At 42.7% G+C, this 72,089-nt stretch overlaps 1 protein-coding gene across 1 annotated transcript; it reads left to right on the top strand.

Moving 5' to 3' along the window:
- Positions 1–9,812: 9,812 nt before the first annotated feature.
- Positions 9,813–37,505, top strand: LOC126336254 (farnesol dehydrogenase-like). The gene is made up of 6 exons (XM_049999749.1): positions 9,813–9,974; positions 23,545–23,707; positions 30,286–30,415; positions 36,320–36,449; positions 37,007–37,153; positions 37,360–37,505. Exons 1-6 carry the CDS (start codon positions 9,843–9,845, stop codon positions 37,399–37,401), a joined length of 744 nt encoding a protein of 247 aa, XP_049855706.1. The 5' UTR covers positions 9,813–9,842; the 3' UTR covers positions 37,402–37,505.
- Positions 37,506–72,089: the final 34,584 nt, after the last annotated feature.

Below are 72,089 nucleotides of genomic sequence, written 5' to 3' on the forward strand. Positions count from 1 at the left end.
ACTTGAAATTAAAACATTCTGAAAAATGGAGGAATTTCTGAGACCGATATCTTCCAGATATCAGTATCGATAATAGGGAAAATGGATTAACTGTCAATATACATTATTAAGTCGTACGGTACGCTCAGAACGCGAGTCCTAATCGCATATAGTTAATTGTTTTTTCTATATTTCTACCCAACTCCCAACGGCAATTTGCAATGTGCAATGTGGAATGTTTTTTTCTTGTAATGAGGTTGAAAGACGTTACTTCCACAGGAAAGGAAAGAAAGGAAAACAGTGCACTACCACAATATAGTAGGTACTATTATTGTCTGGTAAATTTTATCTCTCCGATCGGTACCTAATGTGTATTATTATCCATTTTTTAAAACAGTTTGTGTTAGGAACCATAGCTTGTTAGCTCAATGAAAATAATATAAAATAAATAAACAGATAAATGTGAGCAAACTACAATGGCCGCTCACAAAACTTCGTGTTTGTTGTTTGACAGTTGATACGTAAAAGAAAACGCTTTCTTTTCTTTTTTTAGTGGTTATTAATATTAATATAGTGGTGCACGCAACCTACCGATAACGTCATCCAACTACGTCCGCGTTACGAGTTACCAAATATCAGAAAGTGGTTCCTGTCAATTAATAACTACTGTTTAAATAACCAGCCAGCACATCTTTACGCTGCTTCATTACGAAATTGCAGTAACAGCTCATTCTCCACGGTGTTTCTTTCCATAGAGCTCACTGTCTGGTCTTTATGAGCATGGTAGATAATTTCGCCGGCAAGTATCTGCTACAGCTCATTAACCTGTCACTGAAAAAACGATGTATTTTTTTTTCAGACTGCTCATGGTCGTTACAAGTTTAGTAGATAATTTCGTCGGCCAGTTTTGCCTGGCAAGCATCTCATTATCAAGAGGTGGGAAGCAAGTGATTATCAAACTGTAGGAGTACGGGATGTCTCCCTTAAGAGCCCCCAGGCACATTTTCCCTGGTGTTTCGCAGATATTTGCAATCTCATCTTCGTAACGTGCAGCTGAAAGCGCAAACAAATCATGTTCGTCGCATGTTTCATACAGCGTCGATGGAAAGCGCCAGTTTGCTTCCCGTTGCAAATGAAATACTTTTCTAAGTGGAATTTTACGAATCCATTCGACAATGGATGTCAACAGGGCGTCCCCAAACACTTCTTCGGCCTGAAATCTTATTAACTGGAGTCGAATTGTCTCCAGTGTTGAGTTCCGCTTCGAACTGAGCTCCGCTGAATACGTGTTTTGTGTTGACCCCACAGTTGTGGAATACCAACGATACTGTTGCCCGCCATACGGCCCGACAACCACGAGTGATGCCCATGGAGTGGCAATTGGTTTTGTAGTATGATCCCTTTGGTTATCATGTGCTGCTCCCTTAACGGCACGTCGACGATTTTCTACGGCGCGTTTTGTTACCCTTCACGGCAGGTCATCCTGGGCTTACATTTCAGCAAGATAATACCTGCCCTCACACGCCAAGAACTTCTGCTGCTTGTCTTCGTGCCAGCCAAACGCTACCTTGGCCAGCAAGGTCGCCGGATTTCTCCTCTATTAAGAACGTTGGAAGCGTGATGGGCTGGGCCCTAAACTAGCTCGGGATTCTGACGCTCTGACGCGTCAGTTCTACAGAATGTGGCACAGTATCGGACAGAGGGACATTCAACAACTCTATCAATCAATGTCAAGCGGAGTAATTGCTTGCATAACGCCCAGAGACAGACGAACCTATTAATGACTTGCTCAATTTGTGGAAGTCTCTCTCCGGAGTAAATCATAAAATTCTCCTGAAATTATGATCATGTCTATACATGTACATCACGTCTACCGGTACCGTCACATTCTGGTAGTTCCTTCCTGGTGCTTCGTTATCTTTTTGTCTGTATACTCAAAGCCGATAGACGACTAACTTCAAAGACGAATTTCGTAGCAGCAAAACCTGAAATAGTTTCAGAGCGCATTAATAAAAGAAAACAAGAGAAACTTTATCTGGTCGATTGCCAATATCTCCAGAAAGTTTCAAAACGATAAGAAATGGACACTATTTCACTATTCTTTGGCAGACAATACACCGCTTCACACCAGACAGTGGAGTTAACTCAATGTCAGTTCGCATGCGACAGCAGGTGCTACCACTGTGTTCCAAAACGCCGCGCATAAAAACAGGATATTTCCGCGGCTCATCTTTGGGTTCTACTGCTGATGGAATGGTTGGGTCAAGGATACAGGGTAGTACTTTGGCTAGGGACCACTTGTAAAACAACAGAAGGAGCGCCTTAGAGTAACTATCCTATAGTGCAGGGTCAAATTCTGAATATTACACACTTCCTCTAGCTTAGGCAAATGGAGTAAATCACGCGCCCTGTTTACACGTGAGGTTGCCAGTTGCCTCATTCTGCCTTCCTCGGCACATTTAAAAACTACCCTAAAATTTTTGCATGCGATCATTTTCCCGTTTTTTATGCTGACATAGAACGAAACAGTGGCAGTGGGAAAGAAACGGGAAAAAATACTGGAAGACAGTAGACCATGGTTATGGTGTAGAAAGAGGGAACGAAACAATGGCAACGCGAGGGAAAGAGAGCGTCACAGGGGCAACGAAACATAGTTGACGGTGACAGATCAGTGATACGGAAAGAGTGAAGGAGACAGTGCAAGTGGGAGAGGAATAAAGAGAAGGAGACAATGGAAGGGGGTGATAACTAGCGATAACGCGAAAGAAAGAGATAGTGTGCGGAGAGACAGTATCAGTGGAAAGGGATGATCCAGATAGTAGCAAGGGGAAGACAGTGACAATGAGAGAAGATAGTAGTAGTAGGACAGGACGAAGGTGACAGGGGCTGTGAGACACTAGACAGCGATAGTTGGGCAGACACACGGAGATAGGAACAATGACATGGGCTGAGTGAGTAAGTGAGAAAAGGAAATTGGGAGTGGATTCGTTCGGGCGACTTACAGCAGTGGACAGTGGGTGTAGGCGAGTTACAGATAGTGAAGCCTTTGGGAGTGAGGGATTATTTTCACGTAAAGAAGACGGTGAATATGTTCACATACCATAATATTGGGAAAATTTTTAAAGATGCTGTGGAGGGTAGAATGAGCAGCTTGTTCCCAGCTTTTCAGTCTGAGTCTTTTAAATTGGAGCGTATTCGCCTTTTTTGTGCTTCGATAGCAGCATCTTTCCGCTGGTTAAATGTATAGTCACATGGAAATGGGAGTCGCTATAGCCAGGTACGAAATAGACAGCTAGAAGTGCTGTTTCGGTGTCATTTGTCACATCGGTGTCTTGCTACAAGCAATAGGCGTCTGCGTTTCACGTTACGTCTCTGTCTGTACACCCCGCGCGCACTCTGGCGAAAACTTGGCGGTCTGTGGATTAACGTAGGCTCTCTAGGTGCGCGTCTTAAGAGATAAGAATGGACCGAGACGGTAAGCAGATGACTATACAAAAAAAAAAAGAATAGGATCTACTTGGATATGTGTAGCTGAGGGCTGAAAATCAGGGAAAAGTTTAGATGTTAAGTACCTGATGACGATTACGTCACAAATATTTAGGAACAGGAGAAAATGTCTTCCGAAATGTCTTCCGGAACAAGAGGGTAACAGATGAAAATAATGCTGAAATTCAGGATTTTTTTCTCCGTACTGGAATGCATTGGACACATGGGATTTGCTGCAATGAATAAATCATACTATGAAGTTTTTATTGATATTTTTTCATTGAAAAATATTAGCATCTTCACTGTGTTACTGGGATTTTTCCGAGGCAACTCTGAAAGTGATGAACGAAAATCTAAATTACAAGATTGGTCTTTGCGGTAGTCGAAGACATGTGGAGGAAAATGCTGACGTAATCGGCGCTCGGAGCCACCAACAGACTGCAGCGTTCAGCTTCACCACTCAATTTTGACACAAATGCTAGGTCGCTGGCACTAGCAGAAATGAAAAAACAAGGAAGTCGACAGGGAGAGTTACGGACGAATTCGATATGTGACGAAACCCAACGAAGGACCTATCAGTCATCTTTTATTGTGTCAGTTACATGCACTTACACGTTATTAGCAAAGTGTTTATCGCCGAGCGTGAATGTGCTTCGTTTCCCTTCCAGTTCTTTCTGTGACGCGGATAGGGAGGCTGCTAACTTCCTGATGTGCAGCATATCTAACAACAAATCAATAGTTATACAGCTCTAAAACTGGCAGTACATTTACTAGGTACAGCCAGCGTTTTTAAAGGCCGATTCCCAGACAGCGGCTGATAGCGGTACATGAGAGAAACGAGTTTTTCGATTTTCTTTCTGTTAACAATGAAAGCTGATAAAAACTGTAATAGGTAGTGTATGTAAATGAAGCAATCTTATATCATCTCCTGGAGTTAGATTTACGGTGGAGGTTCTCTTTTTCCCTTACAAAATTAAAAACGACTTGTTTTCACTCTTTCGTGTCTTATAGTTTCCTCTCACAGCTTAATCATGGCGCGTCTTTTTTGGATACTGGTCGTAGTTATTGTCATACTTAATTTCCCAGTACTCTGCAGCACAAAATTTGAAGTGCTTGGAGCGCAAAATGTGGTCGCTGGCTACTTTACATTAGGTCTATTTTAGGTGATACGTTGATCAGTACTAAATATAGCTAACCCATCGAAATTGTTTTTGATGTTGGAAGGAAAGCCACATAGTACTACAGAATTGATAAGATAGTTAAATTATTTTATTTGAGCGCTGCCAAGTACAAGTAGCGTGCGACTCTGTCGTGAACAGTTTGTGCCAGTAGACGCAAAATAGTGATGGCGGTTTATTGTTGTACTCACTGCTGAAAGACAGTGATGGAGAGGAGGACATTCCACTCCAACGGTTACATAATGGAAAAACAGAAACACATCTCATATTTAGAACAGAGCTAGACAAAAGTTTCTTTGCGACAGATATCAATCGCCATTTACTAAACGGATATGATTCATATTACATATTTTAGCATGAACTTACAGGTCCAGTTCAAAACATTTCTATAAACTAAATTTTAACGCAGCCGACTACTTTCATTTCAAGCGATACCTATGTTAATCCGAAATAAATTTTCTGACTGCAACTATCGTGGCATCAGCTGTGTTAGATATAGATGTACCATCTATATCTATATATGAATATGCTACCTATATCTACATACACTATCTATATTCTACAGATACATTAGTGAAATATGAAAAGTTGTGCTGGACCAGGACTGGAAGCCGGATTTCCCGCTTATCGCGTGCGGCAGCCTGAACTCTGCCCTTGCTCGTCGACTTATTTTGAATTAACGTCGTGCGGCTGAAAGTTCTCGTCAATGCCTGTTGATCCCGACATACAAGTAAATAATACATACGTGTTACCGCAAGGTTGAGAACAGGAATGAAAATCCCAGTAATCATATAAACAAACACTCTAGCAGAGTTGGAAGAGAATCTGATTTATCAGCTACAAAAGAAAAAAAAAGAAGTAAAATAAATTTCCAGCAAGGAAAACACCGATATTTACTAAATATAGGAGGTTCATTGTCAACCTAAAAGCAGTGCCACTTCAGAGGTTGCACATATGAACAGCAATGCTTTTCAAAGCTTATGTGATAGAACTTATAATTTATCACAACTTGTTCCATTAATGTTTCCTTGCCTACAAGTTTTTATTTAGTCGGTTAGATTACTTCTGTCCGGTAGGATGCACATTTCAAGACATGGTAGTAAGCAGCCATCGTATGGCGTTCATTCGGTTCCAATAAGGCGTCGAGCGCAACGCTTGACTTCCTACAAACTAATCGAGCCGCCCTCTGCTTTGCTTTCTGTGTCGCTATCTCACACGACAACGCAGCATCTCCTTGTCCTTCATACTGATCCCTCAACATCTAACCCTGTTCATGCACTTTACGTATCCTACCAGGCCTGGTACAACACACAACACGAACAGCACTAATGTGCACCAGTGGCCATTCTACCTTTCACAGACATTTGCTACTCTCATCATTTACAAACCCATACATGGTTTCAACGAGTACAAAGTTACACCGACATCCGACCACGTTTTCTGGATGCTTCATCGTTATTGTCAGGCAGTGTACAATAGCTTCGGATACCTGACACTCTTTTCCTTCTGTCACTAAATATTAGGAAACGAGTGTGTAATTACTTCAAATATCTTGTGAATGTTGTTCCTCTTTTCCTTCTGTCACTAAATATTAGGAAACGAGTGTGTAATTACTTCAAATATCTTGTGAATGTTGTTCTGTGGTTCAAATTTGCAGTCGTGCGGTCATCCGGCCGCATCCAGACACTTTGTTCAAGATGTAGGCTATGGTGACACTGTGGGAATAGGAACTGACAAGTACACATACCGAAAATGTATTTATTCTGCCAAATGAGTAAATGAACAAGTGACAAAAATGAAATGAGATCGAAATGTTCATTAACCGGCGATCGCGAAAAACGTGTTTGCATAACAGTTTCCATCGATCCCAGAGGGAGAACACACCTTGGTGACAAGCGCGTCGAGCGATCGCGTGATTGCGGGAGAACAGCCGACGCGTGTCCGTAACGAAACGAACCTTCTCCTCGCGATCGCTTGGCGTCGTGTATTTGGTGGACGCGATGAAGTGAATGCGGAAATGAACCGAGAACTCCAAAGAAGCTTCCGTACGCGCCTGTGGGGATCTCGCGTTAAACTCGACCCACGTGGTCGGCGGACTCAGGCTATAGCTACTCGAAAAACACGTCTTTACTGTAGGGCGGCTCGGTTCGCACTGCCGTTCCTTCTTTTGCTAACCCGCGCTGTGCACGCCACACGTTGCCAGAATTTTACCTATTGGTAGATACGCACGCCGACGGATGTCTGACGCAACTAAGGCTGCGCTCACAGTGGCTCCGACATCGGTGGATTCCGCCGACCACCGACATCAGCCGGACACGGCCGATCTTTTCAAATCAGAACTCCACGACCACACAATAGCCGACCTTAACTCCTGAAAGTATAGACTTCCGACAACAATCGGTGAAAATGAAGTGTATTTGTTTTCTTCGATCAAATCGACCGACGTTCTCGCACACGAAATATGGAGCGTGAGAAACTGATAAGTTTAGTCGAAGAAAGAGTAAGTTTGTAGCATCCTCAGGGTGAAAATATCATAATTGCGATATAGGTCGAAAGCAATGGACGGAAATCGCATGTTTATTCGAAACCTCAAATAGGCAGAATCTTTAGTGGAAATTTTAAGCATAGATTATAACGTCAAAAATTAAATACACTATTGGACATTAAAACTGCTACACCAAGAAGAAATGTAGATGATAAACGGTTATTCATTAGATACATATATTGCAGTAGAACAGACATGTGATTACATTTTCACGCATAAATCCTGATAAATCAGTACCCAGAACAACCACCTCTGGCGTAGTAACGGCATTGATACGCCTGGACATTGAGTGAAACAGAGCTTGGATGGCGTGTACAACTACAGCTGCCCATGTAGCTTCAACACGATACCACAGTTCATCAAGAGTAGTGACTGGTGTATTGCGACGAGCCAGTTGCTCGGCCACCAATGACCAGACGGTTTCAGTTGGTGAGAGATCTGGAGAATGTGCTCGCCATGGCAGTTTCTGTATCCAGAAAGGCCCGTACAGGACCTGCCACATGCGGTCGTGCGTTATCCTGCTGAAATGTAGGGTTTCGCAAGGATCGAATGAGGGGTAGAGCCACGGGTCGTAACAAATCTTCAATGTAACGTCAACTGTTCAAGGTGCCGTCATTACGAACAAGAGGCGACCGAGACGTGTAACCAATGGCACCCCATACCATCACGCCGGGTGATGAGCCAGTATGGCGATGACGAATACACGCTTCCAATGTGCGTTCTCGACGATGTCGGCAAAAACGCATGTGACCATCATGATGCTGTGAACAGAACCTTGATTCATCCGAAAAAATAACGTTTTGTCATTCGTGCACCCAGGTTCGTCGTTGAGTACATCATCGCAAGCGCTTCTGTCTGTGATGCAGCGTCAAGGGTAAAAGCAGCCATAGTCTCCGAGCTGATAGTTCACGTTGCTGCAAACGTCGTCGAACTCTTCGTGCAGATGGTTGTTGTTTTGCAAACGTCCAGATCTGTTGACTCAGGGATCGAGACGTGGCTGCACGATCCATGAGGATGAGGTGCCTGTCATCTCGACTGCTTGTGATACGAGGCTGTTGGGATCCAGCTCGGCGTTCCGTATTACCCTCCTGAACCCACCGACTCCATATTCTGCTAACAGTCATTGGGTGTCGACCAACGCGAGCAGCAAGGTCGCGATACGATAAACCGCAATCGCGATAGGCTACAATCCGACCTTCATCCAAAGTACCTGATGGTACGCATTTGTCCTCCTTACACGAGGCATCACAACAACGTTTCACCAGGCAACGCCGGTCAACTGCTGTTTGAGTATTAGAAATCGGTTGGAAACGTTCCTCATGTCAGCACGTTCTAGGTGTCGGCACCGGCGCAAACCTTGTGTGAATGCTTTGAAAAGCTATTCATTTGCATATCACAGCATCTTCTTCCTGTCGGTTAAATTTCGCGTCTGTAGCACGTCATCTTCGCGGTGTAGCAATTTTAATGTCCAGCAGTGTATGATTAAGTGAGAAGGGTGGTGTATCTTACATAATTATAGCTACTGTACTGGATCATTTTTGTGGTGGGTTGTCATTATTTGTCTACAAATTATTATTACTGCTTACTGGCGTTTTATGCTAGTAGGATAGTGATTCTGTTAACATGAAATGTTTTGCAAATGTGGTGTACGGTATGTATTTCTACTTTTAAGTGCTTTACCTGTGCAGAGTATCTTATGCTACACTTTATGATTGTCTTTCACTCGTGCAGTAAATGACAGTCATTTATGGTTAATTGACGTCTGTCTGCACAACTATAAATAAATATAGCTAAACAGAATGTTCATAACTTGTTTTTCAAGGCCACCACGAGTTATTGTAACAGAAGAGGTTAAAATCTAACCTACTTCACACACAGAATTGTCTAACCTAACCTAGCCTCCTCGACCATGCCAGAAAAGGACGAAGGAGGTCGGACGCACTGAGACCGAGCTATCGGCCGATGTTACCGGGCGACAGTGTCTGATCGCTGGGCCTACCTTGAGCAGCCAAGGTCCGCTGGTCCCTCCGTTCACGCGGTTTTGCGACACGGCTGCCACAAATTTTCTAACTAACCATCTTGAAATAATGTTGTGTATTTATGAAAGGGAGTACGACAGAGGATGAAGGAAACTAAAACTACTTCGAATACGCGTAATCTAGATTTAAAATATTCATGATTTTCCATAAGAAATATTTTCTTCTACGTCATAAAATGCATTCATGGCTTAATATACCTTAAAATACTCGAAAGATATTCTAAAAAACCTAAATACATTTAATTTCAGGTACATTTCACTTTAGTCACAGTTATTCAGTATCGCATTAGTTCTCGAGCGGCCCGTTCCGACATATTTCTACCGGCTCATATGGCGTAATCTGAAAGTATTCTCATACATTATGAGACGATCTTCAGCTGTTCTGTCAACCGAGGTAACATGTCGCTAGTATGTCGCTGATATTGAGTGCTAGGTAGGAAGTAGCTCGATTAGCTGTCGTGGAGAGGGGAAGGGAGGGGAAACAGCAGACTCCGTTGCGAAATGCGCGGATGAGTCAGCAGTAACAGTCACCCAAGGTCAGCAGAGAGCATAGACGTAACAGCACCGGCTGGCTGCGCCATTTAGTAGCCGCCGAACACAGAAGCGAATCGTAGTCATGGAGAGATACGCAGGCCGTGTAGCACTGGTTACTGGCGCCAGTGCCGGAATAGGAGCGGCCATTACACAGGCGTTGCTCAAGAAGGGGCTCACCGTCGTGGGGCTCGCGAGGAGAGTGGACAGAGTTAAGGTGGGCCTAAACTCGCGTTCTTTTAGGCCTGTCTACTGCAATCGCTGTTTCATACGTAATATGTCAGTCATTTTATTTTCTTGCAACTATAATGAAATCTGACTTGGGTCAGGTATGTTCGATTTATTTGAAATATCTTCAGTGGTCACTGTAATAGTTGTGGTTGTCATTACAAATAATGTTAACGAGATCGTATACAGCTGCGATATTGAAATTGTTTTTTTCCTGCCTTGTTTCTGTGGTTCCTTGTATAAACAGTCGTGTGATTTTTTAGCGTACTCTTTTCTTGTTTTTGTACATACTCGTCCACCCCGTGTTCAATGTTTTGATCTCGTGAAATGCCATTATTTGTTTTGGTTTTCTGTGGCCGTGGCAACGTCTGAATTTATTGTGTTTTTAGGTACCTAACTGTCTGTGTGTTCTTACGCGCAGAGATATTTTAGGACACTTGGATGCAATCAAAACACAGTACACGAGGTGAATATGAATCTATAAAAATATGCAAACGCGAAAATACTGTGTGTCAGTGCAGCGTCAAGAAAGTCAAACACTTGTGTGTAGAAGAATGCACCGAAACATTACGCGAGAGATTAGAACTACCGATGTTCTCGTTTCACCGGTTTATACAGCCTCCTTAACCCTAACTTACTAACCCTTCGTAAAATTTAAAGTTGCAGTAATGTATAGAACAGAACATTTTGTACTTAGTATGGTATGTAACATACCATTGTAGATCTAACTCTAATGAACTAAAGCATAACCTTTAAATACAGTATGAGGTCTTTCGAATAAAATGTGGAGTGGTACGTGGTTCAGTAGCAATGTAATCATGTAATCATCCCTCCACCCACCCTCACCCACAATCACCTTTTTACTGTTCTAGTGTTAACACCGAAGCGAACGCAAGTGAATGCGCAAGAATGAACGATAATCCGCCCAGATATAAACGCTATGTGTGCGTGAGCAAACTGCGTTCGGTTGAGTTTTGTTGGCAGTCCCCTGCTTTCGCTCCTGTTTCCCTTATTTCCGTCGTTTAGCGAACCATCAAAGGAAGTTACTGCCCTCTTTGTTTCAGTGCTAGCAGTACAAAAACCTCTTGTGCTATTTTGTCCTTTTTTACGTAAGTTAAAATGAGAGATGGAGTAGCCCAAGAGAATGTAATCGTGCTGCTGGAATGGAAGAGATGCGTATCACAGTTGCGAAAACAAATCTGACTGACAGAAAATAACGAAGGTCCCAATGGGAGATGTGAGAAAGACAATAAATTCAACAGATACTTGCACCAGTCAGACACAGAATGAATAAGCATAACAGTTGTATTTATTTTTATTAAAAAATAAAAACACAGTAAATTTCCTTGAAAGTAAATAAGTGCTAATATGTATCTATTATTCCGATTAAAATTAAAGATACACGAACGACCTAATCATTTTCGTGGCGTACGTTCTTAGTAGCTGTAATAATACGACTGATGTGTCACAGTTACCTTAGAGACTTTTGTTCATAAAAACAGGTGTTTTACCTGGGATCTCACCATCTACCCTATAAGAAAATACGTAGCAGATTTTATAAAGTAGCCTATGTGATAGGTCGTATGTGTATCTCACATTTCATTAATCTCAGTTAATTGATATATTTCTTATAACTATTGAGATGTGAAAGTCACTAACATGTTTCCGATTGCTAATAACCAGAATACAAATACTAAACTTTCTTCCGGTTATGCTGGTCGTCGGTGATCAGTGTTCTAATTTTAAATTTTCTGCTCAGTTGTAATGGGAAGCCAGTGAAAAGCATCAAGTAAGAAGTTTTGAACTAATGCTACCGAAATGTGAAGCTGCGATTCAGTGTTTACTACCTCCACGCATTTCATTTTTAGGTACAAATTCAGTCACCTAAATTTTTCTTTTCGTACTCCATTTTATTTACTCATTTTACTAAGGTTTGAAGCTTCTCTTTCCGTTCTTCCGTGTTTGCGATTTAAAAGCTGGATTGTTTTGGAAATCAGCGTTATGCAAGCACAATTAGTTTATTTTTATATTTACCCAGACATGTTTCGTCACCAATGTGTCATCTTCTGAGGGTCACATTTTTACATCTGTAAAGTACAATGTCACATTTGTAATAACTTAACTGCTGTAGGCCTAAGAAATACAATATTTGCAATATGCTTCGTTTGGTTTAGACACTCGCTTTAAAATTACATCACTAACTATACTGTATTATTATACATAGATTTTAGTGCTCGTTCTCGTCGTTTTTTTGACAGCATGTCATTTGCAAACTAACTGTGAAGAAAATTATTGCGTATTTGTGGAGAGCTGTTTCGGGGGTAGAGGTTATGTACGTTTCTGTACTTACATTTTTCGTCCTCTTTTGAGTCCCTGATTGGTGTCTCAATCAACTACGATTTAGTACATTGTTTTCAATCAGTTTTTTACAGATTTGCGCTCACTACTTCACCTCACATGTACTTACACAAAATGTGGCGAAATGCGATCTGAGCAGACACTTCTGACAACACACTCAGTGAGAGGTGTTACGTTATTGTCATTGCTTAATTGTTCATCGTTGGTCTTGTGTTTGTTATGACACTGATTTCGGAAGTATGTGTGTGAGTGAGTGTGTGTGTGTGTGTGTGAGAGAGAGAGAGAGAGAGAGAGGGAGAGAGAGAGAGAGAGAGAGAGAGAGAGCGAGAGAGAAAGAGAGAGAGATGGAAAGAGGGGGTAGGGAGGTAACCAAGACAACAGAAGTCCTTTTTTTATTGTTATGTTGTTTGTGGGGAGTCACCTTTGTATAGTTCATTGAGTGTTCAAAAACGTGTTTCGTTGTACAGTGTTGCGTTTTCATTAAGGACTCTATTTCCCTGTATTATTGCTTTTTGTATGTGGTAGTTCTCCTCTATTGTGAGTTTGTGATAGAGACTGTTGGCCTAAGTAAACCGACTGGCATTAACTGCACGTTAATTGATATATTACAGCTTTGGAGAATTTGTCTGCAGCGGTGTTCTTAGATCTTAGATTCTTCTGTATTGTGTTATTTGTGTGGAATGGTATCTGTAGCCCTTGTTTGTTCAGTATGTTTCCCACCCTGTGGACGGATTCGTTTCTGTATGTTAGTATGTGCCATGTGGTACTCTTTGTAGGGTGTTCCTGGTATCCTGTGTTTATTTTAAATCGCAAATACGGAGGAACGAAAAGAGGAGCTTCAAACGTTAATAAAATGAGTGTTTCAAAGCCAAGTCAAGCATTCCCCACAAAGCTCTATAACAAATTCAAGAATGCAACAGCACAACTTCATAAAACTATTCTCAATATAAGGTTTAACATAATCTGTCTAAGTAATAACATAACCCATTGTTTTGGGAACGTCAATGTAAATAGCAAGTCACCTGCAGCACAAGTAGCCAACAGAAAAGTAATTGGGTTAGAAGAAGAAATTCATTTCCTATATAAAAAAAAAAAAAAAAAAAATAACAGCAGCTTAATCTTCAGCTAACCAAAACTGAATTAGCAAATCTCTTAGAAACACCAGCCTATTTGAATGACATAACTGTTGTGGCTGGCAGGAGAGACAACCGTATGGTTCAAGGAGGCCGAAATGCACGCGTTTTGGCTCACGCAGGCTGGCGTGAGGTCTGGAACATGACAAGGGAATTAGAATTAAGAAAAACGGACGTAGCTGGTGGAATACTTAACTTTAATCCATTCATGAATAACGTCGCTCTTTATGGTACATGATTCACAATATCAATATTACGAATACTGGCGCCTTGCTAGGTCGTAGCAAATAACGTAGCTGAAGGCTATGCTAACTATCGTCTCGAAAATGAGAGCGTAGAAGTCAGTGAACCATCGCTAACAAAGTCGGCTGTACAACTGGGGCGAGTGCTTGGAAGTCTCTCTACACCTGCCGTGTGGCGGCGCTCGGTCTGCAATCACTGATGGTGGCGACACGCGGGTCCGACGTATACTACCGGACCGCGGCCGATTTAAAGGCTATCACCTAGCAAGTGTGGTGTCTGCTGGTGACACCACAATAAGTCAACATATAAGGTCTTACACAGAAACACTAACGAACAAAAAGAAAGAAACACAAAACAAAAAACTGAATCACCTCATGAGATCTGCCATAACACTAGTTAAAGAAGATACAGTAGGGACCGAACATCAGTTCCATGACAGACTAGTCAATTTAACTGACAGAATTAAGAAAACAAGAAAGAGAATTACCTGAAAAGAGGCCCAAACACAACATAAGCACAAACCGGTCACACAAAATCAAACAAAACCTGATCACAGGAACAGAATACATAATAATGCAAGAAGAAAAGTTGGAGAACCTAATCGTCAGTGCCATCTTAACACAAGAACTTGTAGAAGAAGAGGTAAAACACATAATAAAAGATAATAGAATCCACATCATCTTAAAAACAAAAATGGTTCAAATGGCTCTGAGCACTATGGGACTCAACTGCTGTGGTCATTAGTCCCCTAAAACTAAGAACTACTTAAACCTATCTAACCTAAGGACATCACACACATCCATGCCCGAGGCAGGATTCGAACCTGCGACCGAAGAGGTACGACCAAACTTTCAGGTAACATGACTCACACACAAATAAAGAAACGATGTTATGTGGACATGTGTCCGGAAACGCTTAATTTCCATGTTAGAGCTCATTTTAGTTTCGTCAGTATGTACTGTACTTCCTCGATTCACCGCCAGTTGGCCCAATTGATGGAAGGTACTCCAGTTCCTCTACAGTACTAGCATCAAGCACATGAGTACGTAGCATTAACAGGTTAATGTTCATCACAAACGTGGTTTTGCAGTCAGGGCAATGTTTACAAATGCGGAGTTGGCAGATGCCCATTTGATGTATTGATTAGCACGGGGCAATAGCCGTGGCGCGGTACGTTTGTATCGATACAGATTTCCAGAACGAAGGTGTCCCGACAGGAAGACGTTCGAAGCAATTGATCGGAGTCTTAGGGAGCACGGAACATTCCAGCCTATGACTCGCGACTGGGGATGACCTAGAATGACGAGGACACCTGCAATGGACGAGGTAATTCTTCGTGCAGTTGACGATAACCCTAATGTCAGCGTCAGACAAGTTGCTGCAGTACAAGGTAACATTGACCACGTCACTGTATGGAGAGTGCTACGGGAGAACCAGTTGTTTCCGTACGATGTACAGCGTGTGCCGGCATTATCAGCAGTTGATTGGCCTCAACGGGTACACTTCTGCGAATGGTTCATCCAACACTGTGTCAATCCTCATTTAAGTGCAAGTGTTCTCTTTACGGATGAGGCTTCATTCCAAAGTGATGAAATTGTAAATTTTCACAATCAACATGTGTGGGCTGACGAGAATCCGCACGCAATTGTGCAATCACGTCATCAACACAGATTTTCTGTGAACGTTTGGACAGGCATTGTTAATGATGTCTTGATTGGACCCCATGTTCTTCCACCTACGCTCAATGGAGCACGTTATCATGATTTCATAGGGATACTCTACCTGTGCTGCTAGAAAATGTGCCTTTACAAGTACGACACAACATGTGGTTCATGCACGATGGAGCTCCTGCACATTTCAGTCGAAGTGTTCGCACGCTTCTCAAGAACAGATTGGTTGACCTTTGGATTGGTAGAGGGGGACCTATTCCATGGCCTCCACGCTCTCCTGACCTCAACTCTCTTGAGTTTCATTAATGGGGGCATTTGAAAGCTCTTGTCTACGCAACCCCGTTACCAAATGTAGAGACTCTTCGTGCTCGTATTGTGGACGGCTGTGATACAATACGCCATTCTCCAGGGCTGCATCAGCGCATCAGGGATTCCATGCGACGGAGGGTGGATGCATGTATCCTCGCTAACGGAGGCCATTTTTAACATTTCCTGTAACAAAGTGTTTGAAGTCGTGCTGGTACGTTCTGTTGCCATGTATTTCCATTTCATGATTAATGTGATTTGAAGAGAAGTAATAAAATGAGCTCTAACATGGAAAGTAAGCGTTTCCGGACACTTGTCCACATAACATATTTTCTTTATATATATATTTTGTGGTCTTCAGTCCTGTGACTGGTTTGATGCAGCTCTTAAACAAAAACTCTAAAAACATAATGCAATCATCACCAGAGCAGACAAAGTTAATACAATTGTATTGATGAATGAAGCAGAGTACATAAAGAAAACAGAGGAATTTATAGAAGGAAACAACATCATCAAGTTAATCAATGATCCTACTAGCAGGTGCCAAAGAAACATACAAAAACTCTTAATAACCCTCAGAGTCGCCATCATGGAAACCTGAGCCAAAAACATGACACAAAAGAATCCCAAAGCTCCCAATAGTTTATCAAACATACATAAAAATAACTGTCCAATATGTAATGTAATACATTTCAAAAATATCATCTTGCCACCTAGCCTACATACCACTTACATACAGTACTACAGAAACTATACACTTTCACAAGTAACAGAAACCTAAAAAATACCAGTGAAGTGGTAGAGAAGACAAAATATATAAACATACCATCAATAGCAACACAGGTATCTTTTGACATCACAGCCATGTACACAAATGTGCCAGTAGAAGAAGCAATCAACACTGTAAAAAAAAAAAAAAAAAAAAAAAAAAAAAAAAAAAAAAAAAAAACAGTTGCATTATCAAGGGGACATAATGAGTAACACACATATGAACTAGAAGCCACCCTAAAGATTATGTCAGAAGAGAACTAGTTCATTTTCAAGAATGAGTTCTATTAGCAAGAAGATGGCCTACCAATGGGCTCAGTCTTCAGTGGGCTACTTGCAAACATATTTCTAAACCACATTGAAAACTATACATTCAATGAAATCATACATTCAAAACAGTACAAGATTATATACTGGAACCGATATTTACTTGTAGGTGACATCATTTGCTTGATTGATGAAACAGATACCCAAATAAAACAGTTACAGAGTGACATAAGTACAGTTCACTTAAAAATAAAATTCACCATTGAGACAGAAATGGAAATGAAGCTTAATTTCTTAGACATTACTATACGCAGAATCAAGAACAAACATAATTTTGGAATTTTCAGGAAACCTATACCCGCAAGTACAACCATTCACATCAACTCCACCCACCCCCAAGCACACAAACACTCAGGTTTCAGATAGATGCTGTACAGGCTCAACAGAACTCCACTGGACAAACTCAACTACACAAAGGCACTATATACAATACACCAAACAGCCAGAGAGAATGGGTACAACACGCAAATGATAAACAAACTGAACAACAAAATTAAAAAACACATTAAAAGAGAACAAACCATCAGCAAATCACCAGCCACAACAGTGAACCACGAACACAAGCTCCAGACAACACAGGATACCAGGAACACCCTACAAAGAGTGCCACATGGCACATACTAACATACAGTATCAAAAACGTCAACAGGGTGAGAAACACACTGAAGAAACAAGGGCTACTAATATAATTCCGCACAAATAACATAGCACAGAAGAATCCAAGATCTAAGAACACCTCTGCCGACAAATTCTGCAAAGCTGGAATGTATCAGTTAACCTGCAGTTCATGCCAGTCAGTCTCTTTAAGTCAAACATGCAGAAATTTCCAAATGAAGTACTCCAAACACCTCAGAGCCGTAAGAAGTGATAGTACAAATTCCACATTTGCAGACCATCTAATACAAGAAAACCACAACCCAAAAAACATGGGGACTGGTATTAACATTCTCAGAGAAAGCAACAGTCTCGATCAAAAAATCACAATGGAGGAGAACTACCAGATACAAATAGCAACAATACAGGGAAAGATAGTCCTGAACGAAAATACAACACTGTGGGACAAAACACTGTTTGGAACACTCAATGAAAGGTGACTCCCCCCCCCCCACACAAAAAAACCATACGAATAAAAAAGGACTTCTGTTTTATTGGTTACCTCCCTACCTCTCTTTCCATTTCTCTCTCTCTCACACACACACACCCACACACACCCACACACACACACACACACACACACACACACACACACACACACACACACACACACACACACATTTCCGAAATTAGTGCCATAACAAACACAAAACCAACGATGAGCAAGTGACCAATAACAATAACATAACACCTCTCACTGAGTGTGTTGTCAGAAGTGTGTGCTCAGATCACATTTTGTGAAAGTGCATGTGGGGTGAAGTAGTGAGCGGAAATTTGTGAAAAACTGAGTGAAAACAATTCACTGAATAGCAGTTGATTGAGACAGCAACCAGGGACACGGAACAGGACGAAAAATGTAAGTGCAGAAACGGACATAATCTCAAACCTCGAAACAGCTCTCCACAAATACGCAATAATTTTCTTCATGGCTAATTTGCAGATGACATGCTTTAAAAAAAATCGACGAAGCTGCAAAGTTGGCCGCAGGGCATGGTGAGAATGAGTATGTGAATATGATTTGACTTAGCGACGAAGCTCACTTTCCTTTGGGTAGATTCGTCAATAAGCAAAACCGGCGCATTTGGGGGACTGTGAATCCGCGTTTCACGATAGAGAAGGCTCTTCACCTCAGCAGGTGACTGTGTGGTGTGCTGTGTACAGTCACGGGATAATCGGCGCGATATTCCTTGATGGCGCAGAGATTGCCGAACGCTACATAAAGGTTTTGGTAGATAATTTCATCCCCATTATGCAAAGTGAGCCTTAATTTCACAAGATGTGGTTAATGCAAGACGGAGCTCGTCCCCATTGAAGCGGGAGAGTTTTTGTTGTCCTGGAGGAGTACTGCGGGAACGGATTCTGGCTCTGGTTTGTCCAGGGACCACAGACATGGGCCTCGACGGGCCGCTATATTCTCCAGATCGGAGCACACGCGACTGCTTTCCGTGAGGCTATACTAAAGACAAGGTGTACAGCAATAACCTCAAAACCATTACTGAGCTGAATACAACCATTCAGTAGGTCATCGACAGTATGGATATTCCGACATTTCAGCGGGTCATGAACAATTTCGTTATTCGTGTGCGCCACATTATCGTCAGCGGTGGCACGCATATCGAATATGTCATAACTTAAATCCGAATAAATGTGGTGACGTTCACACGTTGAATAAAGTTTTTGTACGCCGTAGATTGTAACTAAGCTACTTTTTTTATATCGTTCAGTAATTGTCACCATCTATGTGAGTGGCCCAAAGAGATTTTGAGTAATGGAACCAAGTACTTTGTGTTGGACAGCAAGAGTCCGTCGGAGGCAAAGGTATCGTCAGTGGCGCCCCAGGTAACTGTGATAGGACCGCTCATGATCTCTCTTCACATGTCCGATCTGAAGCATAAAATAAACAGCGATCTGTGACTACTGATGACGCTGCAGTGATCGGGAATGTTTCGTAGGTTAGTCTTTGGGTGAGAGTAAATGTGAAAATTATGAGTAACTGCAGCTGAGTTGGTAAAACACGTGTCCAAAAAAAAAAATAATGGTTCAAATTTCTCTGAGCACTGTGGGACTCAACTGCTGACGTCATAAGTCCCCTAGAACTTAGAACTACGTAAATTTAACACATCCATGCCCGAGGCAGGATTCGAACCATGACCGTAGCGACACGTGTTCAAATAAAATATTAGTCGTAAATTTCTTGACACAGTTCCGTGGATTAAATATTCAATCGTAGCGTTGTAAGGCGACATGAGATTGAAAGAAAACGTAAAGTAATATTTAGCAGCGACGAATGGTCTACTTTGATTTGTTTGGAGAACTCTAGGAAACTCAAGCTTACTATAAAAGAGACCGTGTACTGGTAAATGTGCAATCGATCCGTGAGTACTGCTAGTCTTTTGGATTCCCATTGTCGAATTAAAGGAAGGACTTCTTTGGTCTTTACAGTTAGACATATCGACCCGTTCTGACCTCAGTTCCCTCTTTTAACTGGCTGTCCTTTGCCCCTCTTTCTTTTGTGTTTGTATTGTAAGGCAACTTTGGAATCCTTGTCCTTCCATTCGTTCAAAATATTTTTGAGGTTTTGTTTATGTTCTTCTGTTTCGTTATTTACTGAAAAAATGTTAACTTATCATTTAGTGTTTTCATTAGGAGTCCCGTTAAACTTACTGCAGTCTTCGATTGCTCGTAAAAATTTTATTTCAGCCACCTGACACGGCTAGTATATTTTCTCTTCGTAGCCCGGGACTAGCAGCCATACAATAGAACAGGTAGAGCTATCGTCTCGTAGAATTTAGTGTTTATGTCTCTATTTTTCAATGTTCTGCTCAGTTTATGACGCATGCTCTGACAACTCTGTAATTTAACATCTACATTCTTATCTTCGTTAACGGTAATAGAGCAACCCAGGTAACTGAAGTGGTGAACTTGTTCCAAAATTTGATTTTCAGTTACAATTTTGTTTAGTAATGGGTACTCCTATTGAATGTCATTGTCTCAGTTTCATTTACTGCCGTATTAAAATTAAGCTCCTTTGCATTAAGTGTAAAAGATGGATTTATAATTGTAGTTGGTCTTCAGAATTTGCTAGTAGTACAATGTCATCATCATATAATAGTATGTTAATGTTTTTATTCTCGTCCCTATTGATCCTTTCAGGACGCTGTTCCTTTCCATTTTCGGATGAGATTGTCTGTATAAGTATTAAAATAGCAGGCGGTGAAGTATACCATTGTCTCACGTCTTGGTTTATTATTATCTTTTATCCGATGGAATTTGGTCCATCAAGAGTAATTTCATCTATACTCATTCTTGATGCGTTTTATTGAGTGATTTGGGTAGGCATATTTTTGCCATAATTTCCTACAGGGTCTACGTTCACACATTTTTTTTTCATAATTCTTTTCTTTCGCTTTTTATTTGTCACACAATAAATATATAATTTATTACGAAATAATTTTTATTCAGCTGTACTATATATTAGTAATGCATGACTGATTGATCCCGACCGGGACTGGAAGCCGGATTTCTCTCCTATTGCGAGCGGAAACTTTGACCACCTCAGCTGTCAATACATGCTCCCAGCACCAACCGAAACCTTCATATGTAACACTGTGCACATCCCTAATGCTCGCTTCAACAACACTGTTTCTCCCTCTTGCGGCAATCACATAATCTGTAAGCATTTTGGAATATGGGGGGTGTGGCATATGGGGGTTTGGAGCCGTGAGGGAAGCATGCATGGATAGTCTAAGTGGTCAAGGCCACCACTCGCGATAAGCCGAAAATCCGGGTTCGAGTCGGGCACAAATAGTCGTGCATCATGAAGAAAATAGTACAGCTGACGTCAAAATCATTTCGCAGTTTGCGAATCAATTTTGTAATTTTTAATACTAGCTGTGGATCGGCAGCAGAGTCAATTCCATCAGACATGCAACCAGATAAAACACAGACATTGTAATTAAAGTATATTGTCACTGCATGACCTTTCTTTCTCAAGGTGTAACTCTTTATTACACGTATGTGTTTTCTTATTTAATACATCTGAATATATTTTGTAGATACAACTTGACATTTTAATAAGTCTAAAATATGGAGTTTTGTTGCGATCGTCTACTTTAGAGAGTGGCAGTTTTGCTCTAAGCCACTCTTTTTGAATTTTACTTTGTAGCCAACATACATTGATCACATTTAAATTTCTAAGCTTCTAGAATAATCCACTATGCCCAATCAGCTTTTATATTAATCACTCCAGGCTCTTTGCATTTCTTTGGTTTTGCTGTTTTAATTATTGTTCCATTTATTATAAAGTTATTAAATATGTCATAATATGAAATGTATGTTTGTAGTGACTACTTGCGTTCCGATTGTACCACAGCTTCTTCTAATGTTTTGGCCATTGTTCGTGACTTAGTACACTTGTACTTCAGTATCTTAATTTTTGAAAGCCAAGTCTTGTCTGTTATATAGTTTGTAATTGGTAACAAATCTCTACTTCTAACTTATCGGCCGCTCAGGGTAGCCGTGTGGTGTAGGGCGTCTTGCACGGGCCGCACGGCTCTCCCCGTCGGAGTGTGTGTTTTGTCCTTAGGGCAAGTTAGTTGAAGTTAGACTAAGTAGCGCGTAAACCTAAGGACTGATGACCTCGGCAGTTTGGTCACGTAGTCCTTATAACAAATTTCCAGTTTCTAATTCATCTCAGCGAGCCATTTTTCTTAGTGACTTTGTTTATTTGCTCGTCAGTCTGCAGTTTCCTCTTGCTTGGTCATGGAGAGATTGCAGCAAACACTAGTACGCTCTTCGTTCTCCTTTAATTATTTCTTCAATTTCTTCATTCCTTTTTTGCATTGCGGTTTTTATCGCTTTCCTAGTGTTTCACCTGTTGCTTAACTTATACAGTATTTGTTTGCCTTCCTAAATTAATATTGTTTTGTGTAAGTGAATTTGCTAAATAATACAGTCTTTATTGGTAGAGTTCTGAAGGATTATTTAATAATATTACTTTAAAATTGAAAGATTTGACTTTGTCTTAGAGCAATGAGTGCATGAGTCTCTTCCACCTGTTTGCTAGTGGTGTTTTGGTCATAATCAAAACATGGGCGCTAAAAATATCAAACTCTGCGAAAATTTTAGATGTCCTTAACTAAGGAAGCAGACATCTTTTTCACTAAAATGTAATATATAACTGATCTAACTCCTGTGTTAGTCAACGTGCATTTATCAATATCCTCATTCCGGAAGGTTACTTTGAGGTTGTTGTGAGTACAGGAAACTTTATTTTCATTTACAGTATATTCGGAATATCTTCCCACCACATGTTTAATAGGGCTATTAAGTACTGTGACATTTCAGTTTTCACGTATATAAATCATTCTGGAAACATCTCCTAGGCTGTGGCTAAATCATGTCTCCACAATACCCTTTCTTTCTTAGGTTCTGCAAGGTTCGCCGGAGAGCTTCTGTAAAGTTTGGAAGGTAGGAGACGAGGTACTGGCAGATGCAAGGCTGTGAGGACGGGGTGTGAGTCGTGCTTGGATAGCTCAGTTGATAGAGCACTTGCCCACGAAAGGCAAAGGTCCCGAGTTCGAGTCTCGGTCCGGCACACAGTTTTAATCTGCCAGGAAGTTTCAAGTTTGTTTCATTTATTCATGTTACAGAAGCTAGAGCTTTTCGAAATGATCTCCTGAGTTCTGTAATCGTTCTTCAGAAAAGTAAACTTCATGACAGTTAGGTGCCCTCGTTCTAGCAGTCATTAATCTCCTACTGTGAAAGGCGTAAGATGTAATTCTTTTCTTCTGCTTTCAACCTAATGGCTACGCCAGCCTGCTCAGTCGTGCGACCTATCTGCACACTCGAAGTTGATACTTGACTTGTTGGCGGATGGAAGCGATTTCAAAGTGTTTCCCATTTACGCTCGCTTCCATCAGCCACTGCGCTGGGTGTCAGCTTGGACTATGCAAATAGTACGTGCGTATACGTAGTGACTTTTCAGGTACACGAGCCTGAACTCCGTCACTACCAGTGTTATTGCCACAGTTTTCACTTCATAAATCCAAAATGAGTACTTTGTGGCTCGCTCCTCATCACGCAACGCCTGCCTCCACAGGCCCTGGAGCTGAAGGATGCTCCGGGCAAGCTGCACGCCCTGCAGGGCGACGTGGCCGACGAGCAGAGCATCCTGGCAGCCTTCAAGTGGATCAGGGACAACCTCTCAGGCGTCGACGTCCTCATCAACAACGCCGGGATACTCGTAGAAAGCGAGCTGACGTGTAAGTAAAAAGTCTGCCGAATGCAGCCAATTGCTATGCTGCTCTGAGTCTTCAGCTCCTCATTCCACCACCAAGTAATATGAATTCAATAGTATGAAGGCCATTACTGCAACGTCCTTAAAAACATTTTACGGCCTGCGAAGATAGAGAGGACACAGTTTGTTATTCTTGAATGGAGAGGAACTTCACGTGTGGCCCAGGAAATTGTGCTCCTGATGTTACACGTTTGAGTCCTACAAGACAGTATTATTAGCTTCCCCGTGTTTGGAGGGTACCGTGTATTTAATTAATGACAGCTCGCTTCCGCTTATGATATCCGCTCCCTGTAAAATAGTTCACAGTAAGAGTGTGTTCCAAAAAGGTGAGCGTTTTGATGAGCTATCTTTCGGGATCTTTTGATAACAGAGGTACGGGAGTAAAGTGTTGTATATAGCCCTTGGCTTAGCGACTATCTGTATTACCTATCGGAAGAATGGACATACTTTATGTAGTCTACAGTACATGATCAAAATTCAGACATTGCACAATTCTTCTAACCCAGGAAAATTGAGCTAATCGGCTGGTTGATTTTAATTAGAGGTGTCTGTGGTAATCTTTAGGTGGCTAAACACACAATTCGTTGATGGGTGGTTCCTGAGAAAACCCCGGTCAACCCTGATTTTTGGGTACGAGAAGTACCAATTGTGGGAACGGTCATTTCCATAATTCTTGTTCATGGCAAATCTTCGAAATTTTTACCAAAGTTTTTTAAGATGATATTCTCAGGGAATCTGGAAACATTTTTTGATACCTTTATCTGTTACTGCCGCGCGGGGTTAACTGAGCGGTCTAGGGCGCTGCAGTCATGGATTGTGCGGCTAGTCCCGGTGGAGGTTCGAGTCCTCCCTCTGGCATGGGTGTGTTCGTCCTTAGGATAATTTAGGTTAAGTAGTGTGTAAACTTATGGACTGATGACCTTAGCAGTTAAGCCGCATAATATTTCACATGTATACTTCTGATACTGAGATCCAGAACTTCAAAGTTACTGCACATTTGTAATAAAATTAAGATGATATTCTCAGGGAATCTGGAAACATTTTTTGATACCTTTATCTGTTACTGCCGCGCGGGGTTAACTGAGCGGTCTAGGGCGCTGCAGTCATGGATTGTGCGGCTAGTCCCGGTGGAGGTTCGAGTCCTCCCTCTGGCATGGGTGTGTTCGTCCTTAGGATAATTTAGGTTAAGTAGTGTGTAAACTTATGGACTGATGACCTTAGCAGTTAAGCCGCATAATATTTCACATGTATACTTCTGATACTGAGATCCAGAACTTCAAAGTTACTGCACATTTGTAATAAAATTTACACGTAATACCCGGCTTCAGGCGCAGTGTACTTTCAACTGACTTAGTGGACACGTAACAATGGTTCTAGGGTCATCGCAAGGGTTTCTCAGGTCGCCACACTAAGTTCAACGTCAGCTTTTTTCCCAGTAAAATTTGATGACACGCTGTCTCTGCATAATGGACTGTCACACGGACATAGAGGTCCCCACACTTGTACTTCAGTGACAAACAGGGGATAAAAAGGGTATAACATACCAGAAGGAAGGTTAATATGACTGCCAAAAATCCTGTAAAACTGGAAAGATTGCAAATTTGTTAAAATATATCTGATACACTTTTACTTTTTTAAGATGTGAATCGTAAGCCGGGTGTTTTCGATAAATTGCGATCTTTGACCAAAGCATCCAGAACATGTAAAGTAAACTATTTTGTATGACCTTAGATTATTGGTCGTTACTTATTGTTTGTGTGTCAAGTATATAAATACGTCGAGTATAAAATATATATTTTCTAAATTTCAATGTGCTATACAATTCGTTTTCTTATAAGCAGTACACACGCTGAAGCAGGGAAAAGAAAGGAACCAGCGGGAAGATAATCCTTTCGGAGCACAGACAAGGCGAAAGTATTCATCCTTAAGACTCTAATAGAAAATAGGGGAACCAGCTGCCTCACCTCAATCCTCATTCGAACTCACACACCAAAAGTTTTGGTATGCGAACATATACGCTCTCTTTTGTGCTGAAAGAGGGTAGCAGAGAGACAGTGGTGGTGGAAAAGACAGGAGGCAGTACCAGTGCGAAAGAGGGAGAGGAGAGAGTGATGATGGGAGAGAGAAAGTGGCAGTGAATGAGAGAGAGAGAGAGTCATGGATGGAGATAGCAGTGGTGGGAGTAAAGGAGGCAGCAGGCATCGGAAACGAATAATATAAATGAGTGGTAACGATCATCTGCATCCGTATGTGTAGGTAAGGGGCGTGTCCATTTTCGACCGAAATTTTAATGGTTCTTCACTTGTCTGTCATTCTTTTAAGGAGCAATATACTCGCCTTTCTTGTGCTCCGATAGGAAATTTTTTCGGAAGTCCGAGACCACTTTCGGCTTTCACATACAAGCCATTTTCAAGTGGGTCTGAAAATGCCATTCTGTACAAATCTTAATCACGAACGTAACTTCCTCATAATGTGTCACTGCAAAGTAAAAAATCTCGATGAAACTTGCACCATACATAGAAAGAACTGCTACACTACAGTCCAGAAGGTAAATGAATGATAAGCGCAGTGAGACGAGCAGAAAGGCTATCTTGGTTCGAAATGAATCATTACACTGAAGTCTCCGCGATTCATGATGGTCCATATGAAATTACTAATGACAAGGCACGGTTCTTCGTAGGGTGTGTGATAACTGCGGACGGCAATGCATACGGGGCAACTTGCTGCCATCTTGGCCATAAGGTTGGTAAGGATTTCTTGTGGTAGGTTATTCAGTTCGGCCACCAGCGCGGTTGACAAGTGCTTGATGGCCATTGGTGCATATGGACGTACCATAATACGTCTGGCCGACGCATCCCATACGTACGAATGGTAAGTGATTTATTTCACCCACCTGAGGGCATCAGTGAGATGCTGAAAAACCTGAACTGGCTGATTCTTGTAGATAGACGCCAACCATCCCGCGAAAGCCGGCATACAGAATTTATTAAAAAGAATAACTTTTATCGAATGTGGAATCTTTCGTTCCCATAGGGACCGCAGAGATGAGATCAGACTAACTTCAGCGTTCACACATGCATTAAAAATTAATCTCCTGACGCCCTGTATGCGAATGGAGTGGGAAGAAACCCTAATATTTGACACAATGAAAGCAGAATCTGCCATGCATTTCACATTGATTTCCATAGTATATAAGGTCTTACAAACATAACGAGCGAGTAGCGGACAATGAATTAAGGAAAAAGCCTAATAAAGACACACTGTCGGTATGGAAACCAATAGTTGTTCGATATAACGAACGAGTATACACAGCTGTACTCACGTGAATGTTACAACACTGGCAACACTATATATCAATAATGGTACGTCTATTTTGAAACAATGCAACAGACGCGTAAATTGCAGATTCAAAAAATAGCCTCATGTGAATTTATCATTGTGGGTTCTAGGTACTGTGATTGCAGATTCCTAAGTACTAGTAAACAGTGTTTCGTTAACAAGTGTATTGGTCGTGGCTCGACAATACCACCCCCACGTCTCCCAACTGTGTGTGTGTGTGTGTGTGTGTGTGTGTGTGTGTGTGTGTGTGTGTGTGCGTGTATGTAAAAGCGTTTGTGTATTCCAGCCCTGTTGACAGTGTCGGTTAACTCTAGGAACACGTTGTGGATGGTTGTCAGTGCATTTGGAATGTGTACGGGCATCGATGAGGTGAAGTGCTGAGACCTCCCTTCATATCAACGGTGGCCGTGTGAAAAATATCTTGCAATGTGTTTGTCCTTAAGAGCACGTCTGCAGTCAGGATCTTCGGGGATTCTGTTACAAGGTGTTCCTGTATTCTATCTTAATACATAGTATCGGAGAAACGGTTTAAGGAAAATGTTTATTAGGATTATTTGCTTGTTTAATTCTCCTCCATAATAGCAAAAATTCTGAACACCTAGATCGCTCGCCAGTTTTTGGAACCTTTCCTTCGTGAATGGTGAAATCTGCCGATGAACTTTCCACGACACCTGCCGGCCTCAATAAAAGGTTCCTGGACGTTCGATCAGAACGTAATTTTGTTTCATGAACCGATGGTTCTGTAACTTGAATGTTAACGAACTCCTAGTGTGTAAAAGAACATGCTAGAAACGTTTGCTCTCTAATGAAAGTTTGCATTAATAGCTAGGTCGGGAACCCACTTCATTGTCTGTGGTGCCGTCATTCAGGGACCCTATATTGGCCTGTCCAGTATGTCACTCTTGGGACCTGTGAGCTTTTAGACCAACATGATAGTGCTTGATGTGGTCAGTTTCCGCAGCTCGTGGTCTGCTGATCAGCATTACTGCATCTAGATCAGCCGGTCTGGATTTTCTCTGCTTTGGGACAACGTAATGTGTCCTCGTCATAATATAATTCATGTCCAAGTTGCTTACACTATGTACATCATCCATATGCTTAGTACCACCTTGTATGTCCCCATCACATATACATTCTCTGATTCTTCTCTGGTCCTGTGAAATGCAATGTGATTCCATTTATGGCAGTGTTAGATTAAAGTTCGTACTGCTTTTGGTCTGTTCTCTATCCCTCTCTGGGCGTGCGTGTGTGTTTGTGTGAGTTTTCTTTTCGTTAAGTGCCTGATTTCATCATTTAATTCAAGTTGCAGTTGCCGTCTTCTGACGTCACCTATTAGTCCACCGAATACTTCCTTACATGTTAAGCAGTTGTTTTGTGAGATTTATACGGTCTGTTGGTTAGTTATTGCTATCATTATTACTCACGCAATTCATTAGTGGCAGTATTAAAATATAAAATTCGGAGTTTGCAATTGCTTTTAGTGATAGTTATTATATAGTGGTAGTATTAAAATATAAAATTCGGAGTCTGCAATTGCTTTTAGTGACAGTTATTATTTCATGTCGTTTTCACCTTTGTCTTTCGTTCATTTTCTGTTTGTAAGTGAGCATTGTGTTATTAAAGTTCGATTAATGTGTATTTTTATTGTCATATTATGGTAATATTTTAATTTTACATGTAATGTATGCACAAAATACTAGTTGTAGCACAAGTTTTTCACAATTTAAAAAGACCTCATTTTGAGTCTTGGAGGTGAACAAACCATGATTTGCTGGCTACATTCTAAATTGGAGCACTCTTCCGTAGTGCAATATTCGTCTCCTTAGCAGGCCAGGCCACTTCACGGCAGCGAGGCACTGTGTCTCCAGTCTCTATTCGTATTGCAACGAAAATTGTGGTGAGCGTTGATTATAGCTCCAGCATAGTACGATGGACAAGAGTTCGTATTTCAGATTGATGATACGTTTCAATGTCTTATTTTCATCAGTGCATCTTCGGGTCTTTGCGATTACGTCGTTCTTTTTTCAAATACAGTTACTATCGTCGTATAGCCCTTTTACGATATATTTCACAGAGTCAGATACGAGATTATTTAGTAACCATACCCCAGTGAGTAATTCAGCAATAGACAGTCTTACGTTTGCAAATCTCATTGGAAAGTATGTCATTGTAACATTCATGTCTTGATTGGTTTGAACGCTTTGTAGTTACAAATATCTTTCGTAATAAATCGTAGAGCTCTTTTTAAATTAGAGGCTATCATTAGATACATTTAAACATTTCAAATGATAAATATTGAGGGAACTACTCACCTCAAGTTTCACTGATAGTGTCAAAATAATTTATGGCGTTAGTAAATTCATTGTGTACTGCCCTGAGCATCAAGGTTGTTCCTGTTTGATGACTAACTCAGATCCATTTCAATTCGCTGAAAAACATGCAGTTTTGCACAGTGTACTCCTTCATAAAAGAGTGACTCTTATTTAATCCAGTGAGTGTGTATCCACTTTGTTTACAAGTATTCGGTTGTGTATATGGATATTTATGACCAGTTACATGAACCCAAGACAGAGGATTTACGTACGATCTTAAACACGTATGTACCAAAAAAATGATACACCCAAGTACGGTACTCGATATGCGTGAGTTGACTCCATTTGTGACTCAGTGACATTTTGCTGATACGATACTCCTTTTTGTGTTTCGTGAACGGGACAATTTTGAATTTCCCTGGGCCAATTTCAAATCATATCGGGGTCTACCTAAATACTTCTGCAACTTCATTGCAGAAAAGTGCATAAATTCCAAAAAGTCTGCTTTTATTATTATTATTGTTGTTGTTGTTATGTTTGAGGTCATTAGCATAGAACGTGAGCAGTAAGGGTCTCAACATACATACGTGGGACATACCTGCAGTTCCTCCTGAATCTGCTGACGGCTTTAAATCCACGATAGCATGCTGTACCCTCACTACCACAAAAGTCTCAGTCCAATTACAAATTTCTTTTGATATCCTATATGATGCTACTTTCGTTAATAATGGTTGGTTTAGTGCTGAGTCAAATCGCAGGAGGAGCACCTGCAGTTTACTGGCAAGGAAAAGCTTTACCGTTATTTGGGGTGACGTGGCAGTCTCGTTGAATGAGTCGTGTACTTTGTCGTGGTGCCGGCGCCTGCTGACTGATGTACGTGTGTTGTGGACAGCCGCCCCCACGGAGGCCTGGAGGCGGCAGCTGGACGTCAACGTGCTGGGTCTGAGCATCTGCACCAGGGAGGCCGTGCAGGACATGCTGAGGAGGGGCGTCGACGACGGCTTCATCATCCACATCAGCAGGTGGGGTCTCTGACAGCGCGTCGCCACTTTACAGGGACGTAGCGGACTGCACGTACCAATTAACTATTACGTTTTTTTTTAATGGACACTATGTAGCGTACGTATTAAAGTAAGTCTTACTGAGACGTAGCTTCGAAGCAGATAATACATTCCACGCTGCATCCTATTAAGTGTTTGTTTAGGAAGGAAGCATGAACACAGAAACCAGTTTTTACCGGTCACCTCGTTTTAGGAATGCAATGTGAAAACTGTTCATTTTATATGCTGTTAAAGTTCAAGTTATCTTAAAGAAAATTAATATTATTGGTGCGTTGTCAGTGAAATAGGCGTCCGCAAGTGCCATCTCGTGAATAAAATTTACAGGACAGAATTAATAAGAGCGGAGAATTAAGATGATGGTTTTAATGGTTCAGCATTTTCGCTTAGCCTTCCCCCACTTCACTAGAAGGCACAGAACGTTAGTGAAACTGTCAGGAAAGTCCTACGTGTGAATGTTGTTCGATTCCCGCGGTACATCCGCAACTTCTTTGGTCTTTGTGAGCCATGAGAGACCCATTCCACACTCTCGTTTTCCCGTAGCTTCTTGTTGGCAACACCAAGTGAGCTCACCTCTCCTGATTGAACCACACTGCTGTTGCTGCATCACTGCTGCCAACTCCCCACCTCCTGTAGTAATGGTGGGTCCGCCTCTCGTGGCAACTGATGTTCAGTTCCTGACTGCATATGGGTATGCAGATACTTTCGATCAAGTACGGTAGTTTCTGCATTTCCCAGCTTGCTCACCATCTCGAGTGCTCCGTCCTCTCTGACACATACTCGAGCGACCATTTCTGATATGCTATCCACTTGCTGGCTCCTAACCCAGCTATGTGCACAGCCAAATGGCAGCTTACTGACTAGAAGGTTCAGTCCTCCCTGGCAACCTCCCCAGTTATGACGACCAGTTAGAATATTTTATAGACATTATCCTTGCCACTCAAAACGTTCCATTCCCGCGCTTTCTCTTTACCACGCGTATTCCGGTCCCTTGGTGGACTGAGGCGTGATGATACGAAATTCTTGAGCAGAAACGTGCTCTCCGCGTTTTTATCCATCATCCTACGAGAGCAAACAGTATTCGTTAAAAGCAGTTGCATGTCCAGTGTCGTTGCATTCTTTGGGACAACAAATAAGCTAGCTGTATTTCGTTCACTAGTTCTCTTAACAGTTCTACTCTCTCTTCCGTTGTGTGACCCAACCACCAATGCCTCCCTGGAACCAAGATCCATTCCCCGATTCCCAGCCTGACAGAAGCAGCCGATGTCATCATAAAGCTCCAACAACTTCTGCCGCCATTTTGCGGAGATTTCGAACTACTCCTACTGTCACCCAGCCTTCCTCCATCGGGATCGAGTGGAGGCGGCTCGTGCGATATCTTTCCTGTCTCAGACTTGTGGGTGCTACCATGTATCCTTCAGTATGAGGCTGCTAGATCATGCTCACTCTTGATCCAGATCCTCCACCCCATGGCCAGACGATGTTCACATTCAGATGTTGCAGCACCTTCTTCTTGCGGGCAAGCACTTCCAGCTTGATACCACGCCATTTGGGCAGGGGGGCTCGTTTCCAGACGCTGGCGTGAAGGCACTGTCATATCCATACTTAATCCCGGTAAGGACAAATACCTTCTTACTAGCTGCCGCCCCATTTCTGTCACAAGCTATGTTTGCAGTATGATCGAACATCTGATTCATGATTGACTGGTATGGTGGCTCAAGCTTTCCAATTTACTAACCACTGCACAGTGTCAATTTCTTCGTCCACCTACGTCATGAATGGTGGCCGTGTTTTTCGATTTGGAGAAAGTCTACGGCACCTGCTGGAGGACTGGTATCCTCTTTACTCTATACACGTGGGGCTTCTGTGGCCGCCTGCCCCGTTTCCTTCCAGAATATTTAAAAGACCAAGCTTTCAAGGTACGTGTGGGTTCTGACTTGGTGAAGAGCATTATCCAGGAAAAATGTGTCCCTCAGCGTTCCGTCCTAAGCATGGTCCTCTTCGCCATCACAATTAACCCTGTCTCCAGCTGTGAATCTCTGTCTCCCTTTTTTTCGAATGATTTTGGGATCTGTTGCAGTTCTTCACGGACCTGGCTCATTGAGCGGCGTCTTAAGCGATGTCTCGATCGTCTTTACTCATGGATCATCGACACTGGCTTTCGTTTTTCCAGTGACAAAACCGTTTGTATGAGTTAGTGGTGGAGCAATAGGTTTCTTCCACTGTCCTTACATCTTGGGCCCTTTGTTGAACCTACCATATTACTGGGGCTCATGCTCAGCAGGAAACGTTCTTAGTCCTTCCACGTGTCTTACCTGACAGCCCACAGTACGAGGCCCCTCAACGTCCTTCGTGTCCTGAGTGGTACTTCCTGGGGAGCAGATCGAACCACCCTCCTCCATTTGTACCAATCCCTTGTCCGTTCGAAAGTAGACGATGGGTGTTCCGTTTATGCATCTTCACGTGCTTCCTTTTACGTCCTCTGAATACCATACACCACTGTGGCACCTGTTTGGCAACTGGCGCCTTTTACACTAGCGCAGTTGAGGGTCTGCATTCATAATCTGCTGAACTACCGCTGTCCTACTCCAGTGACTTTCTCCTTCAGTAGATATGCATGAAATTCGTCTGTCATGAATGGACTCCATCCTATGCCTTCTTCTTCGATGATTCCTTTGATCGCCAGTATGGGGCACATTTATCTTCCCTGTTGCCTCCTGGGGCTCGCTTTCATCTCTTGCTCCGACAGCTTAACTTCATGCTACCTTTAACTTTCCTAGCGGGTGGAAACCCGTCTCCACTTTGACATCATGCGGTGACCCGTGGTTAATTTGGACTTCATTCGCTTCTTTACGACACTACTCCAGCCACACTGTTTCGTCTTCAGTTTCATGACCTTTGAATGAACTTCATGATAGTTCCTATGTGTACACTGATTGCTCTCGGACTGTTGGTGGTGTTGGGCGTGCCTTCGTCATTGCCACCGATGGTTTCAGCTCCCAGTAAAAAACTCAGTATTTACAGCAGAACTCTTCGACCTGTATCAGGCCACGCAATACATCCAGCGATACAGGCTTTTCAATTGCGTCATCCGCTCCAACTCTCTCAGTGCCCTTCAAAGAGTCTGTGTGCTGTACACCGTGCATACCTTAGTGCAACGGGTCCAGGAATGCTGTCACTTGCTCGCTCTTGTTGGAGCCATTGATTTTTATGTGGCTTCCTAGTCACATAGGTTTGACAGGTAACGAGTACGCTTCTGCCAAGGTTGCACTCCTCGTACCTCAGCCAGCTTGTGTTGCCGTCTGTCAGCAGGTGGTGTCGCCAACTGTCCTCCCTTGATGGGGACAAGTTGTTGGTTGTTAAGCCTCTCCGCCCTCTCTCGCCATGATATCATTTAGATTTTTAGGTTGCTATCGGGTACTGCCTTCCTTGCCATCGCCATTTGGTGCTCCCCCACGACCTTGTACTCACTGTGCTCAACCTTTGAAGGTCCGTCATTTCCTGGTGGAACGACCTTTTTTAACCGCTTTCGTTCTCGTTTGTGTTTGCCACATGAGTTGTCGGCCGTTTTAGCAAAGGACGCGCGGCTGTCGACCTCGTTTTACTTTTTATCCGCGGTAACAGTATGGCGAAGGCCATTTAATTTTTTACTCGTGACCGTTTCTCTATGGAGTATTTTATTGACCTTTCTCGAAGACCCTGTTTTCACACTACTGCTACACCACGAAGATGACGTGCTACAGATGCGAAATTTAACCGAGGGGAAGAAGATGCCGTGATATGCACCTACAACGTGCTGACTTGAGGGAAGTTTCCAACCGATTTCCCATACACAAACAGCAATTGACCGGCGTTGCCTGGTGAAACGTTATTGTGATGCCTTGTGTAAGGAGGAGAAATGCGTACCATCACGTTTCCGACTTTGATAAAGGTCGGATTGTAGCCTATCGTGATTGTGGTTTACCTTATTGCGACATTGCTGCTCGCTTTGGTCGAGATCCAATGACTGTTAGCAGAATATGGAATCGGTGGGTTCAGCAGGGTATACGGAACGCCGTGCTGGATCCCAACGGCCTCGTATCACTAGCAGTCGAGATTACAGGCATCTTATCCGCTATGGCTGTAAGGGATCGTGCAGCCACGACTCGATCCCTGAGTCCACAGAATGGGACGTTTGCAGCAGCATTGACTATCAGCTCGGAGACCATGGCTGCGGTTACCCTTGACGCTGCATCACAGACAGGAGCGCCTGCGATGGTGTATTCAAGGACGAACCTGGGTGCACGAATGGCAAAACGTCATGTTTTCGGATGAATCCAGGTTCTGTTTACAGCATCATGGTGTTTGGGGACATCGCGGTCAATGCACATTGGAAGCGTGTATTCGTCATCGCCGTGCTGGCGTATGACCTGGCGTTATGGTATGGGGTACCATTGGTTACACGTTTCGGTCACCTCTTGTTCGCATTGACGGCACTTTGAACAGTGGACGTTACATTTCAGATGTGTTAGACCCGTGGCTCAACCCTTCATTCGAGCCCTGTGAAACCCTACATTTCAGCAGGATAATGCACGACCGCATGTTGCAGGTCCTGTACGGGCCTTTCATCTGCTGCCCTGGCAAGTACATTCTCCAATTGAAATCGTCTGGTCAATGGTGGCCGAGCAACTGGCTCGTCACAATACGCCAGCCACTACTCTTGATGAACTGTGGTATCGTGTTGAAGCTGAATGGGCAGCTCTACCTGTACACGCCATCGAAGCTCTGTTTGGCTCAATGCCCAGGCGTATCAAGATCGTTATTACGGCCAGAGGTGGTTGTTCTGGGTACTGATTTCTCAGAATTTATGCACCCAAATTGCGTGAAAATGTAATGACATGTCACTTCTAGTATAATAATTTGTCCAATGAATGCACTTTTATCATCGGCTTTTCTTTTTGGCGTAGCAATTTTAATGGCCAGTAATGTAGTCTTCTCTTCTGTCTGGTCTGGAGGTGTGTCCGTCAGAAAAAGGAAATTTGTAAGACAGGATGTCATTAGCTGGTATATATATTATGACTTTGGAACACTATTAAGGTAAATACATTGTTTGTTCTCCATCAAAATCTTTCTTTTGCTAACTATGCCTATCAGTAGTTAGTGCCTCCATTAGTTAGAATCTTTTATTTAGCTGGCAGTATTCGGGCCCGCTGTATTGCAGTAGTTTGAGAAACGAAGATTTTTGTGAGGTAAGTGATTCATGTAAGGTATAGGTTATTGTTAGTCATGGCCATTCTTTTGTAGGGATTATTGAAAGAGAGACTGCGTTGTGCTAAAAAAATATTATGTGTCAGTTTATTGTTGACCAGAATAAGTAAAGAGAGAAATGTCTGAGTACGTTCAGTTTTGCTCAGCTGTTTGAAAATCAAATAACGTAAGAGGTTTACCAGCACATTCATTTTTAATTTTTCTAAGGGGATCCTTCAACACGCTTCTAAGTTATCGCTATGTAATATGAGATTACACTTCCCTAGATATGTTTCATGTCATTTTAATAGAAAAAACACAGTTGAAGACACAGTCGTGAGTTTCTGAGTATTTCTAGCGCATAATGTGTCTAATGTAATGTCGAAAGACGTAAGCATTTTTTTTTTACTTATTATGCTTCTTCATTACCCTACTATGTTCTGTATGCTTTGTACTTAGAATAGATTGCAATATCAGCTTTTATGGAACTTACGTGAGCACGTTATGAAGCTATGTTTTGTACATTCTCTGTTCATTGCTCAGTGAATTAAGCAGGCTTATCGATATATGTCTACATTGCTTTTTGTGCCATGTGAGGTATGTCTTGGACCATAACACTAGGTATTTCTTTTTTCCGTTCAGCATTGGGGGCCACCTTCCGCCGATTGCCAGTGATGGAGCTATGTATAGTGCCAGCAAGCACGCGGTGGGGGTACTCCTTGAAGGACTGAGGAAGGACCTGGTCGCCAGAAAGAGCAAAATTCGCGTCGGGGTGAGTGGAGATGCTTCATAGTAATTGGGATTAAGGATTTCTTGTAAGTCAACCGATTCTTTTGGGCTTTAGTCTTCTTTTTGAAATGTCCATAAATAATTACTGCACCGTTCTGCTACTGACAGATTGAACAGGATACAATCAGTTTTTTCTCTAATTATTTACGTTTTCTGTTAAGTTCCCTGTAATTATATGAATGCTACAATAATGTTATGATGGAGAGCTCATAAAGTTTTGTCTGTTTACCTATCGGGGCAGTTTATTATTCCCGTAGTTTCAATAAAACAGCTTTAGGACTCAGATTGCAAAGGCGGGAGACAGTTTTACTGAAGTGCTGCTATACGCCTTACAAGGCCTTCTACCCGTACTTGTAAATCACGCAATACAAATAGCACCTATCGGTCGAAAAAGAACTGAAATTGGCTGCTGGATGGCGCAATTAAACGTCAGTCACAAAGTTATTTTAATCGAAGTACTTGTTTGTACATTGCTGCACCTTTCCTGATAAGTTGAGGAAACCCACAATGAAATAATTATGAATGCTTCTCTTTCCACAGTCTGTTTCTCCTGGGCTTGTGAGGACTGAAATCCTTGACGGAAAAGAAAAGTGGTCTTCAGAAATATTCGACAAATTTAACTGTCTGGAATCGGAAGACATCGCAGAAGCTGTTGTTTACATGCTGTCACAACATCCGCGTGTGCAGGTAGGCTCTCTGCTGTCTTGTCATTCCTACTGCCTGACCCTCAAAATCTCCTTATCACGTAAATAAAGCTAATACTTAACTGGAAAAATTTGCGAGTTAGGTAGAGGAGTGATTGTTGAGAAAGTCACTAAAAACAGTTAGAAAGAAAAAGATGTTATGCGCCTGCAATTTACTAGTCGCTCATCAGATAAAATCTTATGTTTCAGGTGCACGACATCATTATTCGTCCCACTTGCGACGCCTTCTGAACAATAAATTACCATGAACAATTGTATTATCATTTCATGAACTACAAACGGTACCAACCTGTTTGTATTTTGTAAAACTTGTGTAATACAGATGTTACTAAGAATCCTGCCATTCAAACTGTTTTATCCAGACATTACTTATTTCCCATCCTGACGCATTCACACTAGGAACTCCTTACCTCCGACTTCAAGGATTCTCCTTATACACAAAACTGTATAGTGAAAGATTCGTACTGTAAAGATTGCTCAGTCTATGGATAAATAATGTTTTACAATATCGTTTATTCCAAAATTATATTACTGAAAGCTACTGTGTAGTTCGAAAAGGAGGAGAGATCTTGGCTGAAGTAAATAGTGAAGGTGATCGTTAGTCATGCCAGTAGCTCACTCGGTAAGAAGGTGCCTGCATAATCCAAAGCTCCGTGTTCGACTCCTGCTATGGCCCACAATTTTAACTCACATTGAATTTTGAAAATTACACATCATCGATATTTTATTGCATACGGACAAAGAGGAACAGGAGAACAAAGAAGGAGACTGGTTGCAGTAAGTTGTGGAAGAAGCAATGTCTCATTCACGTAAGAGAGTCTAAATTAGAATAAAATTGGACTATTTAATTGCAAACTTAGCCACCAAAGCAAAATATAATACAATAAAATACAATAACAACGCTAAAAGGTACTCCAAGACACAACAAACTGTTGTTCCCACGAATAGTTTCAAGAGTGCTTCCACATTTCACACTGCAGATTAATCACACTGGTATATTGGTTAATACTTCAAATTACGACACATACAAAAATTCCAGTTAGTGATGTAAAGAAATATCAATCACTTAAACATGAAAATTAATGTTCTGTGATGTAAAACACCAGTAGATATCCATGCTCCTCGAGAATTTTGTAACAATAAAGCCAAAAAAAGAATCAGGAGTTACTGAAGAGTTGTACACAACTAGAGGGGAACCATAAAACTATATGAATAATCAGTATGTTAAATGGCTTCCAGCACGATAATGAATGAATGATAAATTATTGAGTACATTAAGAAAGATCAAAGTTCACTTCTGATACGAACTGGAAAAGAAAACTGAGTAGTAGGGCAGTGACCTGGAGACACAGGCAGGTATCAGATACATTATATTATAAGGGTAAGATGGGAATTTATAACCCAGATTTGAAACTGCATAACATTTCCAGGAGCAAAGGTGATTTCTGACGATTTTTTATGTATAACGAAATGGAGGTAAAAAGTGAAGAAATCGAAAATAGTAGGAAATTAAACAGTTGGAACCTGGATAAAATGAAACAATGAAAGCATTATACTATAAAGGAGAGAGTTACACAACACTGAAATAGGGGAAAGAAGTGAAACCGATCAGTTGGAACCATTAATAGATAAAATAGTGAAGGCAGTAGGGTGACATCAAGGCACAAAAGATTAGGCACAGAGTCAATCCATACATAAGTTTCAAGTATTTTAGAGATGTAATGACGAATAGAGAAAATGTAAAATTTTGTCAAACGGAATGTGTAACAGGAGCCATAGATGTGTAGGGTTTGGAATCGATAGGTGAAAAATTAAAATGCAGGAATGGATAGATGAGAAATGTAGAGCTGTGGTAGTTTATTAGTAATGCCTTGGCTTTCCACTATTTTCCACTATTAAAACCAGGCACACACACACACACACACACACACACACACACACACACACACACACACACACCATTATTATTCGACAGATAATTTTTCGTAACTATTTTTATTTTTTTCATGCTGCAGTGTGCCTGTTGCCCAGCGTGTGTCTTTGGAATAATATGGATCACTGTAAATTATGTTTTAATGGACATACCTGGATTTTTCTGTAGTTAATATAACAGATCTCTAGTAATGTCGCATTTATTAACAACACTGCAAGATCTGCTTTGTTTAGATATTATAATAAAACGGTTTCATTCCATTTGGAAGAGCTGCATGATGGTTGGAGGTGGTTGGGATCTTGTTTCTCAGTGATCTGCAGAGAAAGTGGGATGGCGGGGATAGTATGGCGCTTAAACTATTAGCAACGTTTATCTACAACGGCGCCTACAGATATCCTCTGTGGAGCGTGTAGGTTTCTGTGAGTTAAGAGTGAATTGCCTCCTGCCTGAATGATTGACTCTCTTTCGTGTCAGGCACCAGGCCAGAGAAGATTATACCACAACTTTCTCAGCCACTGGCGGTTTGGGAGTTGAGGGGCCAGTGTTCACAACCATACGCTGCTCCCTATACGTCAGTGGCTGAAGGATGGGCTATCGTGTAAGCGACATGCTTTGTACTGGGGTTGTTCCAGATGCTGCTCACCTCTCTAGAGGTATATTTTGTGGCAGTGTGGTACACATACATTATCTTTGATTTGAGGCTTCAGATTTTACTATGATTTCACCAATCTTGTTATGTAATTGTGGCTTGACAATGATACGTAAACAGGGTCTATGTTCATTGCGATTGGCTGAGAGGATCAAGACGCTGAAGCGTCGTTGGGAACAGCGGCGTGGATCTTCTGTTCTTGAATAAAACACGATAGATGTTGAAAATCTGGGAAAAAATATGAAAATGGGTAAAAAATACGTAAATTTGGTGATAATGTGGAAAATATGGGAAATTTTGGAAGGATGAGAGTACTTGCATATCTGATTAGATGTGGTCTGTACCGGTGTCAAGCGTGAGGTAGTAATACGTTGTCACGAACAAATAGCCATAGCGTAGGACTCAAGTAGTGTGAGTTAACGTGATTTGTTATGAATTTACAGACAGTCTCATATTCTCTGTACGTGCTCAGCTGCAAAGTGAATCTCTCACTTGTAAAAGATCTCTCACAATTACAAAAGATCATTACAGGGAAAATAAGCTTGATTCACATTGACCAAAGCGGAAGGGGGGATGGGGAGAGGAGAGGAGGGAAGATAAGGGGTTGGAGGGAAGTATCAGAGGGTTCTCCAATGTCATCCTGACCAATTCTCGATGGCTACCCAAGGGAGAGGAAATGAGGGTGTCGCCCAAGTGGGTAACCTGATGCTGGATGTATACCATGATCCTAATAGAATCCTTGTCTCAACTGGAAACAGCAGTGCTATCCTACTAGACGAACGAGGTGTCTAGTGCTTGTGCAGATCTAGCAGAATTTATGAACGAGTTGCTAGTGGATGTCTGGAGCGGCAGCAGATATCAAGCAGATCACGGTATTATGAGCGAATACTGCAAAATTTGGTGAAAGCCAATAAAATAGAATTATTGCATTACGGCTACTGAATTGTTCGCCACGCACAGAATGAACGTTGTTGTTCTATATCAGTGAGGAACTGGTAGCTACATCTGGGGACATCTGCGTGCGTTCCCTATTGTGGGTCGAACATCTGCATGGAAGAGACAGCACCCAGGAAACATGTCGCCGTGATGAGCTTATGTATGACGCAAGGCGCTCGCGTAGCGTATGTAACTGTCGACAGAATTTTTTACTGCATGGGTAAGGATTGTAAAATGGTAGTCAGCATGTTCCTTTAACACTTTAAGCTAAATAGTGTCTCCATGCGGGATCGACCAGTGTCAGAGCGTTCTGAGGTCCCATTACGTAATGAAAATTTGGCAAGGAATCAGCACGGAATGCGAGAGTCCGTAGTTCAGCGAGCAGCGGCCGCACCCGACCTTGGCGGCGAACGCAGCCACGGTTGGAGGGACAGTGGGCCGAACAGCCAGTGCACCAGCACACTTAGCAGTCTTGTCGTGAAACAAATCAAGAAAGCGCTTTAAACGGTAGAAAATGTGGCCAATGCACTGACGAAATACAAGTTCTGGAGGCTGTGATGTGTTCAGAATCGCGAGGCTTTTTGCAGAGCAAACACCAATGACACAGAAAACAGGAAATAATAAAGGTTCAATGAGTCAGCATGTTTGAGATTTACGGTTTAAAAATCACGTGTTCGAACTAGCAAGAACGAAAATATTTACAAAGAATGAATGAGAAAATTATCACAAGCAGGAAATACAGGTGAGCTAGTGCCAATAATAGAAAGTGATGTTATATTTAAGTTTGTGTTCGCCAAAGATTCCGAAAACGAACATCAGCTAGTGTTAGATATTGAGCTAATTTAGCCTTGAGAAGGGCCAGCCTCCGACATAAAAATTTTGGGTGCTGTAATAAAAATATCGAAGACCGTTCATCATGAAGTGGCATTAGTTCTCCAATTCTGGAAGGATTAGCGGATAACACATTCCTGATAATTCGTATGCTCAGTGTAAGTCTGATAGTTAGCATCGATTTTTTAAAATGTGTATAATGGTGAGGTCAATTGTGAATTATGTTCAGTGAAAATGTATATTGAAGGAATGGCAGTAGTGGTACCATTCTTATCACAAAAGTGAGCCAGTTAAGGGAACTTCTGAATATAATAGAACGGCCAAAAATAATCACGAAAAAGAACTGCAAAATGTAAAGTTCAATGTCTTGAGAATTCAAAGAGCAGCAGAAGAGCTATGTGGACGTTATAGTACTGAAATCATATTGTGGAAAGATGAAAGTGAGAGAGAGAGAAACTGAGTAGAGTGGACGATAAGTTATACCAGTAGGGAAAAAAGTGTAGGGTGCCTCTCACTGTTCGAGAAACTTCATAGCATTGCAACTGTGTATACTTCAGCTACCTGGAGCCATCCTGACCTTCTGGTCCTAGTCTCTTCTGTGGTCTATTATTTGTCTTTTGATCACAGAAATAGAAGGAATTTCTCAATGCTTCATCGATCTACATTTGAGACCAAATAAGAAAAAAGGCTGATGCGAGTCAATTCCGTGAAATAAAGATTGGTACTGAAAAACGTCAACGAAACTTACCAGGAAGGACATATGGAATGAAGAGTTATCTCAGAATGCCAAAGTACAGAATGATATAACTGGCTAACCCAGTAAACGAGTAGCGTAAACACCGGAACTGAACGAATGAATAAGTGCTAAGGTTAAGTTGTTGAAAGTTGAATTGGACTGATGTGCCTTGAGCAGCAGAGTAGAGAAAAATTTGCAAGCCAAAAGAAGTAGACATATATATATATATATATATATATATATATATATATATATATATATATATGGTCCAAAAGGTGTGTTGTGCAGCAATTAGGACAACCGTAATATACCTTAAGAAATATTGCTCATGGTAACGAAATGCATGAATTTATGTGTGCGGATATATGGATGATGTACAGAAAAGCTTCCAACATTTTGCAGGTGTCGAGTAAATTGAGCATTAAGGCCCAGCTTGCCAAATAAGTTTAAATAAATTATTTGATTCAAGGTTGGCGCTAAACGGAGAAGGTTTAAGACGATAGGAATTGGTCTGACACCATGGCGAAAGAAATTTAGACATTGTAATGGCCATGTTGGGAAAGAGACCCAACAAGCAGGGATTGGCATGAAGCATTTCAGAAGGTTGGAAAGAGTAGGGGGCCTTAGTTTGATGCAGCAATCGGCGTTTTCCTCCTGTATCCGCTCAATATAACAGACCTCAAACTGGACAAAAAGACTCCATTCCCAATTATGTCCAATTATGCTGTGTATGAAAAAGTGAATAGAAGGGAATTGTAGAAGTGAAAAGCGCAACTATGTCGAATGGTCATGTATTAACATTACATCTAGAAGCTACTTAGATTATGAGAGTCACGAAATTTGTTGTAGCAAATGTTTTGATCAGATGGCTTGGTGGCAATATAAAAGGAGCATTATCATGAACGGTAAAAAACAAGAATCCACAATGAAAAATTTGTGAAATACGTTTGTAATGAAAAGATTCCCACCTAGTCGTATTACCGCTGAGTCATTTAGTCTGTGGTAACATTTCCAAATACATGAAATGTTTAAGAACAGTTGAATCAGGATGTGGGGTAGCAGTGAGCTGTCATTATACTGTGAATACTTAAGCTGATAATCAACAAACGGGACAAGTAAGAATGATCATTAGTAAAGGCAATTAGTTGAAAGTTCCTTTAAAAGAAGCAGTATTGTGTTAGAATAGTAAAAATAACTATAGGATCGAAGTGTATAGAATGGAGAAGTTTTAATTAAGAGGGCCCATCAGAATTGGCTTGGATGCGGCGGGAGGCTTGATAGGGGGCAGGTGCCGATGGCTGCCACCGACACGAGTGGGTGAAGAAAAGAGGGCCAGGAAGGGATAGTAACGGGTGCAGGGATACAGAGAAAAAAGCCGAAGTAAAAGATGGAGTTCTTGGAGTCAGATACCCATTCACTTTCGGTCCTGTAGAGCAGTCGGTCAGCATACCAAGCTGAGAGGAAAAACAGTTTACCGGAGTGTAGAGAATTCCTCGTATGTTCAGAGTTCGTCTTCAGGTATGTAAGTCGTAGAGTGTGAAATAATTACAGACACAACTAGCATTTGATAAATTGTAGTGTATGACGTCACTGCCTCCAAGAATTATGAGCAGGGGGCGGCACACCATTGTTACGAGAGAAGTGGCTCGGACGTTGAACGGGACGAATGTGCGCTGAGGGTTGCTCCTCCTCGACTGCACAGTGAGCTCTGCTAATGCATGTACTGTGCTAATAACGTCACCTCAGTAAAATCTGGCGGGCAGTGAAGTCAAGAATGTGTTCGAAGTACATTTCTCCAGGTGACAAATTGCTTAAAGTAAATGAGCGTTGGTTGTACTGGCAAACTGGCAAACTGTTAACTACTTGGGTGTAATGGTATTGTCGTCACTGATGACCCTTGGCCCACAGACGGATCACTGCTCTTTGGCGGGTTCGTGGCTGGCTACCACAGGGCCCCAGCTTTCACAGCAGTTCTTCCCTTCCGCGCTGTCTGTGCCCTTGCTGTTCATTTTCCCCTCCCTTGGAGAATGTGTGGGATGTTTTTTGGAAATGTGTTCCACATTTTCAGTAGCTGACATAAGAACAGTCTCACTACTGTTTATCGTTCCTTTTTTTTAATTTCTTTGTTCACTTTCTCCTATCCTTCCTCTGCTCTGACGTTTGAGACTCCTCTTTCTCTTCTTCCTCCCGGTGCAATGCCGAAGGCCGACCCACGGGTCTGACGCATAACAGGTGGCTGGGAACGCGTAATTCCCAGCCCCAGATCGTCATGTAGGGTTCTCACATACCCCTGGTACAGGCCACGCCCAGGGAGGGGCGATGTCTCAGCTGCTACCTTCCCAAATTGCCGATTGGTCCCACTGTCAGGTGTTTGGGAGGTGTGACCTGAGATGTGAAAAATCGTGTGAGGCCCCTCTGATGGGCGACCCCAAGTGTAAGGAATGCACCATCGAAGATGCTGGCTATCATGGGGAATTTTCTCGAAATGAGCCAGTCAGCCTCTTTGGAGTAGTGTCTACCAAACTAAAATGGACTGAAGCTCCTGATTTAAAGACCCTCCCAGCTGCACCATGGTCCCTCGTGATTTCACATACTGAAGGCGGTCAGTCCTTTGCGACGATAAATCCGTTTCTTATTCAGAAATGAGTTGATGGACTTGCTGGCCCTGTGAAATACTGCTCTCGTTTACGCAATGCCACTTTGCCTTGGGAGACTATTTCTGATTCCCGAGCACAACTGCTTGTCACTTCGCTTCTCTTCAGCCATCCTGTTTCTGTTGAGGCCCACAAAACTCTGAATTCTTGCCATTGTGTTATTTACACTACCTTGGTCGACGGTCTGACTGAAGCAGAAATCCTACCGTACCTGTCTGACCAGTATGGCATTGCCGTCCATTGGGTGATGAAAAAAGTAGTGCACCCGTTCTGCCCACATGCACTCTTTTTCACACATTCGATGGAGTGTTTTTTCCATCCAAGTTAAAAGCAGGCTATGAAGTTATCACAGTCCGACTGTACATTCTGAAAATGATGCGCTGTTACCAGTGTCATCGTTTCAACAACAACATTTAACCTGTGGTAGGGACGCGCACGAGGGCGATTATACGCCTCCTTCTCCCCTCTGTATCAACTGCAATGGCGACCATGCCACCTGGTCAAGTGTATCTCGATGAGCTGCCTATCCAGGAGATCTGGGCTAAGAAAACAGTCCCTTACCCGATCGCTCGCAAGTTAGTGGCTACTTGCAAACCCTGCTTTCTATCATCTGGCAACAAGCTGACAAACGTTCGCCTCCCGAGGTGACTCCACCTGCTGCACGACCGGCAGACCAGAAAGCGCAGATGGGATGCTCCTGCGACGACTTACTACGTTCTTCCAGGCAAAAAATTTCTGACGCTTCCTCTGCCAACCGAAAAGGCTCCAAAAAGTCAAACAAAGGCTACTGTCGCCTCCTTCATTGTCTCGGAGATCGTCTTTGACGGTGTCGCCACATGATACCCTCGAACGATCTCCATGTCGCCGTTTGTCTGTTTTGGACTCCGCAGATCGACAGACAGAGAATCTGTAGGTCTCGTGGAGCAGGATCCTTCAGCCTCTGCACCCTGTCTTTGAAGGCTGGGACTTGGCAGCTGCTAAGGCGACACACGTCCATTTTTCCCTCCTCCCCTTTACTCGTTATAGCTCTCCTTCAATGGAATTTCCATCAAACAACGAGGATTTATGGCTGCTCTTAGAATCGCGGTATCCGGGTGTTGTCTACCACCAGGAAACAAAATCACTTTTCTCACGACCTCTTTGAGGTCTCGCATTTCTTCCTGGTCTGGTAAGGTTAGGTTCTATGGGATCAAATCACTGAGATCACCGGTCACTAGGCTTACACGCTAATGAAATTAACTTTAACTAACGGTAAGGACTACACACACACACACACACACACACATACACACACACACACCCTGCGCAGCTACTTTCCTTGTCTGTTACGACCTCTTCCGCCCCCCTCCCCCCGAGTACAACGAGTACGGCGTTGACTTTCAAGCTGTTGCAGTTCGCCTTTTCCTTCCTAATTTAACACAGGACCACTCACGTTCCCTCATGGACAATTATTCCCATTTAGACCTACCCTTCTGCACCACCCATCTTCCCCACCTTCTCGAGTGCTCCGTTCTCTCTGACACAAAATCGAGCGACCATTTCTCGTGTTCTATCCGTTAGCTGACTCCTGACCCACCTAAGTGCACATCCAAATGGTAGATTACTGACTGGAGGCTTTACTCCTCCATGGTGACCTTCGACGACAACATTTTCCTAGTTGTGATGCCCAAGTTAAATATCTTATAAACGTTATCTTTACCGCCGCAGAACGTTCTATCCCTCGCACTTCCTATTTACCATGGCGTGTCCTGATACCTTGGTGCACTGAGGCGTGTGCTGCGACGCGTTTCGCGAGAGGAGATTTTAGCTATCATCCTACAATGGCAAGGCAAACTGCATTCATTATAAACAGTTACGTGCAGTGACGTCGCATTCTTCAGGAAAGCAAAAAATCTGGCTGGATTTCTTTCACTAGTTCTTTTAACAGTTGCTCTCCGTCTTCTGTTGTGTGGCCCAACCACCAACGGCTATCCAATTTACGGCCTGACAGTAGCAGACTTTGCCATCATGGCCCCTATTTCTATCTCCAAGACTTTGAGCCGCCATTCAAGCTCCTCCTTCAACCTGCCTTCCTCCATCGGAAACGAGAGGAGGAGGGTCGGGTGGTCCCTCCTTTTCTCAGAATTGAGTGCTACAATGCCTCATTTACTGTGAGGGAGCTAGATCATGCTCTCACTTCATACCGGTCCTCCACCCCAGGGCCAGACTATGTTCACAGTCTGATGTTGTAGCACCTTCTCCTTGCAGGAAAGCACATTCTACTTCAAACATACAACTTCATCTGGGCAGAGGGCACGTTTCCCAGATGCCAGCGACTATGGTACCGATACCTAAACCCGGTAGGGACAAACACTTTTCTTCCAGCTGCAGCCTCATCTCTCTCACCAACTGTGTGATGGCCACTCTCCCGTCCCTTTTCGTTGACGATTTTGCTATCTATTACAGTTTTCCACGCCTAGTCTCATTGCGCGGCGTCATCACCGATGTCTCGATAGTCTTTACTCATGTAGCATCGACAATGGCTTTCGTTTTCCCACTGAATTTCTGGCGGAGCAGTGGTTTCTTCCACCGTCCTTACAACTTGGTCCATCGCTCTTCTATTCGTTGAAACTACAAAATTCCTGAGGGTCAAGATCGATAGGAAGCTTTCTTGGTCCTCCCACGTGTCTTACGTGGCAGCCCTTTGTATGCAGTCCCTCAATGTCCTACGTGTCGTTAGTGGTACTTCCCGGGGAACCGATCGAAATACCCTCCTCCGTTTGTACTGGTCCCTTGATCTTTCGAACTATGGATGTCCCTCTTACGCTGTCTCAGTACAAACCACTATTGTGGCATCCGTTTGCCCACTGGCGCTTTTACACTAGTCCAGTTGAGAGTCTGTATGCAGAAGCTGCCGAACTGCTGTTGTCCTACTGCCGTGACTTTCTCCTTCAGCAGATAGACCGTCTGCCATGTGTGGCTTCCATACTATGTCTTCTTCTTCGGCCTCTCTCTTCCCTATTACCTCATGAAGTTCACTTTCTCTTCTTGCTCAGCCCGCTTAACTTAACGCTTCCTGCAAGTTTCCCTGTATGAGTGAACACTTCACCACCGTGGCCTCGTGAGGTGGCCCTTGTTGATCTTGGCCTCCATTCACTTCCTAAGGACACTACCCCAGTCTCGCTCTATCGGCTTCAGTTACACGACTGTCGCACGGAACTTCGTGATAGTACCTTTTTGCACACGATGGTTCTCGCATTGTCCGTGGTGCCGGGTGTGCCTTCGTCATGGGTACCGACATTTTTCCTTATCTGCTTCAGGAATACTACACAGCATTTACAGCACAGCTCTTCACGCAGAATCAGGCCACACAGTACATGCGGCGACACAGGCTTTTCAATTTTGTCATCTGGTCTGACTCCCTGTGCCTTTCAAACCCTCTATGTGCTCTACACCGTCCATTCCTCAGCGCAAAGGGTCCAGGAAAGCTGTCACTTGCTCTCCCTTTCTGGAGCCACTGTGATGTTAATGTGGGTTCCTGGTCACATCGGTCTGATAGGAAACGAGGCCGCTGACGCTGCTGCCAAGGCTGCAGTCTTCGTACCTCAGCCCGCTAGTTCTCACATTCCCTCAGATGATCTCTGTGTTGCCGTCTGTCAGCAGGTGGTGTCACTCTGACGTCACCACTGGTCCTCCCTTCATGGGAACAAGCCCCGGTTCGTTAATCTTCTCCCCTTCGGCTTGGACGACATCCTCTCGTCTCTCTCGACGTGAAGAGATCATTTTAACTAGGTTGTGTATTGGGTAGTGTCTTTTAAACCGTCGACATTTGTTAAGTGGTGCTCCTCCACCATTATGTGCTTATTGTGCTCTACTTTTGACGGTTCGACATTTTCAGATGGGATGCCCTTTTTTTAACCAATTACGTTCTCGATTGTGATTGCTGTCTCAGTTATCGATGGTTGTAACAAACGACGCCCGGGCTATTGACCGCGTTTTACTTTTTATCTGTCGTAGCTATCTAACGAAGGCCATTTAATTTTTACTTCAGGACCTCCATTTCTCTACGGCATATTTTATTTGCCTTTCTCCTCGTCCATGTTTTAGCTGTCTTGGATTGGGATTATCGTGTAGTCGTTTTTAACTTCTCTCTTTGTCTTCGTGTTCTATAGTCCTAACATGAGCCCGTATGACCGTGGTTGTTTTTGGGCCCTAAACACAAAACGAAACTGATGACCATTCGGTCCCGAGAAGCAATTTGTGGGATTCGTTGACTTGGAGGAAATCAAATTACAAGGGGTGTTCAATAAAAAATCTAACATTTTTTTTCCTGAGGGAAGGTTGGTTTTAGTCAGAATTCCAGTACACCATATTGTTCCCCACTACTCTCGCCACAATACCTTACTCCTCAACATAATCTTTGCTGAATGCGACGGCCTTGGGCCAACTCACTCGGCCAGCCTGTATGGCCGCAAGGTATCACCCTACTGGTTAACGTCGGAGCCATCGACTCGCTCCATCAATAACCTCCCCGCGACCCAGATACTGCTTCCCACGGAGTGCATCCTTCATTGGGCCAAACAGATAGAGGTCGGAAGGTGCGGGATTTGGGCTTTAAAGTGGATGAGAAAAAACCACCGAAGTTTTGTTTGCTCCTTCTCTGTGCGCAGACGTGTGTGAGACCTTGAGTTGTCATGAAGAAGCAGTTCGTTTGCATTTTTGTGGTGACTGACATGTTGACGTTGTTCCTACAATTTCCTGAGGGCTGCACAATACATTTCTGAGTTGGTCGTTGCACCATGAGGGAGGACATCAAACAGAACGATAGCATCAGAATCCCAGAGGTCCATCACTATGACTTTTCCGGTTGAGAGTGCGGCTTTCATGTTTTTCTTCGGAGGAGAGGTGGTGTGGCACCACTCCATGGATTGCCGTTTTGTTTCCAATTCTAACTGATGAACCCATGTTTCATCTCCTGTGATGATGTTCGACGAAACATTCTGACGATCAGCCTCGTAACGCGAAGACATTTTATGGTCTTGTGTTAAGCGGCGGAGAACCCAGCGTGCACACACCTTCCAGTACTTCAACTGTAGGCAAGTGTGCCAGTCCTACCAACAGATACATAGAGTTGAGCAACAAGGTGTTGGACAGTGACCCGCCGATCACCTCAAATGAGAGTATCTTCACGTTCCAATAGTGCCAACACTGAAGGAGTCACAGTTGCGTGAGGCTGGCCGGCGCGCGGGAAGTGAGACAGGTCTGTGCGACCTTCTTGTGATGATGACTGTTGTGTGTGACTTAATACGACTCAGCACACAACAATAATGAAGATTGGCTACAGCCTGGTGCGGCAACTGTTGTTGTATGTAAGCTGGACAGGAGCTTCAACGATTAGCTAACAAGTTAACGAAGTAAACAGAAGATTTAGTTGAGTTGTATTTCTCCAAGCGTTCGAAGACTCAGCAGAAATATGGCATCAAGGAACGGAGTCCACCTCTCAATGTTAACAGGGAAGAGGCTCCCTAAACTAAGCTCGAACGGTGGTGTGGGCGAGAAAGAAAATTGTTGCGATAATTATTGAATGCACTTGACATTACTACCTATCCTCGCGAGGTGTGTTATGTTCATGTTTGCAAAGAGGATTAATTGCATTTCGCCAGTCTAGATTAGCTGTGTTGTGGTATTTATAAAACATCTTAGGCGAGTGACGTTTCGTGGTTGGCACTGACCTTCTGGTAAAGTCACACAACGTTCGATTCCCGAAGGAATCAGGGATTTTCTCTGCCTCGTGATGTCTGGGTGTTGTGTGTTGTCCTTAGGTTAGTTAGGTTTAAGTAGTTCTACGTTCTAGGGGACTGATGACCATAGATGTTAAGTCCCATAGTTCTCAGAGCCATTTGAACCACTTTGTAACGTCACACACACTTTGGAGCAAGCTCTGTGAAATATGATGGGCGCCATCTTTGAGTTTCTATCGAAGTAATGGCGAACGTAGTATCGCCTATTTCGAGAACACTGGGCAACTACAGAACAGTTCACTTCTCCCAGGTTTAATTTCTCTTTATTTGTTATTGTACTCAAATTCCCAATTTGTGTAATTGTGTTAAAAACGTAAATAGACAGAATTCACATGTTTGCTTGCAGCGTGCTGATAACTGCGCTCGAGGTCAGGCGAGTTTCACAGCCTGGAGATGTGCATCTGGCCTTTAGAGGGACGCTGTACTAGCCGGTAGGTCAATATGTGTAGAGAACAGTGCCACATAGCCGTGTATTCGGCCTAAATGAGTTATGCCCAAAATATTAGATTGTCCAGTAACGTTTATCGCTCCGTATTCTCTGTATAGGCCATTGAAATTTTGTTGAGCTCGGAACCAACACAATTGTTAGATCCAAAATATAAACTGACCCGACCACGATTGACTATCGAAAATGTTGCAAACAGATAGCCGGGAAAGTCTGAAGACTTCAAAGCAACCATCGCGTCATTCGCCTGAAGCGATTTAAGGTACACCACTGAAAACCAAAATCTGTGGGACCATACGGGGATCGGAACAGGTATCCTCCTAAACGTGAGTCCAGTGTGTCATCACTGTGCCACCTCCGTCCTTGCCAAACATACACCGTAGATGTGACAAAGTGCTTTTTACACGAGAGAAACATTGATAATTGTAAATACTCCCAGTTGGGAAACTGCAATGGTTCAGTTATACACTCCTGGAAATGGAAAAAAGAACACATTGACACCGTTGTGTCAGACCCACCATACTTGCTCCGGACACTGCGAGAGGGCTGTACAAGCAATGATCACACGCACGGCACAGCGGACACACCAGGAACCGCGGTGTTGGCCGTCGAATGGCGCTAGCTGCGCAGCATTTGTGCACCGCCGCCGTCAGTGTCAGCCAGTTTGCCGTGGCATACGGAGCTCCATCGCAGTCTTTAACACTGGTAGCATGCCGCGACAGCGTGGACGTGAACCGTATGTGCAGTTGACGGACTTTGAGCGAGGGCGTATAGTGGGCATGCTGGAGGCCGGGTGGACGTACCGCCGAATTGCTCAACACGTGGGGCGTGAGGTCTCCACAGTACATCGATGTTGTCGCCAGTGGTCGGCGGAAGGTGCACGTGCCCGTCGACCTGGGACCGGACCGCAGCGACGCACGGATGCACGCCAAGACCGTAGGATCCTACGCAGTGCCATAGGGGACCGCACCGCCACTTCCCAGCAAATTAGGGACACTGTTGCTCCTGGGGTATCGGCGAGGACCATTCGCAACCGTCTCCATGAAGCTGGGCTACGGTCCCGCACACCGTTAGGCCGTCTTCCGCTCACGCCCCAACATCGTGCAGCCCGCCTCCAGTGGTGTCGCGACAGGCGTGAATGGAGGGACGAATGGAGACGTGTCGTCTTCAGCGATGAGAGTCGCTTCTGCCTTGGTGCCAATGATGGTCGTATGCGTGTTTGGCGCCGTGCAGGTGAGCGCCACAATCAGGACTGCATACGACCGAGGCACACAGGGCCAACACCCGGCATCATGGTGTGGGGAGCGATCTCCTACACTGGCCGTACACCTCTGGTGATCGTCGAGGGGACACTGAATAGTGCACGGTACATCCAAACCGTCATCGAACCCATCGTTCTACCATTCCTAGACCGGCAAGGGAACTTGCTGTTCCAACAGGACAATGCACGTTCGCATGTATCCCGTGCCACCCAACGTGCTCTAGAAGGTGTAAGTCAACTACCCTGGCCAGCAAGATCTCCGGATCTGTCCCCCATTGAGCATGTTTGGGACTGGATGAAGCGTCGTCTCACGCGGTCTGCACGTCCAGCACGAACGCTGGTCCAACTGAGGCGCCAGGTGGAAATGGCATGGCAAGCCGTTCCACAGGACTACATCCAGCATCTCTACGATCGTCTCCATGGGAGAATAGCAGCCTGCATTGCTGCGAAAGGTGGATATACACTGTACTAGTGCCGACATTGTGCATGCTCTGTTGCCTGTGTCTATGTGCCTGTGGTTCTGTCAGTGATTCCATGTGATGTATCTGACCCCAGGAATGTGTCAATAAAGTTTCCCCTTCCTGGGACAATGAATTCACCGTGTTCTTATTTCAATTTCCAGGAGTGTATATGGTTGTTGACAACAGCTAGGAGCGGCCGCATAGAGTATTGCGACCGGAATTGCTTCTAATAAGGCGTCACATTGTGACAGCATCCTTAATTATTTGTTAAGAATATTCCGATCTCTGTCTTTCACTACTGTTTTACCCTATTCAGCTCACATAATCTATTCCCTGATGCCATAGCATCTCTATCAACCTGTCCCTTCTTTGTGCCTGTGTTTCCCATATATTTCTTCCCTCAACGATTCTGCGAAGGACGTCCTCACGGCTTGTCACTCCGCCTGAACCACTGTTACTGATCATCAGTTTACAAAACAGGTACTGTTGGTTCTATCTAATTGTACATAACTCTTCTGTTTATTGGATATTTTCGCTTACAGTCAGTTAAGTTACTTCGGAATAAGAAGCTAATAAAGATGGCCTCCAAATTTCTTTTGAGAAAACAAAGTACATAACCAACATCCAAACAGCATCTCATGACCTGAAGGAGTATGGTAAAGTAGAAAAAGCGCAGCGTTTCAAATACTTTGTTTAAATGGTACAAAGGTAAACTGATGAAAAAGTATCCAACAACAACTTGAGAGAAGGTGACCGCTGTTTCGCATAGGACGCATGTTTTACACGAGACGAAGTCAGTCTCAACAAAAGCAGCCCTCAGGCACTACAACACAGTGATCAAACACGAATATGTATCTTCAAGCTAATGCTTGGGAAGGACAAGAAAATCTGGACTATGAGTCGCCTTGACGTTTGAGAGCAAAATCCTTCCTTAAAATGATGGCTCCTAAGAGAATATTCGGGCAGTGTTGTGTATGAGAAAGATAGCAGTACCATGAGGATGATGAAAAGCTGATGGAATCAGTAACGAAACGACGACTGAACTTCAATGGACATCTATCCTAGATGAATGCAACTCGGGTAAGGAAACATATGTTTGATGTACTGAATAACAGATCTAAAGTCAGTAACAAACGGTCGAAGAGAACAGAGGATGACCTATAGAGCTCTGGACTCAATCAAGCACACATCTCCAAACGGTCAAAACACAGATCCCTGATCAACAACCTTAAGGACTTCCACTATGAGCAGGAGGAGGCCAGGTGGCCAGAGAAAGAATTCTACGCCTTTGGGCTCCAAGAAAGGCTCCCAGAAACTCCCAGTAATTGGCTGAAACGATATCGACATTCATTGTCGCCCCCAGATGCGGTGCACCTATAGAGGTATCAATATTAGCTCAGAGGACGGCAGTATGCAAACCTGCTCTTGCTTCTCGTACCTGTCCCTTTATGTTCTCTGTCAAATCTAGCTACTGCAACAGAGAAAAGAAATCTTTTCTGTCGCCGTAAGTAAGAGTACAACGGCTTGTCCAGCTTTAGTAGTAGCGTCAGCTGATCTGGCCCTGTCTGTTGTTCCAGCGTTCCTAAGCTAGTGGGACTAAGCGCGAGTTCCTGCTTCTGAAGAAGCAAGTTGTGCTTACTAGCACTTGATAAACATAACCAGTGCAGAGAGCAGCAGATAGCGGGCGCTGTTATCAAATCAGGAAGCTGCGACTGATACGAGCAGCTGACAAGTGGACGGATCGTCTTACTGCTGAAGATTTCTGATGTGCAACTGTGTCGATAAGAACTCTGTAAACTCAGAACACCTGTTATTTTCGTTACAACATAGATACAGTTGGCAGTAACTCGTCTTCTGGCTTTCGTTCAACTTATTTCAGACATAGTCTAATAGCACACTTCAGATTCAGAAGTGCAAGCTTCACAAGAACGGTGTACAAGTATTGTACTGGTTCTCTTTCATTGAAAACCAAATGACTTACGTCAGTAGCCTTAGCACCACTAGAGATACGAAAAAGTAATTCTGCATTTTTCACTGATTAATATCACTTGCTACAGCGCGAATTGCAATTAGTGTTGTTGGCCGCTATTTGCATGACGTCAGATTTTTATTAATTACTCCAAGATTACGAGGCGTAAAGCCAAACGCATATGGTTTAAAATTAATATCTTGAATAAACAGACTAAAGCCAGATTAATTTCATTCATTTTGCAAAGTGGTGTGTCAATATCAAAACAGATTCTTGCGTTTGTCGCTTCACGTTTATCTTTTGTTTAAGTGACGATGTTATTCACTGTTTAAAAAGTGTACAGGTTTGAATTAATAATATGTGTACCACATAAAAGGTATTTCTCCAAGCGAATCTACGAAAATATACATAAGAGGAATGTCTGGTGAAAAGAGTGATTATATAATGGAGAATGACATTACGTTTCGACTAAGACTTGTAACCTTTGACTAAGCGTGAGTTCTGGCTTCTGTAAATGCAAGTTGTGCTTACTTGCACTTTATAAATGTAATGAGTGCAGAGAGCACCAGAAAGCTGCTTTTAGCAGATGCTTAAAAGACGTTCCATTACAACTCTGAGATATTTCTGAAAGCAAACAACTAAGGTGCTTCACACTGATCTGTTCGTAATATATTTTACGCCTATACAGACACTCAAATGGTTCAAATAGCTCTGAGCACTATGGGACTTAACATCTATGGTCATCAGTCTTAAACCTAACTAACCTACGGACATCACACAACACCCCGTCATCACGAGACAGAGAAAATCCCTGACACCGCCGGGAATCGAACCCGGGAACCCAGGAGCGGGAAGCGAGAACGCTACCGCACGACCAAAGACACTCCCAAGCTTTTTATTTATCGTACACTTCAATATAGAAAACCTTAACAATATCAAAAGTAAAATTATTTGCCCGTGGAATGGAGTTGTAGTGAATATGATGTACGTAGCCTCATGTTATCTTATCGTTAGTTATTAACAAAAATATCTAATGGTTCAAATGGCTCTAAGCACTATGGGACACAACATATGAGGTCATCAGTCCCCTAGACTTAGAACTACGTAATTCTAACTAACCTAAGGTCATCACACACATCCATGCCCGAGGCAGAATTCGAACCTGCGACCGTAGCAGCAGCGTGATTCCGGACTGAAGCGCCTAGAACCGCTCGGTCACATATTGGTTAAGTGACACACACACACACACACACACACACACACACACACACACACACACACACACACACGCACACGCACAAACACATACAAACACCATATACCACACTGCAACTACAAGCAATCAATAGGGCCATGTATACACAAAAAAATCTCTACATTTGGCCAGGAACGCGTGTGGTACAAGATACAGCATTTGTATTATATTGTAATTTATGATGTATTTCCTTTCATGTACACCAACGCCTGCAACAACGAGGGTACAAATCAATTGGCAAGTGAATAAGCAGAGAGAAGTAGTTGCTAATAAGATGCTGAGCAACACTATTAATCTGCATAACTTCCAAAGTAAGGACACGGTGGAATGTAATTCCAATATTTTAAGGATAAAGGTAATAAGTGCTTTGTGGGCATGCAATAAGTGAAATTTTATTCTTTCATTTACAAAAACACTTTCTGTTGCTGCACTATTTGAAGTTCTTTGTGGGAAAGTTATTGATTAAAACATGAAATAAAGTAAAATAAACACTTTTGCTGTTTATCATCGGAGAGCAGGGTTAGTAGGGTGAATGATTGTTGTACTTAGATTATCGTGGCAGATAATATCTTGGAATTCCAGCGTGCGAATTAGTGTAGTTTCAGCTCTCTGAGACTGCAGACGTGTGTACAAGTTGCCCTTGCGTGAGTGTGTATATGTGTGCGTGTGTGTATGTGTGTCTACTGCTGACAAAGGCCTTAATGGCCAAAAGCTATGATTGTGCGAATCTTTTTATTGTCCCTAGCGCGACTCAGCATTTCCTCTATATGGTGCGTAGTAACTTTCCTTCTCTCGTATTGTTACATTCCATCAAGGATTTTCCATTGTAATATCAATAATGTATGTTTTGGGGGATTTCCGGATACTTTTGATCATATAGTGTATGATGAAACTATTCCACTTCACACTTGAAATACACGTAGAGGATTTTATTTGAGTGTTCAGTCACTTTGCCCGTTTGATGTGACACGCCACGAATTCCTCTCCTTCATGTCAGCATAGCGCTTGCTCCCTACTTACTCTATTATTTGTTGAATGTATTCGAATCTCTGTCGCCACATGCAGATTTTAGCCACTAGAGATATGTCACATGTCATGGGAGTTTCTCCTGATGTCTCGACACATGTCTCATTAAACTGTCCCTTCTTGCTCTCAACACTGAGACATTTTCCTCTCCTCGTCGATTCTGCGGACAGCCTCCTGGTTTGTCACCAGTGCACGTAACTTTCAACATCATTGTATCGCACCACATGTCAGACGCTTCGATTCTCTTCTTTACTAGTATTCCCATAGTCCATGATTCACTTCATAGAAGTGGAGTGCTCCAAACGTACAATATAATTGTTTATTCCTGAAATTAAGGCCGATGTTTGATGGTAGCAATGTTCTTTACCCAGGAACAGGCCCCTTTCCTGTACTGGTTTCCTTTTTTAAGTCCTCTTTCTTCGTCTATCATGTGTTATTTTGATTTCAGGGTAGCCGAATTCCTTCATTTCATCTACATTGTTATACACAATACCAATGTTAACTTGATCACTAAACTCGTTTCCGCCCCTGCTCATTACTTTCGTCTTTCTTCGGTCTGCTCTTAATCGATATTGTAGGAACTCCAGTTCCAAAATTATAGATGCTGACAAATGTGAATATGTGAATATGACAGTTCAAACGTTTCCAACCTACCAATACTAATTTTCTAGAGAACAACAGAGAGGCTGGTAGAGCTGACGTCAAAAAAGATAAGGTTCTGCTCGGAAGAAATGGAGAAGTCATCAGACAATGCTGACTCTACGACTTACCTTGAAAGGGAACTGACAAAATAGGGAAAACATGCGTTTATTTTGTTGTAGATCTTCTATCCTCAGTGAAAGTGAAGACGAATTAAAGGATGTGTTGAATGGAACGAAAAGACTAAAGAGTACAGAATATGGATTGAGAGTAAATCGAAGAAAGACGAAAGTAATGAGAAGTAGCAGAAAAGAGAACAGCGAAAAATTTAATATCAGGATTGGTAATCACGAAGTAGGTTAAGGATCTCTACTACATGGGCAGCAAAATCACCCATGACGGACGGAGCAGGGAGAAGAAACTTACCAGAACGTACTACAGACGGGCCGAGTGGAGACATTTCAGCACGAAGTCAGGATGGCAGTTGGGTACTCGTGAAGCGTGTCTAACGCTAGTAAAATACCATCGAAGTTCAGTTATTTACCAATCAAGTATATAGTCGTCTTGTTCCACACCGACCTCATAGGCGATGGCTCATTCAGCTGCGAGTTGGATTTCAGCTGACGGTTGCCGTGTCAGCTCCTCGTCTGCAGGGCCAGGAGAAGAGTGAGTGACCTCGCCCAGTGGCACGCTGCCGGCGCATCTATGGTCCAGCACAAACGGTCTCGTACTAGCTACTCGAGTGTGTCGGTTGTGGCGTCGCTCACCATTTATTTTTTTAAGGATATGATTGCAATTGAAAATGGACTTATTTGCACCAAACAGTTCGAGTAATGGTAAACCACTATAACTTTAAATATTGTGCTTTTCATTTTTTTTAACGCCAGGCCGACGGACGCGGCAATACACAGCCATTCCATTCCAGCACCGGGTCCCCGCAACCAAGGCGAGAAGCGCTCCCAGGTAGGAGACGGGGCAGCGAAGGGATCTCCCAAGCAAGAAAGGTTGAAATCAAACAATAATGCAGGCGCAGTAGCCCTCCACCAGCTTCACTAAAGGAAGCGCAAGTACGCGTAATTAAATAATATTTTTTTTTAAACAAAGTGAAAGATCTTATTGCCCACTTGTACCTATTAAATTATATACTAAATAAATTCATTCAGTGACAGCTCTAAAAGACACAAATCAACATTAAAGCAATTTGCACCACCAAACAATTAAATCTGAAATAATTACAATTACTTCCGATGACGGATAATGAAAAAGGTCAAACAGCCCTCAAAATTTTTGGATCTTGAGGAATGAACGTAAGGTCCGAGACTGATTCAGTCACATAAGAAAAGCTAGACAGGACCTTACTGTAGATCAGACGTGGCAATGGCATGCAACTAACCAGTTTCCCCTTATTAATGACTCCAATAAACACCTTCAGGAATTGGCCAGGACACGCATCTCAAACATAACTAAAATCAATACATTTTGAAACGTTAATATGCAATAAATGAATAACCAGAATTAAGCACAGATGAGCATATCTCGTATCATACTAGCAGCTGTAGCACTACGGCCCCTTGCCGAACTGTCAGTCGCCGACAATGTTAAACATCTGTGAAGGATTTAGCCCGATCGCAACAGTACGTAATAAGAAGGGATCTGATTATAACTTCGTAATCTCGAAGTTAGTGAAATAGTAACAACAGCAAATTAAACGGGTTTTGAACTGACGTTCTACTAATACGGAAGTAAACTGTAATTAAACAGGGTGTCTCATTTATGTTGACCACCCTAAATAACTGTTTGTCCAGATGCAAATTACTAAATGTTTCACGCAAATGTTCTTTAGCCGTCAGGGGGACATCAATCAGCATGATTGCCTTCCTTTTAGCATTGTTTTTTTACAAAGATATGAACAGCAGTATTACTTTTATAAATGGCACCCTGTATTTTTTATTCGGTAATTCGTTTCCTCCTAAATACCTATTCAAAAATGTATCACAGGTACCATTCACAAAAACACAACGTTGTTAATTACATAACATAACATTGACTTTGAGCCCGCGGTCACAAACTCGACCACTTGCTGGACTTGTGAGAAAACAAATGAGAGCCAAGTAAAAACATAACACAAAATTGACTTTGACGCTCCTGTACTATTTCCCAGGAGTAGAACATTCAAAGGTGCTCAAAGTGCTGACCCTGGACACCGATACAATGGTGCACTCCTTGAATGAAAGAATTATTTACTGCTTCCAGTGTTACCTCCTGAAGAGAATTACAAGCAAGCGCGATACGTTCATGCATGCCCTCTTGAGTTGTTGGGATATCGTGATAGACAACGTCTTTCATGCATCCCCAAAGAAAAACGTCCAGAGGATTTAAATCAGGAGACCTAGAAGGCCAAATAACTGTTGCTTCTCGACCAATCCATCCGGCAGGATACCTTCTGGCCAGAACACGACGTGCACGCAAGGCATTATGTGCTGGACATCCATCGTGTTGATACCGCATAAGCGATCTGGTTCTTCGCGGCACTTCATCCAGAAGAGGAGGAAGAATTCGTCTGAGGAAGTTAGCATACGCTGTGGCGTTTAGACTACCATTGATGAAATAATGGCCAATAATTGTAGTACCAAGCATCCCACACCAGACATTAACTCTCCACTGACGCTGATGTTCCAACTATCTAAGCCGTAGTGGGTTGTCGCTGGACCAATAATGCATGTTCCTCATTTTTACCTGTTCTATGTTAAAGAGGAACATTCATCGGTAAATAGTACATTGGAGAAGAAGTTCGCGTTGGCGAGGATTTGATGCTGTGCCCACTGACAGAATTATACACTATTCTGGAAATCATTCCCATGAAATTCTTGATGTAGGTGTTCATGGAAGGATGGAACCAGTGTAGTTGTAAGAATACCACGTACACTGCTTTTAGGAATGCCAGTCTCGTGTTCAAACTGTCCCGTGCTCACATGTGGATTCATAGCAACGGAAGCGAGACAAGTAACTTCGGCAGCTTTGTCTGTGCGAGTGCTACGGCGATTGCGTTGTTGTGGGTTGAAACTTTCCGTTCCCTGAAGCGTCGCAACAGGACGAGAAAACATCCGTCGGGAAGGTGGGTTCTTGTCAGGATGTCGCTGTTTGTACAATTCTGCTGCCTGCGTAGCAATGCGCCTACCTTCAACAACAACAATAAAAGAAACGTTTGTTGAAGCAGTTTGTAGGAAGGACAGCCTTTATTGTATGCTTGCTCTACACAACAGTATTTAAAAGAACTAAACTACTGAACTAAATGTACCGTGTATAAGAAAACAGTATTGCAATTACTGTTCTGCAAACTTACATTCCCCATAGATGAGTAGAATTTTTACCTTCTATTCGCTGGTGTACATTCTGTGTACATTCTACTCACACATCTCTTCAACTGATGAAAGTTGATGGAATGACGGGAGTGCATTCTACTGTACATTTCTCCTTTGTCAACGTCAGCACGTGGGTGTGTTCCATTAAACCGAGTACGTGCACTAAGCGCTGGGAGCGTCAACGTCAATGTTGTGTTAGGTAATAAATAACGATATGTTTCAGTGAATGGTACACTGTGACCCATTTTTAATAGGTCTTTAGGAGAGGAAATTAATAACCGAATAAAAAATACAGGGTGCCATTAAAAAAGTCATACCGCTGTTCTTATATTTCGTAAAAAAAAACAAAGCTACAACAAAGGCAATCATGCTCAGGGCTAAAGAACATCTGCGTGAAACATTTTATAATTTGCATCTGGACAAACAGTTATTTAGGGTGCTCAAGATAAATGGGACACATTGTATATACTTGCGGTATCCAGCCAAATTATACATTGCGGTATCAACCTCTGCAGGAAAAATCTGAAATAAACATCACCTAAGCAAACTAACCTCACTTGATACCCTACCTAACCTCTTCTAACACAGTTACTCTCTGTATTATACAAGAACTTGCCATGGTAAACAATACAATAGCTAACCCTTACGCAGAACACAGAATGGCCAATAAACGCTGCAATACACTCCCTCTCGCAAATTACACTTGCTATGAGCAAGAACTATTATGGAGTATAATGAACAAATACGAAAGGACATATTAACCTACCAACAGTCTGAGTGACAATACCATGAAATACAATTATTTTAATTAATTTCCACAAAAATATCATGAAACGATACAGTAATGATTACTATGAGCTTCAGAAATTTTCACATAAAGCTACTCTATACTTGGGTTGTACAGATATTACTTAGAATAAAAGATGTGGTGCAGAACTGATCGCTCAACTTTCTCAGAAAGAGCCTTTATTTTCACTTGTCACATAAGTAGCTTATGGGATACCTTAAGGGGAGTTAGAACGGCAATTTTTTTTTCACTTTCCAGATTTTTATGTCAGTATAAAATCTGTAATTTTCCGAATAAAATTTTACACTCCTGGAAATTGAAATAAGAACACGGTGAATTAATTGTCCCAGGAAGGGGAAACTTTATTGACACATTCCTGGGGTCAGATACATCACATGGAATCACTGACAGAACCACAGGCACATAGACACAGGCAACAGAGCATGCACAATGTCGGCACTAGTACAGTGTATATCCACCTTTCGCAGCAATGCAGGCTGCTATTCTCCCATGGAGACGATCGTAGAGATGCTGGATGTAGTCCTGTGGAACGGCTTGCCATGCCATTTCCACCTGGTGCCTCAGTTGGACCAGCGTTCGTGCTGGACGTGCAGACCGCGTGAGACGACGCTTCATCCAGTCCCAAACATGCTCAATGGGGGACAGATCCGGAGATCTTGCTGGCCAGGGTAGTTGACTTACACCTTCTAGAGCACGTTGGGTGGCACGGGATACATGCGGACGTGCATTGTCCTGTTGGAACAGCAAGTTCCCTTGCCAGTCTAGGAATGGTAGGACGATGGGTTCGATGACGGTTTGGATGTACAGTGCACTATTCAGTGTCCCCTCGCCGATCACCAGAGGTGTACGGCCAGTGTAGGAGATCGCTCCCCACACCATGATGCCGGGTGTTGGCCCTGTGTGCCTCGGTCGTATGCAGTTCTGATTGTGGCGCTCACCTGCACGGCGCCAAACACGCATACGTCCATCATTGGCACCAAGGCAGAAGCGACTCTCATCGCTGAAGACGACACGTCTCCATTCGTCCCTCCATTCACGCCTGTCGCGACACCACTGGAGGCGGGCTGCACGATGTTGGGGCGTGAGCGGAAGACGGCCTAACGGTGTGCGGGACCGTAGCCCAGCTTCATGGAGACGGTTGCGAATGGTCCTCGCCGATACCCCAGGAGCAACAGTGTCCCTAATTTGCTGGGAAGTGGCGACGCGGTCGCCTACGGCACTGTGTAGGATCCTACGGTCTTGGCGTGCATCCGTGCGTCGCTGCGGTCCGGTCCCAGGTCGACGGGCACGTGCACCTTCCGCCGACCACTGGCGACAACATCGATGTACTGTGGAGACCTCACGCCCCACGTGTTGAGCAATTCGGCGGTACGTCCACCCGGCGTCCCGCATGCCCACTATACGCCCTCGCTCAAAGTCCGTCAACTGCACATACGGTTCACGTCCACGCTGTCGCGGCATGCTACCAGTGTTAAAGACTGCGATGGAGCTCCGTATGCCACGGCAAACTGGCTGACACTGACGGCGGTGGTGCACAAATGCTGCGCAGCTAGTGCCATTCGACGACCAACACCGCGGTTCCTGGTGTGTCCGCTGTGCCGTGCGTGTGATCATTGCTTGTACAGCCCTCTCGCAGTGTCCGGAGCAAGTATGGTGGGTCTGACACACCGGTGTCAATGTGTTCTTTTTTCCATATCCAGGAGTATATATATATATATATATATCACTTATAAACTCACATGGGAAGTATTTTATTTCATTTTTATTAATATAATCTACACTGGTTGAAAACGTTAAAATTTGTATGTGCGTTAGTTCAAGATCTAATAAAATCCGTAATTTTTTATACAGAAGGCTGTGGATTGCTGTGTTATAAAGGATAAATTAGGTGTTTGTATTGATAGCACTGTGAAAAACGGTATCGTATCGTTTCACAATATAAACAAGCGTTGTACGTCGAACTGCTAACGTTTCTTTAAGGAAATGTAACGAATGGATTGGTAAATTCTTAAAATCTAAAGTATGACAGCAAAACGAAGTGTTTTTAAGAGACGTAGCTTTCATGGTAACAGATTTTCGATTAAAGGGAAACATTGTGTTCAACATGTGGCGCGTGAAGTTACAGACAACGGAATACAGAAAAGCTCGTCAGTATCTAGAGTAACACCCATTACTGCTTTGAATATTAAAATAAAACTTTGTGAAACAGTTTTCTTAAAACGAAAGTAATATAAATGGTAGGTTAGATTATATTTGATACATTTACACATCCTAACAACGGTTTTATGTGAATGTGTGTGTTGTAAAATATGTGGAGGGCCAGTTAGTTTACACGAAGACAGTGATGTAGCAAATGTACTAGCCAGGAGACTTATCAATATTTGTGCCAGTTGTAAATATACTCGTTCAGTTTGTAAATCTTATAGGTGTAAAGACAATTATTTTGAAGTAAATGTTAGGTGGTTTTATGGATTGAGAGCTATTGGCAAAGGACGCACTGCAGCAAAAGCAATGTGTGTCATGATGAATATGTCATGCCCACCTCGCAAAATCGACAAGTATGCAGTATTTATTGGAGCTGCTGTGGAATCTGTTGCATGTGAATCAATGAAGGGTGCTGCAAACTAAGCTGTTGAAATGAATGATGGTATGACTGACACACCAGCAGCTTTGGATGTGACTTAGGAGCAGTGCGACTGCAGTTCTAAGTGTTGTGTTGCTACAGTGACCAGTGTGGATAATGGAGAGGTGATACATTTCCAGATTTTAACCAAACATTGTTATAAGTGTAACGCTAGGCATGAAGAAGGGCATATGTGTGAAAGAAATTATAAAGAAACAAGTGGTGGTATGGAGGCCTCTGCAGCTATTGAAATTTGTAGTCGATCTGTGAAGGAAACAAGAATGTGTTGCACTCTTAGGTGATGAAGGCGAAAAAGCTTATAACAGTGTAGTAGCTACGCACCCTTATGGTGAGAAAATTAGCACAAAACAGGAATGTGTTGGTCAAGTCCTGATGAGGATTGGAACCAGGTTCAGGAAGTTAAAACAAAGTTTGAGAGGCAAGAAACTTTTTGATGGTAAAACAATAAGAGGCAGGCTAACAGACAACATGATTGATGAACTACAGCAGTATGATGGGATCGCCATTAGAATTAGTTGAAAATGAAGCAGGGAGTATGGGCTACCTTCTTCCACAGACTGTCAACTGATGAAAAACCAGTGCACCACCTTTGCCCTCCTGGACCTGATTCGTGGTGCAATTACCGCATCGCCCAGTACTCAAACAGCTCACACAGCCACAAACATTCCATTCCAGCAGCAGTCATGGATATCATAAAACCTATTTAGAGACCTGGCAAATTCTGAATTACTGAAGAAGTGCCTGCATGGTCACACTCCAAATCCCAATGATTTGTTCAATAACCTGATATGGATTCGCTTACCAAAAATGTTTTTGATGGAATGAAGACCCTAAAGTGAGGGGGTCAGTGATGCTGTTATTCCTTTTAATGATGGTAACATTGGTAGGGTGAAAGTGCTACAGCATATGGTAATTAATACTGGAGCAAACTGCATCGGAGAACTTGAACGGATGGACAAGGTTCGCATTGCTAAAGCAGAGTATGTAGCACAGTCGGCCACTAAGGTGTCCAGAAAGAATAAAAGACGAAAAGAAGAAAAAACTTGGAAAATATCAGGAGGATGATATACAGTATGGTTCAGGGTGGTTCTGAGTGACTAAAAATAAAAAAAATTGAGCATATATTAAGTGACTTACAGTTTTTTTGAAACTTTAGATCCTATTCTTGAAAATTTACATTTTCTGTACCATTTTTTCCTAAATGTCAGGAACCACTTCGAGTATTCAAATTTTCAAGGAGTAATGACATACATATCTTGAGTCTACTGAACTAAAATAAGAACATAATATTATGCATAGTTAAAATCATTTAGGATAACGCACAAAAAAGTACACAAAATTTTAGCCGTATAGTAAAAAATTGTATTTCCTAAATCAGTGGGTGAAATGCAATTAGTGTATTTCCGTGGACGTAGAACATACAGTTTAATGTCCTGTAAAAGTTTCATGTCTGTGGCTACAGTGGTTCATGAAATACAGAGAAGCCAAGTCACTAAATTTAACACTGTCGGGACAGGGCTTTCCAACTCCCCTTAAACTACTATGGTTTGAAGAACCATCTTTAGTTGTTAACCTTAACACACAAAATTAAGAAAACGGCAAATACCTTTTGTAAGAACTTTAACCATAATGAATAATAACAAATTAGTTCAACAGTTAGTAAGGGGACCTAGCAACTATTCTGCCACTGGACTCAAAGTCAAACAAGCTTCGTTAATGACTACCCAATTCGAAAAAAAACCAGTTTGAAACTATTACAAGTTTACAAAATTGTTCAAAGTTAAATTTTGCTGCTGTCGCTTTATATCATTTACTTACAGGCATTCCACCTTATAATTTTGACATTGGTTATCTTCATGGCAGCTTCTTATTTAATGAAAAGCTTCCTTTACGAACCCACTTCAGTAAATTTTAGGGTGAAAAATTATATGGAGTAAATCATTTAGTACTGCACAGGAAAGTAACCTGACTTGATACCTCATAAAGATAATATAAACTACCAAACGTTTTACATCCAAATGGTTAGTATAATAAAAACGGGATACTCGGACTAATTCACTTGGAGAGGATCTAGGAATGCGACTGGGGATAATCACGGGTGTGGACACGTAAGTTTTAAGTTCCACAAAAAGTTATTATTCAATACATAATACCTGGTCCATTGGATGTACACATTTAAATAACAATTCTGCAGAAGGAGGTACCGCTTGTGGCTATAAAATTGGCGGTAAAGCAACCATGTTTCTCGATGTTAGCCACGGCCTGACATTATTGTTGTTGGTGCTGTAAACTGAACCAAAGAGGGCCAATAATGATACCACAGTGGACAGGCAATTTTACATTCCACCCGAGACTAATTTACATGCTCGCATGATATTCTTGCGTCAATTTATGCCACAATAGCAGACCATGGCTGCCGCTGACCACTCAGTGTCACAGTCAGAGCTCGATTATCCACTCGCCACAAAGGAATCAGGCGCCTTGCGCGCCAAGTCCGGATTCTAGAGTCCCGCCAAACAATTTCCGTAGCGGCGGGGCTCTACTGCAGATTTTACATTTACCTTCCGTACTTACGGACCAGTGAAACACACAGAGTTCTTAGAAATTATTACATTCACAGAGTATTACATATAAAACCGGCGGTACAGTTACAACCCCTTTTTTTAAAACGCCAGAATAATTAGCGTAATTGTTACATATTTACACAACCAAAGATGTTGACTACTCTGATTCACTACTGTACAATGTCGGCAGACAACTTACACGAAATACTCGTATACATAAATAATTCTATTATTCGTGTTGCACATCCCGGGAGGGGAATATGTTAAGAGACAGTGACGCGTACCGACACCTTTAGCTCAGTACAATAATCTTACACACCCTAAGAACGGCACTAATAAGGGTACTGCACACGACTTGCATAGGAATTTTTTACAAATAATTTGGTTAGAGCGACAAAGACCTTAACAGACGAACAATTGGAAACGTTAAGGCTATAATGAAACAACTATACTCACAGTAACATTAAAATGCCGTAGAGACATACGACGCAAAACAGCTCGCGGCATCAACAACCATGCGATTGAGCGTCTTGCCAAATGCACGAGGGAACTGAAGAGTCTCTTAGGAGGCGCACGGCACCCAAGTTAATACGGCATAAACCGCCAGAAATACGGTGGTCAGATCCACTTAGCGCATGAACAGAATGCGCCAGAAAAACACGTTTCCAAACACCGAGCTTTCTAGGTTGCCCTTCTACCTTCTACCGTAGCGGTTCCCGCGTACGAGGCAACACACTATTTCAACATAGCACCGCTCCTTGCCCCAACGGCCGTCTCTTTCCTTCTCCCATTCCCCATAGAGGCTTGTCTTGCAGTCACTTCAGATATCACTGCAAAACTCGGAAAGGTGCGCAGTCGTGTCACGTCGCGGGCGCCGGAACGGTGAACTCGTGGCAGTAGGCCACGATCTTACCTGCGAATTGGACAGAATTTTAGTCTATATCTCTCAGGACATCCATAACTCTTCCAATAAGTTCCAAGCCGAGTAACTACTTGTACATGAGTCAGAGGAGTACCGACATCCTCAGTCTGTGAAGTTCTTCCTCTTCAGTGTCGTTCAGTTTTTGTCAAACTGCAATCATTTGTCTGTCTGTACAATTAAATTCTGAAGGTGGCAGGGATAAAATACAGGGAGCGAAAGGCTATTTACAATTTGTACAGAAAGCAAATGGCAGTTATAAGAGTCGAGGGGTATGAAAGGGAAGCAGTGGGAAGGGAGTGGGACAGGGTTGTAGCCTATCCCCAATGTTTTTCAATCTGTATATTCAGCAATCAACAAAGGAAATAAAAGAAAAGTTCGGAGTAGGCATTAAAATGCATGGAGAAGAAATAAAAACTTTGAGGTTCACCGATGACACCGTAATTCTGTCAGAGACAGCAAAGGTCTTGGAAGAGCAGTTGAACGAAAAGGAGGGTGTCTTGAAAGGAGGGTATAAGATGAACATCAACAAAATCAAAACGAGGATAATGGAATTTAGTCGAATTAAGTCGGGTGATGCTGAGGGAATGAGATTAGGAAATGAGACACTTAAAGTAGTAAAGGAGTTTTGCTGTTTGGGGAGCAAAATAACTGATGATGGTCGAAGTCGAGAGGATATAAAATGTAGACCGGGAATCGCACGGAAAGCGTTTCTGAAGAAGAGAAATTTGTTAACATCGAGTGTAGATTTAAATGTCAGGAAGTCGTTTCTTAAAGTATTTGTATGGAGTGTAGCCATGTATGGAAGAGAAACGTGAACGATAAATAGTTTAGACAAGAAGAGAATAGAAGCTTTCGAAATGTGGTGCTACAGAAGAATGATGAAGATTAGATGGGTAGATCACAGAACTGATGAGGAGGAATCGAATAGAGTTGGGGAGAAGAGGATCTTGTGGCACAACTTGACTAGAAGAAGGGATCAGTTGGTAGGACATGTTCTGAAACATCGAGCGATCACCAATTTATTATTGGAGGGCAGCGTGGATGGTAAAAATCGTAGAGGGAGACCAAGAGATGAATACACTAAGCAGATTCAGAAGGATGTAGGCTGCAGTAGGTACTGGGAGATGAAGAAGCTTGCACAGGATAGAGTACCATGGATAGCTGCATCAAACCAGTCTCAGGACTGAAGACCACAACAACAACAACAATTAAATCACATATATTTCCGTCCTCCAACCCGATAATTCCTTTTGGTGCATCGCTTGTTTTGTCTTAGAGTGTACTCTCCACTGTCACCTTCAATGTGATACGGTGGACTTCGTGTATCACAGCCTCCACTTCTCTTGCAGTTTCCGGGTCTTCTCATAGAAATGGTCAGGCAGTTCATTCTTTGTCGTTCATATTCGTACGACCACACCGGAAGCTTTTGCGCCAACTATTCACTATCTGAGATGTTGGTGATATTTTGTCGAACACTTTCATAGATTCAGCAAAATTCCTAAAACTGCGGTTTAAAGCACTCAGATACTGCCACTTTACAACAGGTATCTACAATGTTCTTAACTGGCAGAGTATACTTCTTACACTACTGTTTGTAAAAAGTCAAACACTTACAAGCAATAGCTGCGACACGTCGTCGTAAGGGAATGTCTAGAAGAGCTGAACAGTAACAAGTGTGTTAAAAGGCAGAGAGGAGGCGTGCTTATAGGTCCAACAGCGCCCTCTTCTGTGTGACCAGACAGGCCAGTGTCACGCAACGCTCAGTCTGCCCTGAGCCGTCACACGAAGTGGAAATGTGTAACCAAATACCACTGTGCATCACCCGCTTCACAGCGTGGAGTTTCGGCATGTGAATGCATTCGAACGGGACAGAATGATCGGTGTTTGGGAGGAGGGTGTGTCCTGCCTCGACACTCGGCTTGTACAGGACACGTTGCTTCAACAGTGAGATGTATATGAAATCAGTACAAAGAAGAGAGCTGTACACAGTGACAACAGGGTACTGGATGACAAAATGGGACCACAGTGCAAGATGACTGTTGTAATCTCCCACGTCCTTCCTTCCTCCATCTATTGTCCACATTAAACAAAGCCCAGACCACGTAATTAACAGGCAGATCTTTTATGAAGGTGCGAGCGGTGCAAATATTATAATAAACTTTGAAGTTTACTTAGCTTATATGTGGAGACGGCTCCAGTTCTTCTTGTCTAAGGGTCTGATTCATGAAGCTTAAAATCTAGCATGAGGTCCTCACGGTTGGTTTAAATATATTGGAAGATTGTTTTTGCAGAATTTTCCACTCATTTTCTCACATTTTAGTACATCATACAGTATTTTGATTTTTCACATTAACAAAACCGAAATTACATTGTTCGCTCCTATTATACAAAAATACGTCCAGTCACACCAGAGGCAAGCTTACGACACTCACACTGAGCATAAATAACAACATTCCAAAGGAGTTGCTATCACGTCTTCGAATGAACTAACTCTATAACGACTGAATTCACGATATTCAGTGGTTTGTGGCGCTGTACGACATGTTCGTTTATTTGGACAGATGCGTACGGGGCCTGAATATGGTATAATGAAAAGCCGAAACTGGTAGCCTTCACAATAAAATAATACCTTAAATTACACAGCTGTTGATGAATTTTATTTACATTGACAAATATTCCAAACGGTTTTAAAGTTTTGTTAACAAGTGAATTCCTACTAGCTTTCGTTACAGTATTAATTACGACTATTTTTTCGTAAATGAATCCAGAACTAAACATAGTAAACAGTATATGATTACGTAAGTAATAATAGAAATTTTAAGAGTACAAATGATTCGTAATTTCAATGTTTCTAAAAAAAATAATTAAACTTTACATTCAGAATAAGTACTTATCGATTGTAACATTGAAACTAAAACATACACATCAAAGAAAAGAAAAATTGCATTACCCCGGTTACCAGACCTCCTGAAGATAGACGTTGACTGTGGACACTGTATCACAGACACTGTTGATTTAACTGTTCAGAGATGTCACTAAACCCGCACAATGATGTAAAAACCCATGCATGAGCAGCGCCTATTAGACGGAGGGGGTCCGACAGCCGATCATTTCCAATCATTCCACCAGGAAGGACGTACACGGCTCGTGTTATCTGTAGTTCAGCTATGCCTAGACGGTCAATACCGTGGATCGATCGCGTCTGCATTGTTACTTTGTGCCAGGAAGGGCTCTCAGCATGGGAAGCGTCCAGGCGTCTCGGAGTGAACCAAAGCGATGTTCTCCCGACATGGAGGAGATACAGAGAGACATGAACTGTCGATGAGATGCCTCGCTCAGGCCGCCCACGGGCTACTACTGCAGTGGATGACCGCTACTTACGGATTATGGCCCGGAAGAACCTTTCGAGCAGCCACAGGACGTCGTGTTACGAATCGAACTGTGCGCAATAGGCTGCATCATGCGCAACCAAACTCCCGACGTCCGTAACGACATCATGCAGGGCGGTACAGATGGGCCAAACAACATGCCCAATGGACCGCTCAGGATTGGCATCACGTTCTCTTCACTGATGAGTGTCGCATATGTCTTCAACCAGACAATCGTCGGAGACGTGTTTGGAGGCAACACGGTCAGGCTGAACGCGTTAGGCACAGTGTCCAGCAAGTGCAGCAAGGTGTAGGTTCCCTGCAGTTTTGGGGGTGGCATTATGTGGGGCCAGCAGGCTGAACTGGTAGCATGGCATGCCATTCGGTGGGCTTCCATTCAACAGAACCGGACAATGCCACAGACTACAATGGGTACGTGAAAGTCGACATTGGTGTTTTGAATGCCAAAGTGTAGCGTTTTTGGACGATTCCTGCTTCAGCGGGTCCTACAGTGATGGCTGAATATATGTTCAGCTCCGCCATGGTTTTTTTTATGGTTTTAGGGTGCAAAACTGCTGCGGTCATTAGCGCCCAGTCTGTGACTTAGGAAAAGGCATAAATGGGAACGAATCTCAAAAAATTGGAGAAACTAAATATAGAAGGAAAGCTTAAAAAA

The sequence above is a fragment of the Schistocerca gregaria genome, chromosome 2 (assembly GCF_023897955.1).
Source record: "Schistocerca gregaria isolate iqSchGreg1 chromosome 2, iqSchGreg1.2, whole genome shotgun sequence".
Classification (NCBI taxonomy): Eukaryota; Metazoa; Arthropoda; class Insecta; order Orthoptera; family Acrididae; genus Schistocerca; species Schistocerca gregaria.

What these genes read in the sequence shown, in the direction of transcription:
- LOC126336254 (XM_049999749.1), top strand. Translation starts at nt 9,843, where the DNA reads ATGGAGAGATACGCAGGCCGTGTAGCACTGGTTACTGGCGCCAGTGCC. An exon ending in TTCATCATCCACATCAGCAG is followed by an intron (nt 30,416 to 36,319) that starts GTGGGGTCTCTG and finishes TTTTCCGTTCAG; the next exon opens with CATTGGGGGCCACCTTCCGC. An exon ending in CACAACATCCGCGTGTGCAG is followed by an intron (nt 37,154 to 37,359) that starts GTAGGCTCTCTG and finishes CTTATGTTTCAG; the next exon opens with GTGCACGACATCATTATTCG.